Source organism: Vicia villosa, linkage group LG3 (genome assembly GCF_029867415.1).
Source record: "Vicia villosa cultivar HV-30 ecotype Madison, WI linkage group LG3, Vvil1.0, whole genome shotgun sequence".
In the NCBI taxonomy this organism is placed as follows: domain Eukaryota; kingdom Viridiplantae; phylum Streptophyta; class Magnoliopsida; order Fabales; family Fabaceae; genus Vicia; species Vicia villosa.
In genome coordinates, this window is record NC_081182.1 from 183648687 (window position 1) to 183720775 (window position 72089).

The following is a 72089-nucleotide window of genomic DNA, read 5'->3' on the forward strand; positions in this document are numbered from 1 at the left end:
ACTATAGGACATACAAATGATGCTAGAATGCAACAACTAAATAACAAATGTAGAAAATTAAAGAGAAAAGGGTACTCGGAGACATACAATGGTTCAACAATTCGTTCTCGCTATGCCTATTCCACTCTTCAATGATTTTAAAATTATCCAGAAAATTAATCACGTTTTCCACTATTTCAATAATTAATATACAAGTATGTTGGTAAGACAAACTATCATCCATATGAACACTAATATCGGCACTCTAGTTAATATTTAATTAGAATTTTCAACTTTTTTAGTAATACTTTCTATCTATTAAATAAATACACATATCATCTTATTTATAAACAAAAATTCTTATAATTTAAAATGCATTAGTATTATCATTTTAAAATAAATTTTAATAAAAAATATTTAGACTCAAATTTAAGAAAATGTCATGTAAAACTAAAATAGTTAACAAATCTCAAATTTAATTGGTGGCAATCATTTATATATTTCACAAAATTATTTTTATAATTAGAAATAAAAAATAATATAATATTTAAACTCAAATCAATCAAAATTTTCAAATTGGATTTTAAGTATATATCAGGTATAAAGACTTTATAACTCTATTTTTTAAATAAAAGAAAATATTGGAACTTCAAAGAGTAAATCCAAGTAAATCAATTTAATATTTTTTAAATCTTTAGAGTATGAGTTAAAAGGCAGTGCATTAACAGTGTAAAATAGTCTTACGCTGTCATTCAATATAGAATCATCAATCTGCCCTGTCATTAAAGTTTTTTTTAAATAAAAGAATTATTTAATTAGATGCATGATAGTGATTGATTGACCGTGTAAAAATATGTAAGTGCATGACCCCTTTTCTCTTATAATATTATAATAACTTAAATTTAATCTTTACAAATTTGAAAACATTCCAGTTCCAAATTAGTTTCTAGAAGTGTCTATTATACATGTCAATGTAAAAACATCTAAAATATTTTAGGTCAAAATAAACCCTAATTATATATAATAACAAATGATTAGGGTTTGTAAAAGTTCTTCGACCAAATCATCACTCTCAATTCACAAACAAGGTATTCATCTATTTTCCTCTAATAATGGTGAAAAGAAAAAAAAGTCGTAAGAAAAACAAAGATAGGATTAGTGATTTACCTGATAGTGTTATACTTCGCATACTCTCTTTTTTGAACATCAAACAAGCTCTTCAAACTTGTATTCTCTCCACAAGATGGATGAATCTCTGGCAGCAACCTCCCACTCCTGTATTAATTTCTTCACAACTCACCACTCCTGATATTTTCATCGAATTCGTGTCTCTGATCTTTTCTAGTCGCAATATCTCAACAGATCTTTACACTCTAAGATTTCGCAGTAGTAATGTCACGGAGCCTAGCCTACTCGAAACGATTCTAAATTACGCTGTTTCACACAAAGTCCAACAATTAGATGTCCATGTTAAATGTGATATTCAGCAGTTTCCAACTTGTTTATTATCGTGTCGCAGTTTAACCTCTCTTGATCTTTGTTTTAGTCATCCTACAATTTATGGTACGACCACATTGTTTCCTAGTTCTTTGAATATGCCAGTATTAACTAGTTTGAGTCTATGGCACTTTGCCTTTTCGGTTGGCAATGATGGTCGTGTTGATCCATTTTCAGCATTAACCAATTTGAAAAGTTTAACAATGGTGTATTGTAAAGTTGCGGGTGCGCAAAACCTTCGCATTTCAAGTACCAAGCTTGTCAATTTATATATATACATGAGACATTATGCTCGCGAAACCTATTTTGGAATCGAACTACATGCTCCAAGTCTTTGTACCTTTAATTTTAGTGGTATTCCGGTTCAAAAACTCTGTTGGGGCAAGAGCAATCTCTCTTCGATCAAACAAGTAAGTATTGATATAATTGAATTTTGGAAATCAAAGGAGACTTCATCAGTTCTACTCGACTGGCTGATTGAACTTGCTAATGTGGAATCGTTGACGATCTCTTCAACGGCTCTTAAGGTACTTTAGGGGCGAAAAAAGCTTCTTTTCACTCTACACTTACAATGACCCGAGTTTTTTTAATATGCTTGCTTCTTATATCGTATTTATACATTTTATCAAAAATATGACTTGAAATAAAAAAGTCCTAATACTTGTTTATTCAGGTTCTTTCCTTAGTTCCAAATTTATTGGTTGAACTCCCTTCCTTGTGTAACTTGAAGTCACTCAAGGTAGAAAAGAGACAAATTTCACGAATGATACCAGATGGAATAGTGGACATTTTGATTCAAAACTCGCCTTCACCAAAGGTTTACATCATAGATTGATTAAGGTAAAAAGTGCATTCAACTTCCTAATGAGAGACTTTTTCCTTTCTCTGTTTGTGTTTCCCATGATGTCTTGGTTATATATTACAAAACCTTATGTAGAGAGAAATATATAACTACAAAATTTTTGTATGATCATGTGTGTGACAATATTCTTTGATGAAGTCTGTGATACATGGAAAAAAAGGAAGAGAAGCATCAACTCCTGTAGCTTCTTTGTTGCGGCCTAGGAACTAGTTACCATCTGAATTTATTTAAACTTTGAATGATAGGTATTATTGTAAATTTATATATCTGTTTCATTTTATATAGCCTGGTGCACCTTGGTCAGGAAAAAAGCAGATGATGTGACTAAATTTATGAAGAAATTGAAGGACTCTTTATGGATTTTGCATATAGCAACCTCGTTTACCTCGCTATTATTAATGTTAAACAAATTGTCTATGCAACTCATGAGTTCAACTGTGTTTTTACTTATTTTGTGAATTACATATTTATTGGTTATTTTAATAGACTGTTATAAATTGATGTTTTTTTATCAACATAATTTTTTTTCCGTAATGCAATATATTTGCATCAAGTGTTGTTTTTCTGTGTGACTTCAGGTTCACATTCAGTTGTTGGAATTCAATTTGGTTTAATGGAAACACTAGTTATAATTATAATTAGGGGGTGTTCAACACCTTTCATGTATACATGCATATAAAACATCAAGCAGCATCATTTATTTTTTCAATTATTTAGAGAAGGCCACTCCATCGCATTATATGATCTTCCTTTCTCATTAGGATCTGCATCTTTTTCTCCTTAGTTGTGAATGTTCAACCATCAACTATTGATCCTCTGGACCATATATAGCACATCAAACCGAACCAAAATTCGTACACTATGATGCATGAACTTAATAATAACATATAACTCTCTTCTGACCGTCTACATCGCCAATAAGACCACCTCAACACAACATGTATGATATGCACACATTCAACAATACATAAATCATATCATTATCTCCACGGCATATCACCACGCATGTATAATCATAATTCATTGATTCATAAGTATACAAAGAGTTTTAATATCATACATTTACTCAACATACCATCACACATTAATTTAATCTCAGCAACTACACCAAAACAATAGCCAAACATCGACCATCCAAAAACGGCCCATGGTGCTAGTGACGATTTGTCCGTCACCCAGACCGGCACCCAGTCCCTCCTCAACCAGTTACTCCTGTGACGGCCAGCAGGAGAAATCCCGCCTGCACTACTGCGGGAAACCCATTTAACAACGGTTGGAAAGTACATATAATCACGCGGGTCCAAACGTTGTTATGTAGAGTGTTGTCGTAAATGCGTTACTTACAATCACTATCCTGGGACCGTTGTTGTATTCTTGAAAGCGCGTGCAATATCACTACGGTTAGTTAAACAAGCCGTTGTGATAGAACTAGTGGTCCCAGGTTCGATTCTGAACAGCGATACTTGGAACATAAATTATAACTCCTCACGGTTACATTAGATAACCGTTGTGGTAAGTACCCAAAGTTTATAATATACTACGTAGATTGCTTGTTTTTCCATACACCTCATTAAAGAAATACAACCATTCAAATTGACGAAGAAGTATATAATCTAAAAATTAAACTATTCTTAAAACCAGCTTAAACAAACAATTGTTTTTCGAATTGCATGTCTCTCTCACCATTCATTTCATGCTCTTTAACACATAAAATGTGGTTCAATGGTATGAGTCCTTCATTGCATTGATTTCTTCGATTAATTCTAGATTAATTTGAACAATAATAATTTATTGGTTAGGTCTTCCTCATTGTCACCGCTTATCATCGTGATTGTTATGATAACGTATCATCATAACAATCACGATGATAAGCAACGACAATGAGGTAGACCCAGCCAATAATTAGATTTTATTCAAATTACACTATAAGAGAAGCTATCGATGTATTGAAGGAATCACGTCATTGAATCACATTCTAAATGCTAAAGAGCGTGAACTGAATGATGAGACGCAAGCAATCCGGAAAACATTGATTTATCTAAGTTGGTTTTTTATATACAACTTAATTTTCAGATTATAAGTTTCTATGTCAATTTAAATAATTGTATTTTCGATGAAAGGTTAGTGAAACAAACAATCTACATAGAATATAGTAAACTCGAACAACATCATACAACAGAACAAGAAATTATAAATTTCCAGGACACACCTTTTTATGAAACTAATCGTGGAACAGGAATCAATTCTGAAGTTCATCTTGTTTGTGAAGCAATGAAAAAGAAATATAAAGAGGAAGAAGCTTACACAACTACTTCATACTTCTTATATTTTTTCTCATTGTGTCTCAAACCAGATGAAGTTTGATGCTGCTGTTGTTTCTTCATTAACTAAAATGTGTTATTCTTGTTGAGTCCTACAATAACCCTGAAAAGCATCTTATTTGTGAAGCTATGAAAAAAATGCAAGGTAGATAAAGTTCCCATCATAGTTTCATGTTTCTTGTACTGTTTTTCAAAGCTACACAAATAATATGTATCATAGCCAAAGTATGATCTTTGTTAAGGTAGTGAAGACGAATCTGAAAAAATGAGAACAATTAATCAACAAAAACAACATGCAACAAACGAGATAATGGCTAGTGGCGAAGGTGTAAGAAGAAGAATATCTTAACGTATGAAGCAGAAGATTCACAGCTAATGGCGAAGAAGAAGAGAAAAAATGGGTGCTAGGGTTCCATTATGAAGAAAACGGCACAATTGTCAATAAGTGAGAGTTAATTCTTAAGAGAACACCCTGCAATTTCTATTAATTGCGCGTTTCCATTGTAGAACACCCTTAATTATTTAGAGAAGGCCACTCCATGGTATTAAGTGATCATCCTTTCTCCTTAGGATCTGCATCTTTTTCTCCTTAATTGTGAATGTTCAACCATAAACTATTGATCCTCTGGACCATAGCAGTACATCAAACAGAACCAAAGTTCGTACACTATGATGTATGAACTTAATAGTAATATACAATTTTGAAAACGCATAATCAACCCCTTCACAGACCGTGTACATCGCCAATAAGGTCACCTCAACACAATAAATAAGATATACACACAATCAACAATACATAAATCATACCATTTTCTCCACAACACATCACCACACATGTATAATCATAATTAACTGATTCACTATTATATTAATATTTTTAATATCATACATTTATTCAACATACCATCGCTCATTAATTTAATCTCATCAACTACATCAAAACAACAGTCAAACATCGACCGCCCAAATAAATAGAATCAAAACTGAATCGACCACTCAAAAATAGCCTTTAGTGTCCGTGACGGTATGTCTGTCACCAGGGTAACGACTGCCACCCATACCGGCACCCAGTCCCTGTAACACCCCATTTTTACCCGGTAATTATAATAAAAGTCAGAGTATAAAAATTCCAACCAACACATGGGTTATCACATGTGCAGCTTATTAACAACGACATAAACACATTCAATACTGATACATAACACTTTTAAATGGATGAACTCATATTCAACCTGTTTAATCTTTAAAAAAATAAATCAACATTAATTAACCACGCAGCGGATTCACAACTTTAACCTTCAAATTAAATACCCTAATATGTTGTCCAATTTAATTCAACTCCAAGACATCAAGTCTTTAACTTCAAATAAACATAGCATCTTACTTCGACATAATACAACTTCAAAAATAACAAATCTTAAGGAAAACAACTCAAAATTCAGCAATGGAAACAAATCAACAATAAGGAAAAACATGCGTTCGTCCCCCCGAGTGCTACGTATCAGAGCGACAATACCGACTCAAACTAATGAAGGTAACAGCTACCCCTTATTGATTACGTGCACGTTACCAACAGAGGACAATATTCAAACAGAAGGGGTGAGATATCGAACTATATAATCGAGTGTATGATAAATAATATATTAGAATTTGAGTATATAAAATCACCACTTCATATGAACAAATACTTCAATCTTCACAACTCATCAACACAACAACTTAAATATGCGACTTAAAATACGACTCAATACAATGCACATGCATGTGGTACCCGGGGAGCAGAACTCCCAACTTAAAAACCGTCAATTAATAGAGGAATCAACAAGGAATAAGCCTTCAACTTATTAATTTTCCAATCCAAGCAAACTTACCGAGCATTAGCTCCGACTTGAATTTGCTATGTATGCGATTATAATGAATGCGACAACAACAACAACACAAAAACAATTATTAAACAACAACGTAGCAACAACATCAACATTGGCCATAAGCCTGCAACTTGAATTTTCCAATTAATAGAAGCATTCGCAATAACATTCAACACTACCTGCAATTTTCACATCAAACTTAACCAAAGTTCGTACACTATAATACATGAACTTAATAATAATATACAATTATCAACCCCTCTTCTGACCATGTATATCGCCAATAAGATCACCTCAACACAATAAGTAAGATATGCACACAATCAACAATACATAAATCATATCATTATCTCCACGGCATATCACCACGCATGTATAATCATAATTCATAGATTCACATATAATGCTTATAAAACATAATAGTGGTGGGAAAATCTAGAGGAGGGTGAGGATCCCTTTCAAACTCTTCATGAAATACACCCATATTAAACTAATTTCTCCTCCTTGCTTGAATTTCCAGCAAGCACAAGTTCAAAGCTCTTGGTTATCTTTGTTTCTTTCTCCCAAAACCCTTGTTCTTCACTCTTGCATCTTTCCCCCCCAGTTCCACACTTTTCTATGTAACACTCCTTTTTCTCCTAGCATATTTTATTTTTTAACCGACACTATAACAAATAACGTTTTTTATGATGAAACTTTCACCATGAAAAATAAAAAATCAAGGGTATATGTAATGAGAGAGCTGATAACACGATTTTATATCGTATATTTAGCTTAAAATCCATAGATATTTATAGCATTTTCCGTTTATTATGTTGATTTATTATGATATTACGCGTGTATTTGCTTTATTTCAGGTTTTACACTTCAATTGCGACTATTTGCGAAAAGGAAAGAAAATAGAGCTTAAATGACCGATATTTAGGCCTAAAAGACGAAAAAGGAGTGCTGAAGCGAAAGAGGGGTGCAATTATGACCCAAAGGCCCAAAAGAGACGAACCAGCCCACAAAGGAACAAAAACGCGTAGCCCAAACCATGCAAGCAAGTGGAGACGCACGTCTCCACGTTCTCTTCTGCCACGTCACCAAGAGGAGACGCCCGTCTCCAACTGCCCCTATCTTTCCTCCACTTGAGACGCACGTCTCAAGTCTTCCTGAAGAAACGGAGACGCACGTCTCCAAGTCCCAGTCAGAAAAGCTCCCTCAATTCACGGATTCCAACTGCAAAGCCTCTCCTATAAATAGGACCTGCTATCTCACTTTCAAAGGGTCCGATTTCCTGCCAACGAAGTGCTGCCGAAATTGTACCGCGAACTGCTTTTCTCTATTCTGCTTTCATTCAACCGTTTATTTTCTCACAACGATTTCTACACTGGAAATTGTTGTGAACTTTTCGTAGATCTAGCCTTACGTTAGATTTATTGTTTTATTTCCTTGTTTTTATTTTCTGCCATTTAAATTCCGAAGAACGATCCAGCCAACCTGTGGTGGAAGTTCGAGTACTTCAAGATTCAATTCAATTCAGATTTATTTTAATTCAGGTTTTTATTTACCGCCTTATTCATATTTGTTTGCATGATATATTATATGCCATTTAATATGCTTATTATTATGAACCGAACCGATTTATGCATGTTTAATCGTATTAATATGTCTGGCTAAATTACTAAAGGTGTCGGTATGTAAAGTAAGTTAACCGTAGGGATCCGAAATAAATTGGCTTAATTATGTTTTATTAATTATCACTTATTTTTGGTTTATATGTCTAATTTAATTAGTAAGTCTTAAAACCAATAGAGCGAAAGTTTGAGGGGTTAGGACGGTCAAAGGTTAAAATCAATAGAGCGAAAGTTTGAGATCTTTAACTGGATAGTAGACATAGGACATTAGTTTTAAGGATGGCGAAAGCGTATTAAAACTAATTGGAACTTATTTATTTTCAAAAATTGTTTTTACACTCGAGCGGGATGGCGAAAGCGTACGTTAGGGTTATTAGCTTGCTCCGAGTCAACAGAGCGAAAGTTTGAGATTAGGAGATTTAAATAGATAACAACCTCGTAAAATAGGCATTTTATTAATTACATTGTTTCCAAAAAGCTCTTCTAAAATCTAATGGGATGGCGAAAGCGTACATTAGGATTAGGATAGTAGTCTGAATCAACAGAGCGAAAGTTTGAGACGAGGATTTTTAATCAATGGAATTAGTAAAGATTTTTAATTTAATTATGCAAAAGCCAATGGACCTTCGGATTACCTTTAGTTAAACGAAATACATACTGATACCTGTCTTTTATTATTATTCTTTATTTTCTCACAATCACTTTCCCTTAGGAACAATCGAAATTTTAGTACTCCTAGCTTTACATAGTAACCTTAGATAACGGTAGATCGATTCATAGTCCCTGTGGATTCGATATCTTTTAAAACTACACGACACGACTGTGCACTTGCAGTTATCAGATTTATAGACACGTAAAGTCGCGATCAAGTTTTTGGCGCCGTTGCCGGGGACTATTTAAGTCGATATCGTAACTCACTGTTACACCGTAGAGACTAGGACAATTCTTCCCTTTCTTTTTGAACGATTGTATGCCAAATACTCGTTCACAAGGAGGAGATTTAATACAACGAATTAACGAGATCGAACGTTTCATTAACGTCAAACGACGAGCTCGCAATCTTCCCGAAGTAGCAGAAATTCCGATTAATCAGGAATTGATTTTTACTGATCAAATCAATCAAATCACCCCGAAGTTAGAGATGGCTGCTATTCGTCCTCTTAGAGACTATGCCGCTCCTTCGCGCGCTGAACCGCATTCAAGTATCGCACCACCTGCGATTGAGGCGAACAATTTCGAACTGAAACCTTCACTGGTCCAAGCTGTTCAACAGAATCAATTCTCTGGAAGCCCTGTAGACGACCCCAATCTCCATTTATCCGTGTTCGTGCAATACGCCGACACTATCAAAGCCAACAACGTTAGTTCCGAAGCTATTCGATTACGCCTTTTCCCTTTCTCCTTGAGAGATAGAGCGAGAGCGTGGCTTCAATCCCTGCCTTCCAATTCCATAACTACGTGGGACGAATTGAAGAGAGTATTCTTAGCGAGATACTTTCCGCCTAGCAAAACTGCTATGCTCAGAGGTCAAATCAACGGATTTACCCAGAAAGATAACGAATCGCTCTTCGAAGCTTGGGAACGTTACAAGGACATGCTTAGAATATGCCCTCATCATGGACTCGAACCATGGCTGATCATCCATACTTTCTATGGTGGTCTCTTATATAACACTAAAATGACTATAGATGCCGCTGCTGGCGGAGCATTAATGGACAAACCCCATGATGAAGCATACAAACTCATAGAGAACATGGCACAAAACCATTACCAATGGGGTGGAGAACGAGCCGCTCTAGAGAAAGCCCAAACCAAAGGAGGAATGTACGAAATAAGTGGTATAGACCGCGTTAACGCTAAAGTAGACGCTTTAACTCAAAAGATCGAGAATTTAACCATCACTCCTTCAGCCACCGCTGCCGCTGTAACACCTAACTGCGAGATTTGTGGATTGACTGGACATGTAGTTGCTGAATGCCAACTCTTGACTGGAGTCCCATCTGATCAAGTAAATTACGCTCAAGGAAACCCTTATTCTAACACGTACAACCCTGGATGGAAAAACCACCCGAACTTTTCTTATAAGAACAACAATGCGTTGTACGCGCCTGGACAAGCACCTGCTGTACCACCTGGCTACCAAAAAGCGCCTGTAGCTGCTCAAAACACCCCTAGGAAGTCAAATCTAGAAATCATGATGGAGAACTTCATAGCTTCCCAACAACAAACCAATAAGGACTTCCTGAATCAAAACATCCACAATAGCGAGCAACTAAAACAACTATCGAACAAAGTAGATGCTTTAGCTACGCATAACAAAATGTTAGAAACTCAAATCTCACAAGTAGCTCAACAACAAGCACCTACTGCTGCCCCTGCTGGCACGTTTCCTGCTCAACCTCAACCCAATCCTAAAGGACATGCGAACGCGATAACACTACGAAGTGGAACGAATTACGATGGACCCATAGATCCTAGAACCCAAAACGTACCCATGTCACAACAAGAGCCAAAGGAAACCCAAAAGAAAACAACTGACGAACAAACTGCTAAGACTGATGAGAACAATAACGAAGTGGAACCCGAAAAAGAGAAACCTTATGTTCCACCACCACCTTATAAGCCACCAATTCCTTACCCTCAGAGATTAGCTAAATCAAAAACCGAAGCGCAATTTAAAAGATTTGTAGAACTTCTGAAGCAATTAAACATAACCATACCGTTCACAGAAGCCATAACTGAGATGCCTTCGTACGCTAAGTTCTTAAAAGAAATCTTATCAAACAAAAAGAAACTCGAGGATAACGAAACTATAACGCTTACCGCTGAATGTAGCGCTATCATCCAAAATAACATGCCTCCAAAACTGAAAGACCCTGGTAGTTTCTCTATACCCTGCGTAATTGGAAAAACCATCATAGAGAAAGCCTTGTGCGATTTAGGAGCTAGTGTTAGTTTGATGCCTCTTTCGACCTGTAAGAAACTCAATCTAGGTGAGCTTAAAGCAACAAGAATGTCTCTTCAACTAGCAGACCGTTCAGTTAAATACCCTGTAGGAATGTTAGAGAATATCCCTGTTCGTGTAGGTCAATTCTACATCCCAACTGACTTCATCATTATGGATATCCAAGAAGATTCTAACATCCCGATCATATTAGGAAGACCATTTTTAGCAACCGCTGGTGCAATTATAGATGTAAAGCGAGGAAAGCTTACTTTCGAAGTAGGAGAAGAGAAAATAGAATTTATCCTTTCCCAATTCCTAAAAGCACCTTCTATAATTGACACATGCTGTTCTGCTGACATAATCGACGAGTGTGTCAAGGAAATAAAATCCGAACCAAATAAGGAAACCGAGATCCTAAGAATTCCTATGCCGCCAATTCTTGAAGATGACAACTGGCGTGAGGAATATCAAGATAACCACCTGAGTGAATGCTTAGCTTTAACTCCCGATCCTATACCTGGACCTAAGAAACCTGCTATAGAGCTGAAAACACTTCCTACCGATCTTAGATACGAATTTCTAGACGAAGAACTAAACCGACCAGTTATAGTGAACGCCAACTTAGGACGAACCGAGACTGAAAAATTACTTAATGTCCTAAGAAAATACCCTACCGCTTTAGGATATAACATATCAGATCTGAAAGGTATAAGCCCTTCTCTGTGTATGCACCGCATTATGCTCGAAGACGATAGTAAAACCTCTAGGGAACATCAAAGGCGAATAAATCCTATTATGAGCGATGTGGTTAAAAAGGAAATCCAAAAACTGCTAGAAGCTGGAATAATATATCCTATATCCGATAGTAAATGGGTTAGCCCTGTTCACGTCGTACCAAAGAAAGGAGGAGTCACTGTAATCACTAATGCAAAAGGAGAATCTGTAGCACAACGTACCCAAACTGGATGGAGAATGTGCATTGACTATAGGAAGCTAAACAAAGCTACCCGAAAAGACCATTTCCCTTTACCTTTCATAGATCAAATGCTCGAACGCCTAGCTAAACACTCGCATTTTTGTTATCTGGATGGATACTCCGGATTTTTCCAAATTCCTATCCACCCTGACGACCAAGAGAAGACCACATTCACCTGTCCTTATGGTACATTCGCTTATAGACGAATGCCTTTTGGACTCTGCAATGCACCCGCGACCTTCCAAAGATGCATGATGGCAATATTTGCCGACTTCCTAGATGGAATAATGGAGGTCTTTATGGACGACTTCTCTGTCTGTGGAGGAAGTTTTGAAACATGTTTAGAAAACCTTGAAATGGTGCTTAAACGATGCGTAAGCGTAAACCTAGTCCTTAATTGGGAAAAATGCCATTTCATGGTTCGACAAGGAATTGTACTTGGACACATCGTATCCGATAGAGGAATCGAAGTTGATAAAGCAAAAATCGAAATTATCGAAAACCTTCAACCTCCCAAAACCGTTAGAGAAATAAGAAGTTTTCTGGGACACGCTGGTTTTTACCGACGCTTCATTAAGGATTTCTCTAAAATAACCAAACCCTTAACTGAACTACTTATGAAAGACGCCGAATTTATTTTCACCGATAAATGCACTGAAGCATTTCAAACGCTTAAACGAGCATTAATCTCTGCGCCAATTATGCAACCTCCCGACTGGAATGAGCCTTTCGAAATAATGTGTGACGCAAGTGATTATGCTGTAGGAGCCGTTCTAGGACAAAGAAAGGATAAGAAACTACATGTCATATATTATGCGAGTAGAACCCTAGACGAAGCTCAGATGAATTATGCCACGACAGAAAAAGAATTATTAGCTGTCGTATTTGCATTAGACAAATTCCGTTCTTACCTGGTAGGAGCCAAAATAATCATATACACTGACCACGCCGCCATTAGGTACCTCCTAACCAAAAAGGACGCTAAACCAAGACTTTTGAGATGGATCTTGTTACTACAAGAGTTCGACCTGGAAATTAAAGATAAGAAGGGCACTGAAAATGTCGTAGCAGATCACCTCTCTCGATTGGAAAATCTGAAACCCGAACAAGTACCAATTGACGATGATTTCCCTTATGAAAGACTCATCGCCCAATTAGAAGCAAATGAATTCGAACCGTACCGTCCAAACTCTGAAACCAACAAATTAGCAGAAATAGCTTTAGCCCGATCTGACGCACCTTGGTATGCAGATTTCGTAAACTACCTAGCTGCTGGTGTGCTTCCTCCTGATCTAAGTTACCAACAGAAGAAGAAATTCTTCCATGACCTAAAACATTACTATTGGGACGACCCACTCCTGTTCAAAAGAGGCCCCGATGGAATCTTTAGACGTTGTGTACCCGAGGAAGAGATAAGAAGCATAATAACACACTGCCATTCTGCACCGTGTGGAGGACACCATAGCACATCTAGAACCTGCGCCAAAATCCTTCAATCTGGACTTTTCTGGCCCAACCTGTGGAAAGACGTTTATTTTGCTGTACTAAGCTGTGATAGATGCCAACGAACTGGAAACATTTCAAGACGCGATGAAATGCCTCAAAAAGGCATTCTAGAAGTAGAAATATTTGACGTCTGGGGAATAGACTTCATGGGACCGTTTCCGTCGTCGTTTGGAAATCAATATATACTCGTAGCCGTCGATTACGTTTCAAAATGGATAGAAGCTATTGCTTCTCCTACAAACGATACACGAGTAGTTATCAAACTTTTCAAAAACGTCATCTTTCCTAGGTTCGGTGTGCCAAGATTGGTAATTAGCGATGGTGGTTCCCATTTCATTTCAAGAATACTTGAGAAACTCCTTCGAAAATATGGAGTGAATCATCGAATAGCCACACCATACCATCCACAAACAAGCGGACAAGTAGAAGTATCTAACCGCGAAATAAAACAAATATTGGAGAAAACTGTTGCTATATCTAGGAAAGATTGGTCAACCAAGCTAAATGAAGCTTTATGGGCTTATAGAACAGCTTTCAAAACTCCAATAGGAACTACCCCATTCAAACTCGTTTATGGAAAATCATGCCACCTACCGGTAGAGTTAGAACATAAAGCCTATTGGGCCATTAAGAACTTAAACCTAAACTACACTGCCGCTGGTGAGAAACGACTTCTAGACATAAACGAATTAGAAGAACTTAGACAAGACGCTTACGAAAACGCCAAAATCTATAAAGAGCGAACGAAAAAATGGCACGACAAGCGTATATCTAGGAAAAATTTTAGCATAGGCGATAAAGTACTTTTATTTAATTCTAGACTAAAATTATTTCCTGGTAAGTTACGATCTAGATGGTCTGGCCCTTTCGAAATAACTAACATATTTCCAAGTGGAGCGATAGAAATCAAAGGAGAAACCGTCAAACCTTTTGTCGTAAATGGGCAACGTCTTAAGTATTACCATCATCTCGAATACGATGAAAACATCGAAGTTTTTAAACTTGACGAACTGCCCGCTCTTTCGAAAAAATAGTTTTCTATTTTAAAATCGTCGAGCTTACGACATTAAACAAAGCGCTTGGTGGGAGACAACCCACATTTATTTATTCTTTTTATTTTTATTTTATTTTATTTTTAAAATTTTAACCTTTAATTTTCATTTAATTATTCTATTTTTAATTATTCTAGATTTTAATTTTCTTATTTTTTTCATACATCTTATAATAATTATTATAATTATAGCTGCTATCTTAATTCGAGAAAATACTTCCTTTTTATAATTATAATTATTATTATAACTTGTTTTATTTAATTTTATTTTTAAAAAAATGAACACTAGCCTAGTTCTAACTTAATCTTAATATTTTCAACTTCTAGGTTTTTCATTTAACTACTAACTACGATGCAAGAAGTTGATAATATGGAAGTTGTGTTCCGTGGTAGAGGACAAGAAGCAAGATTTAACAAGCTGGCTGGAAGACACATGGAGTTGACTTGCTATCCTCACCAACCAACTATGGTGAAACTTGGTATCGAAGAAAGCATCCTACACCTGCTTAACCAAATTGGTTGGACTGGTTCTCACTTGTTCCGCAAGTTTAGCACTTACCGGAAGCTCACTCTGGAATTCTTGAGCTCCCTGACCTATCTTCCAAACTGTGGACAAGGGCTGAGAAAAGGAGTTATTCTCTTTAGACTCTTTGGTATGGAGTTTAATTTCTGCATCCGAGATTTTGCTGAAATGTTAGAACTACCTCATGGACCTGATGCATACGCCAAAGTAGCTGAAGAAAATCTTCCATACTGGGAGTTGGAAAAATACTGGGGCAAGATCACTGGAAACGACAACCCTGAAGAGAATGAATTTCAATCTGAGAACATCCACAATCCTGCTTTCCGCTACTTTCACAAGATCCTTGCTCACTATATTTTTGGAAAGCCTGATAATGTCACTGAAGTTACTAGAGAAGAGTTATTCATCATGTTCTGCTCCTCTCAGAATCGCCCGGTCAATGCCATCGCATTCATGCTAACAAACTTCGAGCGCATCACGCAAGACGAAGTTTCACCCATTAGGATCGGCGGATTTGTCACTATGATTGCTAATGCCATAGGAATGAGAGTGCCTTTGCTTAGATTGACACCTTATGGTACCCATACCTCTATGGACATCAATTTCTGCTTTAATCGAGGTATCATCGGTAACCTTGGACCTGATCGGTTTGAATTGCTCATTGATAACAAAGTTTGGTATCAGTTCACCTTACCGAATCCTAGGACGAGTGTGCACAACCCTGCCAACTGGCTTTACTATGGTCAGATTCCTGAGAGAGAGCCATCACCTGAAACTCCTCAAGCTTATGAACATTTTGATGAGGAAATGCCTGCATCTGAATCTGAACCTGAAACACCTCCTGGTTACTATGAACCTAATCCTGAAGATGAACCCATTCCTGATTACGAACCTCTTCCTGTTGATGAACCTATATCTGAGTATGAGCCTGAAACTCGTTCTGAAGATTCCGTTGATGATTACACTGTTGATATGACTGATGTCGAGCTCGAGCAACAACAACCCGCTACATCTACCGCATCGGTGAATCAAAGAATGCCTAATCTGAATACGCACGAGCAAGCCATCACTGCGCTACAACAAGATGTACAACATGTGCGCAACGAGCTACACACTTTGCAAATGCAGTTCTTCGATTTTATCGACACCGTAAATGCTCAGTTCGACGAAGTTTTCAAACACATTCAGTCTAATGAGCACAACAATAGACGTGGCTAGATGTTACCGTATTAGACTATTAGATTTTATTTCTAGTTTTAGTAATTTCTATTCCTAGTTTAGATTTTCATTTTTCTGCACTTTTACTTTCTGCTTCTGTTAACACTCAGTACTGGTTTAATATTAAATGCAAAATTCTTTTGATTACTGCTACTGTGTTATGTTACACTGCTATTGACTGCTATATATATACTTGCCTAGTTATCATTTTTGCTGTTAATAGTATTAAAATTCGACACTGTTATGAACTGATGGACAATATTAATGGTATCTGTCAGCACTGTCTGGTCACTTGCATGCGTGACCCACCTGCCTGCAACAGGAGACGCCCGTCTCCATCTGTGTGGGACCAGCTGACAAGAAACAGGGGACAGGAGACGCACGTCTCCATGCTCTGCCCCAGCAGACTGACTGCCTGAGACGCACGTCTCCCAAGGCCAGCAGTCTGCATTTGACCACGCAGACCATTTCTCTTTCCCTCTTGAATTTTGAATTTGAATTTCAAAATTCACTTCTTCCTTCATTCTTCCCCTATTTATTCCATTTAAACTCCATAAACCTCATTCATCCTCCATCATTCACCTCTTAAACTCCATTCATTTCCCACTTCTCTATTCTATTCAAACTTCAAACACCACCATTAATCCATTTTAATTTTCCATTAACCACACCATTTTCAAACCTCACTATAAAACCACACCACCACCACTCTTCTTCTTCACAACTTTCATACCATTCTCTATTTCTCCTACACTACATTTCTATTTTTCATTTCCATACTCACCATGCCTCCACGTTCATTCATCCGTAGTGAGCGTCCCGAGCGACCACCTCCCGACCTTTCAAACATTATCTTCCGAGATGATGACAATGATGCTCAACGAACAAAATATGTCGCCTTCTACGAACGTTCGGTTGTTCCCACAAAATTTGTGAACACCGAGTGTCTAGAAACTTTGGGTCTCATTGATGGTGTTACCCGTCTGCTCACCAAATCTAGCCTCCACCATCTTTGTACCGAACCCGTACCTACCTATGAGCCGCTCGTCTTAGAATTTTTGAGTTCTTTCAACTACGACACTCCCTCTAATCAACCACTCTCAACCGGTAGCATCCAATTCCGGATGTTCAACCGTGAATATGCTCTAGATCAAGATGTCGTAGCTTCATATTTGCATTTTAATCATGCACCAATTGCTCACCGCTCAATCTTTCAAGAACTCAATGGTCGATCTTGGGAGGAACTCGCTTTTGAATTTTGGTTCCATCTCACTGGAGAAAATCCTACCGGTTGGAGAGCTCTCCACGCTTCTCACATTCAAAACCCCGCCATACGTTATTTTCAACGTGTTTTGGGGCATGCTATTTTTGCGAGATCTAACAACCACAAGGTAAACCAAAATGAATAATTTTTCCTTTACTGTGCGCTTAACAATATCCGTTTCAATGCCGCACCGTTTATGTTCCAACACATCCAAGGTTTAGTCAACGCCCCCGCTACAAATCCATTCTTGCTTGGAGGCATTATTACTTCTGTAACACCCCGATATCCGCTGCACGCATCAACCGTGTCGGCCAACCGAGCATGTTACCGGCTTAATCAATAATCCCCCCTGGGTCCGCTTATCGGCTGCCCAGGAAATATTGTTTTTGCCTCCCGCAGGAATCGAACCATGTACCTAGGGGTTAAGTACATATTCATAGCAATTCCTGCTACCACTTGAGCTACTAGCTCAATTGGTAGCAGGAATTGCTATGAATATGTACTTAACCCCTAGGTACATGGTTCGATTCCTGCGGGAGGCAAAAACAATATTTCCTGGGCAGCCAATAAACGGACCCAGGGGGGATTATTGATTAAGCCGGGTAACATGCTCGGTTGGCCGACACGGTTGATGCGTGCAGCGGATATCGGGGTGTTACATAAAAAGGCGCCTTTTTAATGTAACACCCCGATATCCGCTGCACGCATCAACCGTGTCGGCCAACCGAGCATGTTACCGGCTTAATCAATACTCCCCCCTTAGGTCCGCTTCTCGGCTGCCTAGGAAATATTGTTTTTGCCTCCCGCAGGAATCGAACCATGTACCTAGGGGTTAAGTACATATTCATAGCAATTCCTGCTACCAATTGAGCTGGTCAATTGGTAGCAGGAATTGCTATGAATATGTACTTAACCCCTAGGTACATGGTTCGATTCCTGCGGGAGGCAAAAACAATATTTCTTGGGCAGCCGGTAAGCGGACCTAAGGGGGGAGTATTGATTAAGCCGGTAACATGCTCGGTTGGCCGACACGGTTGATGCGTGCAGCGGATATCGGGGTGTTACAACTTCCTTGGCCTGTGCTTTAGGTCTTGGTGACGAGCTCCTCTCACTCTCACATCTCATGAAGCCCGCTCAGTCACTCGATCTCACCTACTGCCGTGACTCCCACTTGGTTTCACCCCGCCATGATGGCCGATACACTTTGGTCGTCAACAAAGTTCCTATTCCTTATGTCATCCTTCCATGCCCTGAAAGAATCAACATCCGTTATGTTCAACGTTGGAGGCTTATTGAAGACAACCCTCAAGATAACCAACAAGAACATCCTAATGAACCTATGAATGCAAATGAAGAAGAACTCAACCAAGGGCAAGCTGATGTCAACCAACCTCCTCCAAACAACCCTCCGCCTATCACTCTTGAAGCCATGTATGCTGCTATTCAACGCCAAGATCAACTCGTTCAAGCGATGCAGACAAACCAAACTGAAACAATTAGGCTCATCCGAGAGATGCAACAGGAGCACCGTGACTATGCTATTAGGAACGAAAGTCAATACACTGAAATTGCTACATATTTGCATGATCTTGACATTCGTGTGAATGACTCTCCTCCTGATAGACGTCGCCGTGTTCGTACAAGAGGCGCGAGCAGTTCTCGAAACCGCAACAATGAGGAGTAGTTCTTATGCACTGAGGACATTGCATCATCTAAGTCTGGGGGAGTCGTATTATTTCTATTTCCTTTAGTCTTATTTTTCCCTTCGGTTATTTCCCTTTCCTTGTAATGTTTTTCTAATTCAATAAAAGAATATTTATGGAATTTAAGTCTTATATGTATAATTCCGTAGTTATTTCAATTTCTTCCATTTTCTTGAGCCATAACAAAAAATTTGCTCCTAAACGATAAACGCAAACCCCACACGTTCGAGAAATACAAAGCTACTCAAACACTCAACGCATTGAAACTGAATATAGTCAATATCCTTATTGTCCCAACACTCTAAAACCCCCGAGTATGCGTAACCGATTTGAATACCCGTTATACCAAAACCATCGACTTTAAGTTTTGAAATAACCCTTAGTAGTTTATTCTAGCAGTCGGCACCGTCTTAGATACAAACTACGCAGAGAGTCGATGAATATAAGTGTATGATCCTCATAATAATAATTATGTGCTTAACCGTAAGAAGAAATGTGCCTACTAAGTAAGGTGATCCTCACAAGATCATTTAACCTAACGGTCGCAAATCTCAAATACAAAGAATTTAAAAACTCACTGTCGATTGGTTCAGAAGTCATCTGGTACTGAACTTGGTAGGAAGGACTATTGTCCGATTCCCCACAATCTACAAGTGAATGCTAAGGAGTATACCACTTATTGTGCCAGAACTCCATGAGAAGGATCATAGTCACTAACCGACTACTCTGCTATGTGCGTGTCAAGATAATGGGCTTAATGTGATTGCGCGCGAATGAAAAGGGTGAACCATGATGACGAGTCAAAAAGGTCGAGCTATAATGACATGATTCGGATTGGTATGCATACTGGGAGTTGTTTAGTGTTGTTACTATAAGTCTATTGCTAGGATCTTTATCATTATTTTCAAATAAGAACACTATGTAGCTGAGTATGACCGAACGACGTGGTGGAAGTGTGTTTCATTTATCTTTATCTTATTATTTTGCTTGAGGACAAGCAAAGGTTCAAGTCTGGGGGAATTTGATAACACGATTTTATATCGTATATTTAGCTTAAAATCCATAGATATTTATAGCATTTTCCGTTTATTATGTTGATTTATTATGATATTACGCGTGTATTTGCTTTATTTCATGTTTTACACTTCAATTGCGACTATTTGCGAAAAGGAAAGAAAATAGAGCTTAAATGACCGATATTTAGGCCTAAAAGACGAAAAAGGAGTGCTGAAGCGAAAGAGGGGTGCAATTATGACCCAAAGGCCCAAAAGAGACGAACCAGCCCACAAAGGAACAAAAACGCGTAGCACAAACCATGCAAGCAAGTGGAGACGCACGTCTCCACGTTCTCTTCTGCCACGTCACCAAGAGGAGACGCCCGTCTCCAACTGCCCCTATCTTTCCTCCACTTGAGACGCACGTCTCAAGTCTTCCTGAAGAAACGGAGACGCACGTCTCCAAGTCCCAGTCAGAAAAGCTCCCTCAATTCACGGATTCCAACTGCAAAGCCTCTCCTATAAATAGGACCTGCTATCTCACTTTCAAAGGGTCCGATTTCCTGCCAACGAAGTGCTGCCGAAATTGTACCGCGAACTGCTTTTCTCTATTCTGCTTTCATTCAACCGTTTATTTTCTCACAACGATTTCTACACTGGAAATTGTTGTGAACTTTTCGTAGATCTAGCCTTACGTTAGATTTATTGTTTTATTTCCTTGTTTTTATTTTCTGCCATTTAAATTCCGAAGAACGATCCAGCCAACCTGTGGTGGAAGTTCGAGTACTTCAAGATTCAATTCAATTCAGATTTATTTTATTTCAGGTTTTTATTTACCGCCTTATTCATATTTGTTTGCATGATATGTTATATGCCTTTTAATATGCTTATTATTATGAACCGAACCAATTTATGCATGTTTAATCGTATTAATATGTCTGGCTAAATTACTAAAGGTGTCGGTATGTAAAGTAAGTTAACCGTAGGGATCCGAAATAAATTGGCTTAATATTGTTTTATTAATTATCACTTATTTTTGGTTTATATGTCTAATTTAATTAGTAAGTCTTAAAACCAATAGAGCGAAAGTTTGAGGGGTTAGGACGGTCAAAGGTTAAAATCAATAGAGCGAAAGTTTGAGATCTTTAACTGGATAGTAGACATAGGACATTAGTTTTAAGGATGGCGAAAGCGTATTAAAACTAATTGGAACTTATTTATTTTCAAAAATTGTTTTTACACTCGAGCGGGATGGCGAAAGCGTACGTTAGGGTTATTAGCTTGCTCCGAGTCAACAGAGCGAAAGTTTGAGATTAGGAGATTTAAATAGATAACAACCTCGTAAAATAGGCATTTTATTAATTACATTGTTTCCAAAAAGCTCTTCTAAAATCTAATGGGATGGCGAAAGCGTACATTAGGATTAGGATAGTAGTCTGAATCAACAGAGCGAAAGTTTGAGACGAGGATTTTTAATCAATGGAATTAGTAAAGATTTTTAATTTAATTATGCAAAAGCCAATGGACCTTCGGATTAACTTTAGTTAGACGAAATACATACTGATACCTGTCTTTTATTATTACTCTTTATTTTCTCACAATCACTTTCCCTTAGGAACAATCGAAATTTTAGTACTCCTAGCTTTACATAGTAACCTTAGATAACGGCAGATCGATTCATAGTCCCTGTGGATTCGATATCTTTTAAAACTACACGACACGACTGTGCACTTGCAGTTATCAGATTTATAGACACGTAAAGTCGCGATCAAGAGCCTTGTTTTATTTTAAAAAAAACAATCAATTTGTTACCTCGGTTTTCACAAAAACCGACATAAATATATGTTTATGGTTTGAGATTCGAATCACATTTCCTGCAACTTTATGTTTTATTAAGAAACAAAAGGCACCTTTATATTTTAGAGATTTTACGTCGAATATGTTACTTTGGTTTTCAGTAAAACCGCGATAAATACTCTTTTTTATTCCCTCAATGTCTACTTCATTCACTTTTCGAGCTCTAGTAAAAGAACACTTCTTCTCCAACCAACGAAAGAACACCATTATTCTCCAAGGAGGACAGAAGCCCTAGCAAATGAAAAAAATCTCTCACCATTATTCTTCGGTATGTTATAATTGTTGTTATTGTTCATTACTGTTGTTGTTGTTTTTGTTCATTACTGTTCTTCTTTATTTTTGTTGGTTGTGTACTATTTTCATTTTATTTTCAAAAGCTTTATGTGATTATGGATTGTGATGAAAGCCAATTGATTAAGTAAAGAGTATGATAATGGAGTGATACAATTTCTTAATTTTGCAGAAAAAAGCCTTAGTGAAAATAATTGGATTTTTTGGTGTCGTTGTATAAAATGTTATAATATGAAAAAACATCCAAATGATGTTATATTCAATGTTTGTGGTTGTAATGAAATTATTTAAAATTACACGAAATGGGTATGGCACGGTGAAGGGACAAAAAAGAGACCTCTGTCACGTACATTTGAAGATGAACAATTTATGAATGATACTTTAGAAAACATGATTCATGATATTGGAGTAGATGCTTTCAAGAATACTAATCTGGTAGATACATTACGAAGAGACATGAAAGATTCTTTGTATTCGGAATGTAAACGTTTAACAAGATTGTTAGTTATGTCAAGACTATTTATTCTTAAGGAAATAGGTGGGTGGACGGATAAAAAATTCACTGAATTGCTTGAATTGTTGAAAGAAATTCTTCCCAAAGGTAACATGTTGTCGAACCATACTTATGAGGCCAAAAAGATGTTGTTCCCAATGGGTTTTGACTACGTCAAAATTCATGCATGTTGTAATGATTGCATCTTATATAGGAAAGAGTTTGAAAATTTGAATGAGTGCCCTAGGTATGAGGAGTCATGCCACAAGCAAAAGAACAATGGTGTTGATGACGAATATGGTGTAACTAGCAAGAGTGTTCCTGCCAATGCGATGTGGTACCTACCGATAATTCTAAGGTTCGAGAGATTATTTGCTAATGTTAGTGACACAAGGAATACTAGATGGCATGCACATGAAAGAATGTGTGATAGAAAAATTTGCCATGTAGCTATTCAGTGCAATGGAAGAAAATTGATTCCTTGTTTCCATATTTTCCCCTTGAACCGAGGAACCTTAGAATTGGACTTGTCACCGACGGAATGAACCCTTTTGGTAATTTAAGTACTAACCATATGTCATGGCATATACTTCCCATGATTTATAACCTATCTCCATAATTTATACATTAACGTTGTCTTTGGAAATAAACAAAAAAAGCCCGTGGAGAAAAATATTTGGAAAAATAGGTTTGTTTTCTTTGATCTTCCATACTGGTATAGTATTAATGTAAGAAATTGTCTTGATGTGATGCATGTGGAGAAAAATGTATGTGATAGTTTGGTTGGAACACTTCTTGACATTAAAGGCAAGACAAAAAGATACTAATAAATCCCTCAAAGATATGGCTGTGATGGGTATACTGCAAGAGTTAGCCTCAAAAAAGTAGGAAATAGAACCTATTTGCCCCCAGCATGTCACACTCTGTCTAGAAAAAGAAAAAAATTTGCGATTGTTTGTAGGGTATCAAAGTTCACCAATGGTACTCATCAAATGTGAAGAAACTCGTGTCAGATAACGATCAAAAATTAGTTAGCTTAAAATCTCATGATTGTCATGTCTTGATGCAACAACTTCTACCAGTGGCTATCTGTGGAATTTTACCAAGAAATCTAAGGGTAACTATAACCAAATTATACTTATTCTTCAATGTTATATGTAGTAAAGTTATTGATCCTAGAAATTTAGATGACTTCAAACACAAAGATGTAATTATCTTGTGCCAATTAAGGATGTTTTCCCTCCATTATTCTTTAACATTATGGTTCACTTATTTGTTCATCTAGTAAGGGAGATTGGAATGTATGGTCCATTTTATTTACGATGGATGTATCCGATAGAACGTTACATGAAGATTTTTAGAGGATATACAAAGAATCATCACCGTCTAGAAGCTTCGATTGTAGAAAGGTACATCATAGAAGAAGATATTGAGTTTTGTACAAACTATTTGTCAGGAGGGAACTTTATAGGAATTCATGAGTCTCATCATGATGGATGTTATGATGGTAGATGTATTCAAGGTTTAAATGTTAAGATATTTGATCGAGAAGTAGTTATTCAAGCACATTTGTAAAAAATAGTTGTTAACAGAGCATAACAAAACTTTCATAACTTGGTTTAGTGAAAGTATTTTTAGAGAGAGTAATGCATCAGATACTTGCAAACGGCTGTCATGTATGCCTAATTTTAATGTAATTACTTGAAGTGCATACGACATTAGTAAATATCCATTCTATATAAAATCAAAGATAATTGTAGCACCATGAAAAATAGTGGGGTTAAGGTTATTATATTTCGATCAAGTCTTGTGCTAGAGAAATAAGGAGAAGGGGAGAGGCCGCTGCTGTGGGAGTTTTGGTGCTGAATAAATTGAAGTTCATGTGGAATCTAGAGGCTCCTTCAAAAGTGAAAGTATTTGCTTAGAAACTTGTTTTGGATAGAAATCCCAATAGAGACCAATTGAAGAAGAGAGGATATTGGTTTCCGATATTGATTGGTGTTGTGTTTTCTGTTTTTGAGCGGAGGAGGATTATAATCATTTGTTTGTTTGTGTCCCATTTTGTTGAAAATATGGGAGAAAGTTGGGGCTTGGATTGCTGATTCGATTCTGTTGACAAACCTTGAGTTAAGAAAATTTCTTTTCTTTCTTTGACAAAATTAAGGTTTTAGACGAAAGATTAACTGTTGGTGTTATTTGGATGACGGTCGTTTGAATTATTTGGATTATGAGGAACACAATTTTGTTTATGGGAAGCATTTTCAATTTTGACGAGTGCGTAAGTGCAATTGTTCTTTCCTCTTGGAAGTGGTTTAGAGCAGATAATGTTTCATTTGTGTCCTGACATTTTTATTTTTGGAAAATTTAACTCTATGGGAGGTAAATGTCTGATCGTTGTATCCTTCAGTTTTGTGATTAATACCATTACCTATTGAAAAAAAACACCCACTAACTACAAAAATCTGTTAATAATTAGCAACTATTTACTAATTACTTCAATATGAAATAATTTTATAAACTTTAAAAAATAATTTTTATATTTTTCTTGCAATCTTTTCATCTATTTCATCATTATTAATATATTTTTGAAAAACAAATTTAATTCAACCTGATTACTCAATATAGTTATATTATTTAAGTCAATATAATACAAATTTTGTATTTTATTCCTCAAATCATTAAATTATATCATCAAATTTGGAGTAAAAGAAAAGAAAATATATTACAAAATTATTGAAAAGTTTGACTATGAAGAATTGTTGCATAGAGTACGAGTCGTTCGAATGTAGAATTTTCTCCATTCGTAAAAGAAAAATTACAAACAACCGAGATAAAATTTTGACTATGAAGATTTGTTGCATAGAGTACGAGTCGTTCGAATGTAGAATTTGCTCCATTCATAAAAGAAAAATTACAAACAACCGAGATAAAATTTTGACTATGACGATTTGTTGCATAGAGTACGAGTTGTTCGAATGTAGAATTTGCTCTATTCATAAAAGAAAAATTACAAACAACACCGAGATTTCACAACAAGCGTACATCCACACTTCCAAGATCTCAAGAGAATAGACGTCTTGCAATCGATAAAGCTGAAAACGACAATGTTGAAAATCACTTTGTTCCTAATCAGCCACAAACTCCACACAGTTGAAAACCAAATTACCGCCATGATTATTATATGAAACTTGTTTTCCACTTTGGTCCAATTAAACAAGAAATTCTTAAACTCTATCATAGATAACTTTGTAAAAGGAAACGAATAAACATTCACTACAAGAAACAAGCTCCCTAGCTGCTTAATATAGTGACGTGATTATCATGTGTTAAAATTTTGGCTGTTCCGACGTGATAATCACGTCACTATATATTATATTAATAAAATATTACAAAGTACAATACATTTATGTGTGTCAGCATATTTATTTTTTAAAAAAAAATTAGCGCCATTATGATCACGTCGCTATTTGGAAAAAAATTTAAATTAAAATGGGCGGTGGATTTCAAATGGGGGGAGTTTGAAAATTTTAAAATTCAAACTAGCGACATTGATCCCACGTCGCTAATAATAAAGCTGGGAAAGTAATAAAGTTGTCTGACTCAAACAGACAATGATTAGACCATTTATTGACCGTTGCAATGCTAGCGACGTGAACCCCACGTGTGTATCTAGCGACGTGGAATTAATGACGTTGAGGTGCATTAATTCCAATTAAATATGACCGTTGTGGCTTGCGACATGATTGGCATGTGGGAAACTGGCGACGTGTAAATCACGTCGCTAAATATCTTATAAGTCTCCCAAATCTGCTTCGTCTTCCCAGACAGTCTTCTTCATTTTCTTCATTTCATTCTCATTTCCTTCCCTCTTCAACTCTCTCAAACCCATTTTCTTCTTCAACTCTCTCAAACCCATTTCCTTCTCCAATCTCTTCCAACATCACCATTTCAATTAAGGTATATCTCCAAACCATTTTAATTCCTTATTCCATTTAATAAAATATTATTTGTGTGTTGCTAACAAAAATCTGTTTGTTGTAGATATTTTTTTTGCATTGAAAGGAGCTTCCAGAGGAACATTTGAAGAAATTATAGAGGAAGATAGAGGTATTTTAGCATTTATATTTTATTTAATGTGTTATTAGGTATAGTTTTTTATTTTTGTAGGTATAATTTGTTTTATTATATACACTTTAATGTTATATAAATCTGTTATATATATATGTTATATAAATCATGAATTCTGAGTCCAATTTGTTAACCGAATGAACAAAGATATAATTGGCTTGATAAAACCATGAATGAAAGATATAATTGGTATGATGGATGGATGAATTTTTGGTGGTGTCTGTTATATATGTTATATGTAATTTGTTATATATGTTATATAATATAATATGTTATAGATATATATTATTAAAAACAGGTTATTAAAAATATATTATAAATGTTATTAAAAATAAGTTTTTTTAAAGAATTATTAAAAACAGAATATTATATGTCTTAAAAAGTTATTAAAAACAGAATATTTTATTAAATAAGTTTTTGAAAAAAATATTATATGTCTTGAATAGAATATTAAAAACATATTTAAAAAGTTATTTAAAAAGTTATTTTAATAAGGAATATAATTATGTAAAGAAATATTAAAAACATATATATATATATATATATATATATATATATATATATATATATATATATATATATATATATATATATATATATATATATATATATATATATATATATATATATATATATATATATATATATATAGTTATGTAAAAAAAACAGAATTATTAAAAAGTTATTTTAATAAGGAACTTTCTTTTTAAAAAGTTATTTGTTTGTTATTTTTTTTTTACGAAAAAGTATTTATATTTAAAAAGTGAAATGTTTTTTATAATAATTTTTGATAGTTTTTTATAAGAAAATAATAAATTTGATTGATAATTATTAAAAATATATAAAAATTAATATTTTCTAGAAAATTATTAATTTATAATAATATTTTTTATGGGAATTTATAATAATCTTTTATATTAGTTTGGAGAAATGAAATTGGGGAATTAATTTTTAATAACTAATTCAATTTTAAATGATAACTAATATGTATTAAAAATTTAAAAAAAGTTAGAAATTAAAATATTTTGAAAAGGATATTTATATGAATAGATTAAATATTTAACACGTGAGTAAAAAAAAAAAACATGTTGAAAGACTTTATAGTAATAGATTATAAAATCTTACTTTGTGTTGAAATAGTTATATGAATTTAACTATTTTTAGTATTTAAAAAAAGTTAGAAATTAAAATATTTTGAAAATGATATTGTTTTAAAATTTGTTTAGTTACATGATGTGATGTAGTAGGTTGAATGATTTAATATAGTTAAATTTTAATTATAGTTACTAAAAAGATAATGATTGAATATGTGCAGTATGGAATATTATTTGTACTATCGTAGTAGGATGTACGATAGATTGTATCCAGGAAGAAGTGGACTTAAACCCAATTTTATAGAAGGAGTTAATGGGTTTATAAAGTGGGCGTTTGCACAGGAATGTTGTCGAAGCGAAGGGGGAGTTAGGTGCCCTTGTCTTAAATGTGATTGTAGACGTATAATTAGTGACCCAGAGGAAGTAGAACATCATTTGTATAGAAGAGGTTTCATTGAAAATTATTGGGTTTGGACGTCTAATGGTGAACAACTGCCGATGAACGTACTAGAGACTAGCAATACGCATGCTTCAAGCAGTCGTCCGACTATGGAATACGAGGGAAATTTTAATCTGATGGGTGACATGGTTGAGGATGCTTTCGGTGTGAACGTGACCTATGATCAACCTGAAGATTTTGATGCGGAAGAGTTGCCGAATGAGGAAGCACAAAGATTTTATCAGTTGTTGAATGAGATGAATATACCATTGTTTGAGGGGTCGTCAGATTCAAAGTTATCAATGTGTGTGAGATTATTGGCTGCCAAGGCAAATTGGAATGTCCCTGATAGGTGTTTGGAATTCTTCATAAAAATGATGTTGGACTCAACTGCAATGAAAGACAACTTGCCTAAAACTTTTTATGATGCAAAGAAGTTAGTGTCGAGGTTGGGTTTAAGTGCAAGAAAAATTGATTGTTGCACTAATGGTTGCATGTTGTTTTATGACAATGAGTTTGGTACTAATGATGGATTGTTGGAGGAATGTAAGTTCTGTGAAAGTCCAAGATATCAAGTCCAAAGTAAAGCCGTTAACCGTCAACAAACACGTGTAGCAGTGAGGTCCATGTTTTATCTCCCGATTATACCAAGGTTAAAAAGAATGTTTGCTTGAATGCATAGTGCAAGTCATATGACGTGGCATCATACAAACAAAATAATTCCAGGCACTATGCGACATCCATCTGATGGCGAGGCATGGAAGCACTTTGATCGGATGCATCCTGATTTTGCCGCAGAACCTAGAAATGTCAGGCTGGGATTATGCTCTGATGGATTTACTCCATATGTCCAAGGGTCGGGAACTGCATAATCTTGTTGGCCAGTTATTGTAACTCCTTACAACCTCCCTCCCGAGATGTGCATGACAAAACCATACATGTTTCTGACATGTATCATTCCAGGCCCGTCGAGTCCAAAAGCTGGAATTGATGTCTACTTACAACCTTTAATTGATGATTTGAAAAGGTTGTGGATTGGAGAATGCACTTATGATATATCCCGTAAACAAAACTTTACTTTGCGAGCTGCCTTAATGTGGACAATTAACGACTTTCCAGCATATGGCATGTTGTCTGGTTGGGGTATGCATGGCAAAATGGGTTGTCCGCATTGCATGGAACACACTAAGGCTTTTACGTTGGATAAAGGGAAGAAGAGCTCGTGGTTTGACTGTCACCGCAAATTTCTACCAAGAAATCATACCTATAGAAAAAACAAGACGGATTTCAAAAAAGATGAAGTGGTAAGAGATCATCCTCCACCTCGATTGTCACCAGGTGCTGTATGGGAACAAGTTTGTGTACTTCCAAAATTCACAGATATTGGTAAAGCATTTAGAATTCCAGGATACGGGGTCGACCACAATTGGACAAAAAGAAGTATATTTTGGGACCTCCCATATTGGAAAGATAATTTGTTGCGCCATAATCTTGATGTTATGCATATTGAGAAGAATTTTTTTGATAATGTATTTAACACAGTGATGAATGTTAAAGACAAAACAAAAGATAGTGAGAAGGCTAGACAAGACATGGAAAAGTGGTGTAATCGAAAAGAGTTGGAGTTGAAGCGTCAACCGAATGGAAAATTTTTAAAACCCAAGGCTTGTTACACTCTGACTTCACAAGAAGCTAAAGCGGTTTTCCAATGGTTAAAGGAATTGAGGATGCCTGATGGGTATTCTTCAAATTTAGCAAGGTGTGCCGATGCTAACATTGGGAAGTTGCATGGTATGAAAAGTCATGATTGCCACATTTTTATGGAACAATTGCTACCAATTGCGTTTGGCTCTCTACCCAAACATGTGATTAACCCATAAACATAAATTAGTCATTTCTTTAGAGATATTTGTGCTTCAACTTTAAGAGTGGACGACATCATTAAGTTGGACCAAAATATTCCAGTCATTCTCTGTAAGTTGGAACAAATATTTCCGCCTGGTTTTTTTGACTCCATGGAGCATCTACCTGTGCATCTTGCATATGAAGCTTATCTTGGAGGACCTGTTCATTATAGGTGGATGTATCCCTTTGAAAGGTTTATGGGTGATCTAAGCGGTCAGTGAAAAATAAAGCTAGGGTGGAAGGGTCAATATGTGCACATTACTTGCATCGGGAGACAACACATTTTTGCAGTCATTATTTCAACAACTTGGTGTTAACTCCAAGAATCATAAGGAATCCTGTAAATGTTAATGAGAGAAGTCAATTCACATTATCAGTCTTCGGGCTTCCAGGCCGTCCATCTGGAAAGAAGGTTGTTCATTGGTTGACCCAACAAGAAATGCAATCTGCACATGTTCATGTCTTGATCAACTGCGTTGAAGTTAAACCATATCTTGAGTAAGTATACCCAACTATTTTATTTTATTTATAGTGTGAAAATAACCTTGAAACTTATAGTGTAGTGGTATGCGACTCACTTCAGTCGACAGTATCTCCCCCCCCCCCCCACAGACTCAGCTAGACCGCATGTCTTTGGTCAGCACTCAGCCTCTTATGCCATTACTCTCCTCTCCATCTTTTATTTGCCCACCTAGCTATCCCTTCCAGCCGAGTGGGGGACCTAGCTATCCATTCCAGCAGAGTGGGGGACCTAGCTATCCATACCAGCAGAGTGCTGGACCTAGTTATTCATACCAGCAGAGTGCTAGACCTAGCTTTCCACCTAGCTTTCCACCACAGGTCCCCCCAGGTTTCCAGCAGACAGGGGGATCACACACCTCACATCCGACACAGGTGCCCCCATCCTTCCAGCAGACAGGGGGATCACACATCTCACATCCGACACAGGTGCCCCCATCCTTCCAGCAGACAGGGGGATCACACACCTCACCTACCACACATATACCTCCAGGCGGGGATGATCATGTGGAGGCAGATCAAGATGATATTGAGCAGGCTGAGGATGATGTTGTGTTGGATGGCGATAATCTTCGAGGGGACGATAATTCGGATGAGATTCAAATCGTCGGTGGCAGATATTATATTACGCCCGTCGGAAATAAGTAAGTATCTTATTTATAATTTTTTAATTAAGTTTACATTTACTTTTTTAATATAAATTTATATGTAACGCATGCTAATTCAAATTATTGTTGTTTAGTTTTACTCCGAGTCGGACATCTGCAAAGTGTGTGAGCTATGTGATTCAACAAATGTATAAAGATGCTTGGACAAGATTTGGAGAAGTTCCAAATAGAGATGATTGGTTTAACAAATTTAAGGTATAATTAATTTGTTTTTTAACTATTGTATATTTAAAACATTATTCTAATTTTCTAACTGTTTATCTTAATGTTAACAGGAAAAGTGCACATGGGATATTTTGAGCGAGAAGGTTGTTAAAAAAGTCTTTTTCATCAGAGCATCAAAAACACTTTCTGACACCTTACGACGTGTTAGAAAGCGTTGGGAGCGTGATGGTAGTATTCCCCCTTGGATGGGCAAAGAAACTCTTGATAAACTTCTGGTCTATTGGGATACACCTGAATTTAAAGCTAAGTCTAAAAGTGCCAAAAAAATGAGGGCATCTGAAAAAGGTGGGCACGTTAATGCTGGTGGAAGTATAAGTACCTACGAACATATGCGGCGCATGGTAATTACTGCCACTTATATATTGAAGTTATGTTTTGATTAATTATTATATGTATTTAATTAAAGTTAATTTTATTATTTAGGAAAAGAGGTTGGGGAGAAAACCACTCATGGTCGAGTTAGTTAAGGAGACTCGGACGAAAAAGTCGGGAGAGTATGTTGATGAGCGTACACGGCAAGCTTTGGTAAGTTATTCAATTTACTTTATGAATATTTTTTTTATATTTAATGATAATTTTGTGACGTGATTTTCACGTGGCAACTAAGAAGTTGCCGCCTGATTTACATGTGGCAACAGAAGTTGTGGCATGAGAATCATGTGGCAACGGATTTTTATTTTATTTAAATTAATTTAATTTAAGTTTTATATTTAATATTTTTATTGTATGTGTAGGAGGATTATCAAGCAAGGCTTGTACAATTTTTGGTCACTAATCCGCAATTTACTCCTAGCGAAGGACAACCGCTTCATCCAGATGTTGATTTTTATATTTGGAATGAAGTCATTGGCGGAAAAGGTCCTAATGGATGTTTTTTTGGTGGTGGAAGTATGGCGGGATGCTTGAGAAGTGGTGATAGAAATTTATTTGAAAGAGTAAGAGATGGGGAAGGAACGTCACGCCCAGCACAATTGTCCCTGCAAATGATGGAAACAATAAGACAATTAGCGATAAGTGAGGCGAGACGCGAGTCAGAGCAACGTGAGATGGCGTTAAAAGCCCAATTAGAGGAGCAACAACGGCAAATAGAGGCAATGACGAAGAGGCAAGCGGAGATGGAGGGGCAACAAAGCCTAATAGAGAGAATGGCCAAGAGGCAAGCGGAGATGGAGGAGCAAATGCGGATATTTATGCAATTTCAGGGAAGCGGTAACCAATTGTTTGGTGGAAACGTTGGAGTTGGTGGTGCACCGGCAAATCAACAAGATGATGAAGATTTAAACCTCGATGATTTTCCCGATCCAGGAGATACTTAATTATTATGTAATATTTATCATATTTTAGTTTGAATTTTAATTTTAATGGATGTAAGATATTAAATTTTAATTGATGTATGACACATTTTAATTTATATTTTGTTTATTATTTATTTTCTATTTTTTATTATATTATTCAATAAATATTATTTATTAATATCAATTTTTAAATTATTTATTAATTATATTTTATTATATTAATTACATTTCTTTATTAATAATAAAAAACTTTTTTAATAATAATATTTGAGTTATATTTAATTAAAAAGAATTTTGTTTAGTGAAGTGGTTTATATGTCACAAATATAGTGACATGAAAAACACGTCGCTAACTTAATTTTTTTTTAAAACGAATTACGCTTAGTGACGTGATTTACATGTCACTACATTTGTGATATGTAAATCACGTCGCTAGGTTCAAAAAATAAGAAAAATATTTGTATTTTAGTGGCATGATTCCCACGTCACTAATTAGTGACATGAAAAACACGCCACAAACTGACTTCGTTGACTAGCGACGTGATTTGCATATCACTAAATAGTGACGTGAAAATCATGTCACTACTAGTTTACCACCTATCCCCCTGCGACATATTCTCTCACGTCGCAAATTTAATGGGGTGATGTGATATTGATTTTTGTGGCGTGTTTATCATGTCGCTGGAGACAGTATTTTTTGTAGTGATTGCTAGACGTAGATTGAATTCATTATATGGCTAATTATTTGGAAAAACACTAAAAAACCCTCTAACGAAATATTTGAACAATTTCACAATATTATAATTTTCAGTATGTAAAACCACGATCGAATATTACATGATTATTGTCACTAGTTTTGTGGCTGCAATACAGAAGCTACATAAGTTGATGCTTCTAATCCTTATAAAATCTTAAATATCAGTCACTTAACCTTTATAAAATCATTCTCCCACACAACAAATACTCATAGAAATGACAACTAGCTCACACATAAACAAAATTACATATGAAAAAGTCTTTCAATAGGAAGTTGAATACACATTTGACCTTAATCAATCTATGATGTAAACCTTTGGTGAAGGTGAGTTTTGAATCAAAATTTCCACTATTTTATCTGGTATCCATGAAATTTCTTTTTTTTCTACCCTAAGTGACTTCAAGTTACACAACGAACGGAGCTCAACCGATAAATTCGGAACTAAGGAAAGCACCTATACAAATATAAGTGTAAAATAAAAAAAAAATAAAAAAAAAAACCTCTTGTCATTATAAGTGTAAATAGAAGGAGCTTTTTTTCCGCTCTAAAGTACCTTTAGAGCCGTTGAAGAGATCGTCAACGATTCCATATTAGCAAGTTCATTTAGCCACTTGATTAGAACTAATGAAGCCCCCTTTGATATACAAAATTGTATTATATCAATACTTACTTGTTTGATAGAAGAGAGATTGCTCTTGTCCCAACAGAGTTTCTGAACCGGAATACCACTAAAATTAAAATTACAAAGACTTGGAGCATATAGTTTGATTCCAAAGTATGTTTCGCGAACATAATGACGCATGTATATATCTAAATTGAGAAGTTTGATGCTTGAAATGCAAAGGTTTTGCGCACCCGCAACTTTACAATACACAATTTTCAAACTTTTCAAATTTGTAAATGCTGGAAATGGATCAACGCGACCATCGTTGCCGGCGCTAAAGGAAAAGTGCCTTAGATTCAAGTGGGTTAATAGTGGCAAATTCAAAGAAATAGGAAATAATATGGTCGTACTATAAACGGTGGGATGACTGAAACTAAGATCAAGAGAGGTTAAAGTGCGACATGATAATAAACAAGTCGGGAAGTGTTGAATATCACATGTAACTTTGACATCTAATTGTTGGACTTTGTGTGAAACTGCGTAATTTAGAATTGTTTCGAGTAGTCTAGGCTTCATGACATTACTTGGCTGAAATCTTAGAGTGTGAAGATCCATTGAGATATCGCGAAGAGACAAGATCCGAGTAACGAATTTGGTGAAAATCTCGACAGTGGTAAATTGTGAAGAAATTAATGTAAGAGTGGGAATATACCTCCAGAGATTCTTCCATCTTGTGGAGAGAATACAAGTGTGAATAGCTTGTTTGATGTTCAAAAAAGAGAGTATGTGAAGTATTAGACTATCAGGCAAATCACTGATCCTATCTTTGTTCTTCATAAGGTTTTTTTTCTTTCTTTTCACCATTATTAGATGAAAATAGGAGAATACCTTGTTTGTGAATTGAGAATGATCGATGAACTTTCACAAACCCTAAACCATTTGTTATTCGAATATATTTTGATCTAAAATAATTTGGAATGTTTTCAAATTTGGAAAGATTAAATTTATGTTATTATATTATTATTATTTAAGGAATAGAGTTATAAAAACCTTTATATCAAATATACACTTAAAATTCAATTTGAAAATATTGGTTAATTTGAATTTGATGATTACTTTTTATTTCTACGATTAAAAATAATTTTGTGAAATATGTAAATAATAGTCATCAATTGAATTTGAGATTTGTTCACATTTTTAGTTTTACATGACATGTTCTTAAATTTGAGTGTAAATAATTTTTTTAAATTTAGTTTTAAATGATAAAACTAATGTATTTTTAATTATGAGGACTTTTGGTTATAAATAAGATGATAATGTGTATTTATTTAATTTATAGAAAAAATTGAAAATATCTATTGAATATTTAATGAGAATTAGATTGATCTATTTTTTTTTTTAAATTATACTTTCAGATTTTAGGTGAAATAATTCTTTTTCCGCATATTTCATAATATTTGTGGCGCCTAAATACACTTAAATATATTTTAATTTATTTTGAAGGCATCCTTAAAGATTTGATTTTATTATTGTATAGTAGATCATTTAATATTTCACTCTTTCCACAATAAGCCACGTGGCTGTCTTAAAACTTTTCTCATTGATTTCCCAAATTTTCTTTTCCGTTCCACCTCTTTCTACATGTTCTACGACAGTTACCAACATCAAGCTGGCAGTTTCGCATAACCCTTTCTATTCTATATTTCATCTGCAAAAACAGTTCCAACATCCATTACTCTAAAACCGTTCCATCTTTTATTCTATTTTCCAAAAGCGTTACAACATCCATTACTCTAAAGCGGTTCTATCATTCAAGCGTCGGTTATTTATACCCTTGAATCTTGATTACTTTAAATTACTTCTCATGTTCATCAACCTCTCGTCTGAAACATTTTCTTCTTCCCACTCCCACCGCTTCTACATGGCCAGACCTTTGGAGAAAATCTAAGGTGGCCGACAGCAATGAGCTATGGAAGGTGGCTCTGTCAGGTGCATCATAAATGGACGGTTGTGTCCAACAACAAAAACACTTTAAGATGATCGTCATGGACAAAGATGTAATTTATGACACGGATTGTGATTCTGTTTATTTGGTAGCATACCATTTGATTTTTGTATATTTTGTAATTTTAATTAGCTTTTGGTTTAAACAGATCTTAATCAATATTACGTGTATTCTTTCCTAGATTAAATTTGTTTTAAATTTTGATAAGTGTTTTATGATTAAATTTGACATCAATATTATGTATATTGTTTTTCTTTATATATATTTTTTTTAAACAATTTAAAGAGAAAAAAAGAGTAGAAGAGAAATAAATCAACTTGAATACATTATATCACAAAGAGATCATTAATAAAATATATATTTAATTAATTTCAAAATATTTTTAAAAAAAATGTTAACCTAAATACATTATACTAAAAGAGTACTTTTAAATAAATAAAATAAAAAATAAAAATTCCAAATCAAAAAGATGAAAAGTGAAAATAAGAAAAATAAAAGGAAAAACGATATTGCTTATGTTTTATTATTCAAGTAACTTAAATTATAAAGAAGAGAGAGATAAAATATAATTTTCTTATTCAATTGTTAAGAAAGTTATTTATAAAATTATTATTATTACTAGATTAAAGTCTAAAATTGATAAATATTTATAAAATTGATTTTTCAAAATATTTAAAATAAATATATATTACAATAACTTACCTATACGGGAAAAAAATTACAATAACTTACATATACGACAAAAATATCATAATGATCAAAATAAGAGAAAAATAAAAGGTGATGTTTATTATTGATCTAAATATGAAAAAATGTTACTTATTGAAGTCTATGCTATTGAAATAATGATTTAATAAATATGTGCTAGTGATCTAAATCCGAGAGAAATATTAAAATGTCATGGTGAAGAAATTAAATAGAGTAAAGAGATATGATGAAATCTTGGACGGACCAATATAAGGTGGACACAAGATGATTTTATTAGTGAATGAAGATAATATTGTAAATAACTTGCTATTATATATTTTGATAAACAACTGATTATAAATTTTAATTTTTTATGCGTCTTATTTAAAAGTTACAAGATTTATATTTATACTCAAAAATAATTTATTTTTAATACTTCAATTAATAGAAATTTGGATAGTTTATATCTTTTATGAAAATCAATATATCAATTAGGTTAATCTATTTTATTGTAATTCAATTATTCATTATCAAATATCATAATATCCATATTATTTATTGGGGGTAGTAAATCATTTTAAGGGTTAATAATTTTTGGTAAGATGACAAACATAGCCAACATTTTTATTTTAGTAAATATTTTTATGTTATAATCACTATAAATAATAATTGATTTACATTTAAGATAATATTTAATTTATATATATATATATATATATATATATATATATATATATATATATATATATATATATATATATATATATATATATATATATATATATATATATATATATATATATCTAATTGTTAAAAATAATATTATTTTTAACCATTAGATTGAAAATAATAAATGGTCAAGATGTGGAGTAAGTTATAATAACTTTATTGCAAATAATTTAAAATATACCGTCATAATCATATTAATTGAAATTTAATTTATGTTTCTACCATATTAGTTAGTATTTTGGGTTAAATGACTTTTGCCCCCTGCCATATAGGGGCTTTGACTAATATGCATAAGGATTTTATCTATGCACCATGCATGCATGAGCCTACATAAGTCATTTGATCATGTTTTTAATTCAGTATTGAATATTGAGTATTGGGTATTGAGTGGTGAGTATTGAGTATTGAGTAATAACAATTGATATCTAGAATTTGATCCAATGATCCAAGGGTCCACAATAATCTATGCATTATCTATGCACGGTAACTGCACCCCCATATAGGCGTGTTTTGGTTTACCCCCTAAAAAAACATTTTTAAGATTGACTTTAACAAAAAAAAAATTTCATCATTTACCCCGTTCCATTTTTTTTTGCCAAGATTCTTAGAATCTTGCCTACATGGTGTGCTGACTGTGTATTTGCTTCACACGTGGCTTTTTTTGAATTTTTATTTTTTTTTCATTTCCTCGTGGAATTTATGTTTTTTTTAAAATTTTTTTTGAATTTTTTTTGTAAAAAAGCTTTTATCCCATTTACTCTAAATTTTTTTTTGAATCTTTTTTTCTGTAAAAATGCTTTTATCCCATTTGAAACTTTTTTTGTAATAATTTATTTTCAGTATGTTATATTAGTCAATGGTTTTATTGTTTTGATATATTAATAACAAATATATATTAAATGTTAATAAATTAATATTGTTTTATTTTTTAAATATAGTAAAATGAATAGTAGAATCTAAATAATTTAAGTTTATTATTATATATTAAAAATTAATTTAAGTTTATTCAAATATTTTTATTTCAGTTTATTCAAATATATACTATATATTACAAATTAATTTCAGTTTATTATTATATATTAAAAATTAATTTCAATTTATTTTTAAATATATATATATATATATATATATATATATATATATTAGTTTATTATTATTTATAAAAGTTAATTTCAATTTATTTTTAAATATATACTATAGTTTATTTATTCAAATATAAACTATGGATTATATTTAGATTAATTTCAATTTATTTCTATATATTATTTTAAAAGCACATTTTAAATTTATTTCAGTTTATTATTATTTAAAATCCATGTATTATTTATTATATTTTTAATCAGTTTAACATATAACGATTAATGAAATTATACTCTTTTATTATTTTGAAATAAACTAAAATGATTTTTTAACATATAATAATAAATATAAAAGAATATTAATTGAATAATAAGATATTATTATTTATTATTAAATATAATGATACATTACTCAATATAAAATAGTTTAAACATAATGAAAATATCAAATATGACAAAAGTTATTTAACATATACAATTGAGAAGCAAAAGTTTTCATGAAGAATAATGTAGCCTAGTGGTAGCGCCTATTGCATGTTGCATGGATGTCACGGGTTCAACACAAATAAAATGCATAAAATGTCTACGTGGAATTAAAAAAATTACAAATAAAAATACATAATTCCATGTCAGCATATTGAATTAAAAAAAAACGAAATTTCACGTGGAAATGAAAAAAAAATTAAAAATTTAAAAAATGTCACGTGTGCAGCAAAAAAAATGGAACGGGGGTAAATGATGGAATCTTTTTTTGTTAAGGTCTGTCCTAAAATTTTTTTTTAAGACGGGTAAACTAAAACACGCCTATATGGCAGGGGGATAAAAATCATTTAACCCTAGTATTTTTTTTTCTTCAAATTTGTATCTATTTCTTTCATATTTCTTATGGCATAAATAGTATGAATCACTTTTTAATATTTCACATTCCTCAATTTATAAATAAAAAATAATAAAGTGAACCATAAAGTTTATTTTAAAAAATTATTAAATGGAGAAATTGGAAATACTTCCGTTATAGGTTTTTTTTAATCATTAAGTTTATTTAATTTAATTTGTATGCAAAAACTACATTACAGCATTATCAATAGTAAGTGAATCAAAGACAATGTCGATCGTGAACCCGCTGATATGGTTTGTCAAATCGCCGGCGGAGGTTGGGAAGAGCACTGTAAAGGTGGATCTGCAGGAGCGAAGCACTAAAAAAGTCAGCAACAATACTGAGGAGAATGTTACAAGACTGGAAGGTAACAGCCAGAGGCCTAATATCTCCTTTCGAGATATTATTACTGGAGAGAGTAAGAAAGATAAGGTAGATGAAATGGTGAGTGTTGAAGACGGCGATGGTATTATGGAGGACGAGGATGGAGATATATCTATAGAAGAGGAGTTGATCGGAGGATATGAATGTCCTAAGTTCAATTTTTCGGCTGAGGAGGAAGAGAGGATGCAGAGACCATGGAGGAGGGGTGTGATCGTGAAACTGTTGGGGAGGAGAATAGGATATAAGGCTCTGGAGAATAGACTCAATCAAATGTGGGTAAGGAAAGGAGTCATTAGCATCATTGATCTGAGTAATGACTATTTTCTGGTAGCCTTTTCGCATGATGACGATAAGAAGGCGGCCATGGCTAATGGTCCTTGGTTCATATATGACCATTATCTTACTGTGAAGGATTGGAAGCCAAATTTTCAACCCGATAGTGACACGATTGATGAGGAGGTAGCAGTGTCGGTTCGAATTGCAGGATTACCTATTGAATATTATAGTCCAAAAGCCTTGACTAGATTCGGTAAACATATAGGACGCACCATCAAAATTGATAGAACTACTACCAGACAAGAAAGAGGAAAATATGCAAGGATTTGTATCTCTGTCAATTTGTCCAAGCCCGTGTTGGGACTGTTCAAGATTGGAGGTAGCTGCTACAAAATAGAATATGAAGGGCTGCACTTCTTATGTCTGGTGTGTGGAAGATATGAGCACTATAAGGAAGGGTGCCCTCTAAATTCTAAAGGGAAGGAGAAAGAGGTGGAGAGAGGGGTTAATAATGGCAGAATGGTGAACAAGCAGGATGGAGAAGGAAGCCCACTACTTGGTGATAATTTGGACGCTAATGGTCCATGGAAGGTGGTTCAAAAGCAGCGGAGAGGGAAGAAGGTGGTGGAGAGGCGGCGGAGTGGTGCGCCGGTGAAATTTAATGCTAACGGCGATATTGGTGGATCTAGGTTTTTCGCATTAAAGAATAATGATAAGGAGATCAATCATATTAATGGAGATATGATTGCGGAAGATATTAATGTTGTGGAGAATATGGAAGATTCCCTTTCTGATTTCAAAAATAGGAAAGGACATGAGCGCAGACGGTTATGGATGGTAATAATGGCACAGCTGGCGCTCATGCAGTGGAGGAATTAAATGCGAATAAAGTGAATGATACGAGGAGATTTTATCGGGGAACATCAAAAAGAAGTGGGGCGGGAAAAAATAGTGACTATTATTGGGAGTGGGGGTAGGAGACAGCAGCAGGGGAGTCAGAAAAAGAAAACTAATAATCTTACAACACGTGGAGGGATTCTCCTAAAAGATAAAAGTGGTGGGATCAGTACATCAGGTGTTGAAGGCTTATTGGGAAAAATTCATATTGGAAATAATGGAAAGAACAATTCATTCGATACCTTTAACCTTATTAATAAGACAAGTGTTGATTACCAAGTGACTAATTCTAATGCTATTAGGACCAATGATACTGAAGAACTGCCTGATAAATGCCTTCGACCAACAAAACCTAATAATTTTATGTTTGTTAATAAGAATTACCTTTTGGAATTAGTAGAGGAAGATAAAGAGCTCATTGGCATAAGTGGAATAGATGATGAAGAGGAGGAGGAGGTTGTTTGCAAAACCTTGTGAGTGTCATGATTCTCTTTCCTTCTTATGTGTTTTAATGATGTTGACAAATAACAAGATTTTTGTGTGGAATTGTCGGGGTGCTTCTAGTAGTGCCTTCTATAGATACTGTAAGAATTATGTGAATCAATACAAGCCTGCGATGATGATAGTGGTAGAAACAAGATGTAATCCAACCTTGCCCAGTAAAGCTTTCAAGAAGTTGGGTTATGACATGATCGAGAGCAGTGTTAATAATGGCTTTACAGGAGGGATTATTATGGGTTGGAGATTGGGTGAGATGAATGTCCATGTGTGTCAGAAAAATGAACAATATAATCATGTGAGTATTAAGGAGGATAATGATATGAAGTGGTATTTCACTACTGTTTATGCTAGACCGAATGAAGATAGCAAGAAGATCCTGTGGGATGATTTGAAAGTGATTGCGAGTAGCATGAGTGACCCTTGGATGCTGGTCGGTGATTTCAACGACATTGCGTATGTGAGTGATAAGAGAGGTGGAGCCACTCCTTCTATGAGTAGATGCAGGAGATTTCGTGATAGAATGGACATGTGCCTTATTAATGATGTGGAGGTTAGGGGTCCAGTGTTTACTTGGAGAGGCCCTATTTATCATGGTGGGCAACACATTTATGAGAAGTTGGATCGTGCTGTGAGTAATGATGATTGGAGGCTGCAATTCCCTGATGCTTATGTTAAAGTTTTGGCGAGGGTGGAGTTCTCGGACCATCATCCAATTCTAGTTAACTTAAGAGAAGAGCAAAGTCATTGGCGTGAGAGACCATTCCGGTTTGAAAATGCTTGGCTTAATAATGATTCCTATAACTCTATGCTCAAGGAGGTTTGGAAAAAAGACAGTAATGTGGAGGGGAACTTGAAGAATGTTGTAGATGGCATTAAGAAGTGGAAATTGGATTCTTTTGACGAGATTAAGAGAACCAAGAACAGTATCATGCGTAAGCTTGGAGGTATTCAAAGGAGTCTTCAAATGCATGACAATGTAGGAGGCATGAGGAGGCTAGAGGTTAAGCTTCAGAAGGAGCTTAGTAATATTCTTAATCAGGAGGAGCTTTTATGGCATTAGAGATCTCGAACAAGGTGGCTTGCTGATGGTGATAGGAATACAAAGTTCTACCATATGCAAACTATTTCTAGAAGGAAGAGAGACAAGATTGTTATGCTGAAGTATGAAGATGGAGAGTGGTTGTCAGATCCAGATATTTTGAAGAACCATGTTTCTGAATTCTATAAAAATCTGTTCAAAAGTCCTTCTCAGTGGTGCAATTGGGAGCAGTCCCATATTAGCTTCCCAACCTTGATTAGTCATTCTCTTACTCAGTTGGGAAAAGATATTGATGGTGATGAGGGGAGGAGAGCCTTATTTTCGATGAAGCCGTGGAAATCTCCTGGCCCTGATGGATTCCTGGCGGGGTTTTATCAGAAGGCCTGGGATGTGGTTGGTGAAGGAATCAGCGAGTTTGTTAAACAGACTTGGAATAATCCAAGTCTTATTGCTGACTTAAATAAGACTGACATATGCCTTATTCCCAAAGTGGAGCAGCCTCAAAGAGTTACTCAGTTTAGGCCTATATCCCGTTGCAACTCTCTTTATAAGATTATCACTAAAACTCTGGTTGGAAGATTGAAGCCTTTTATGCCAGATTTGGTATCTCCTCTTCAGACGGGATTCGTCCCTGGGAGAGCTATTCATGATAACATTATAATAGCTAACAAAGTCATTCATAGCATGAGGCACAAGAAAGGGAAGACAGGTACCTTTGTTATGAAGATTGATCTATCTAAAGCTTATGATAAATTCAATTGGGAGATTATATGGAGAATTTTACAAGAGATAAATCTGCCAAAGAAAATGATTGACATTATCATGCATGGAGTCTTTAGTTTGGAAACTAATGTGAATTGGAATGGCAACAGGAACTATTTCTTTCGCCCTCAACGAGGTATCCGATAAGGAGACCCTATTTCTCCTTATATTTTTTGCTTATTGTCATACCCCAAATTTGTCCTACCCTTTATTTCTAACTGGCTTATACTTCCCATTTCATCTGCATACTTCCATTAGGGCAGTAACATAACTCATGCATCATTAAACATCTAAAACATGGGATCATGGATCATGGAATGAATTGAGGTTTTGCATAAGTGTGGGCATAAGGTTATTTATTTCTTCAAAGAGGGTGTTTTGCATTTGACCAAAGGATGTTGACGGCTCAGCCATTTAAAGATTGCTTGATCGGATGGATTTCGTGGCTTAGGGTTTATTTCCCTATGCACTTAGTGGGTCTCTTGAATTTCTTTATTAAGGTTCTTAAGTTCATGTGCACTTGGTCAGGGAACTTCACTATGGTTCCATAGTTTGGCTTGGAACATCGATTCATTTGAATGAATTAGTCACACTACAAGTTATTGGCCTGATTCATCTGAGTGTATTTTTGTTACCAAGACAAACGTTTGAAGGAAGTGAAGGCATATATTAAATTTAAGAGAGAAAGGGACTTCGTTGAAACATTCAAAGGATCACGATTTAGCTTTGTTTCAATCACGGGTTGCACCCTAAGTCCATTCGAATATAGAAGGACCATCTCAAAGTCCATTACAGAAGCATTACACTAAGGTGGAAAAGACTTGAAAAAATGAAATCAAAGGAAAATGAAAGAGAAAGTCCATTCATTACATCATTTCAAAACTACACGAAATATTCATAAACCATTACAAATTCAATGCTTCCATCTCAACACACCATGTTATATTACACCATTGGAAAAGGTACAAAAATAATGAGCCTGTTATTACAACTACAACTTTAACCAGCTTCTGCAGCATCAATACTATAACATCAAAATAAACCCTCTTCACTCCTTTTTTCTTTTGTGACCAAATGACCTTGCACTTCACCATTTAATCCGCCTCAATCTTGCACCAGAACTATACCATGCCATGTTTCTAATGACTTCATACATCAGGAGGCCTTGCCCAAAACCGTCGTATGCTCGAAAAATCCGCTGCTAGATCAATCCCACAATCTGGTTCTCGCAAAGGACAAGGAACCAACAGCCCTGCATTAAACAGAAAAAAAACACAATCAATTCAAACAACTTCCAGCCTATGGAATCCATCTCAAAAGCCTACAAAATCAGGTACACGGTTCCAACCTGATCGCCTGCAGCGCAACACAGTCAAAACAAACCAGCAACATTCAGTCCATGTCATAAATCATTCATCAAAACAATATCATCATCTCATATCATCACCTTGAAGTCATGTGCACACATTCAATACAATACCTGCAGTGCCAGCCAAAATCAAAAGAAGTGCGGGTCGACACGAATCATCATCACACCAAAACCCTTCTGTAATTTGAGACATCAGGATCAGGAAAGAGGTTCAGATCTGCAGCAACATACGCAAAGACGTAATCAGCATACTTCAGTCACATATATAATCAATCAGAACCCTGCAGTAAAGAGAAAAGAACCAAGCCATGTGTGTACACAAAAAAATAGTTCAGAAGTCATCATGGCAGCATTCGATCACTAACAAGATCCACGCAAAAATAAGGCATACACACATTAACCATTGTCCAGTTTCTAACTAACTTCAATTATTCTAAAACTCCCATTCTATAAAATCCCTACATAACACTCAAAGACTTTTTTAACAAATTACTAATAGCCCTGTCCGACTAATCTAACCTCACATCAATAACTAATTCATAACTAACTTTCCCCCCACCTTTCAGTTTCAAACTATCCCTAACAACCTTAAACCTATCGCTAGTTCCCCTAGACTCAATTAACTCCTGAACCTAGCATCAAAACAGAACCCCTACCAGAAAAAACCAACTTTCATAACCACTAACAGAATCATAACTAACTTTTCTAACTTCCAGTTCCCATAACTATCTATCCTAACTGTCAAAACAGAATATAACAAATCCTAACCGAAACTCAATCTCACCATTGAAGTTCATAACAGAAAATCAGAATCTAACGGCTCTCATCCATTCACCTCTAACTGATTCACTCCACCTCTAACTATATAGTCTCTCTTCCCTCCACAATTCAACACCTTCACGCCATTTTTTCACACTTCAACCTTCAATCTTCAATCACTCCCTGTAACTCTTCTCCACCTTCATTCTCGCTCTCCCTCAATCTTCAAATCACTCCCTGTAACTCTTCTCACACCTCAATTCTCTCCTTCCCTCTACTATACGCTCACGTTCAGATGCCGCCGGAGCTTCTCATCGGAGCTCCGATCGGTCGAGCTTAGCCTCACGTAACTCTCAACACTCCACTCTCAATCTCACGCATCATCAGAAACGACTCACAAGCAACGTTCTCATTTCAGAGATTCAGAAATTCAAAAAGAGAAGAAGAAGGAAGGGAGAAGGCTTCACGGAAACAAAAACAAAGGAGACTCGTTACCTGAATCAAGGCTCCTCCGCTCCTCACGCACATCTTCGCTACACACCTCGCTGCATCTTCATCTGCAACAACAAGAATCACACCTCAAAAATCCAGAAAAAGAAAGACAAGAAGGAGGTCGAATGAGTCCACCTAAAATTTTGCAGCATCACCTCTCGAAGACCTTCCTCGCGCTTGTAACCGAAGAGGAGTCGGAGTTGTCTCCGGTAGTGGTTATCGTTTGAGAAGAAATTAGAGAGCAAATCGAGGACGGAGAGAGAAGATTGTTGCTACGGGGTTCACCATGGTGGAGATCGGGAATGTTTGTCGGAGAAGAGGACGGCCGCGTTGCGCCGTCGTGAGCTCGTGAAGGAGGGAGATTGAGTCAGCTTCAAAACGATTCCAAGAGGTACATTAACATAAACCCTAAGTCCTCTTTCGTGTTAATTTAGTTGACTCATTAGGTTGATTAAAGATGCATTAATCTGATATTAATTGAGTTTAATTAGACTTAGTTAGGTTTAATTAGGATTAATTAGGTTTAATTAGACTAATTCTGAAAATAAATTTGATATCTCATAAAGCAAATAACCATGGGCCAAGCACGAATTTCTGATACACCCCCTGAAGGCCCATCACACCGGTTTTTTTGCAAGCAAATATGAACAAAAAAAAAACAACTCTACTGGGCCAGTCCCTTTGGGCCCAGCGCCAATTACTGACTGCACCACCATATTTCTTTCACACCACCCTGTTCCTATTTCTTTTAATTACTAGAATTTAGATTTAATTAGATTTCTTCTATTTTCTCTTAGGCAATAAAAATGCTATTTTTCTCCTACTTGTTTTAGACTTTAATCCAATTTTTGACATAGAAAAATGTTCATAAAAAATATTAGTTTTAGGTTAACTCTTGTAGTTCCTTTTGGTTAATTAGAGTTCAACTTTTCTTCATATAAAAATCAATATAAAAATAGTAGTATTTTTTAATTCACTTTTGTGCTATATTTTGACTTGTTCTTTTTCATGCTCTTATGCTATTTTCATATACTCCACTTTTTGCTTTATTTTCCATGTGTCCTTTTAATCCTAACCTTAGGTAGAAACCATGACAACATTAGGTAGAAATTCCCTTCATATTTAGGCTAGTTTCTTTTTCTTTTTCAACCATAAAACATCTAAAAATATTCAAATAAAATCCCCATAAAAAATACAAAGAAAACACTTAAAAAACATTAATAAAAAAGTGAAAATCATTAAAAAGGGAATGGAAGCTTGAATCTCCCTTGCTTTAGGGAATCATTCGAGTGCTTGGATCTCCCTTGCTTTAGGGTTCCATTCGGGCGTAAGTTCCCAAATTCTAAAAAACACAAACCATAGAGCAACTCGAGTTTCCCTTGCTTTAGGGATTTCCTCGAAACGCTCAAACTCTCTCTCTTTCTCTCCTTTCTTAAGGGCATTGTTATCCCCGCTCTATTGCATCCTAGGTCGATCCCTTATGCAAGAGCGCGAGCGTTAACTCCGCCCAATTAAAAAACACAAAAACAAACAGAAAAACGTGAGCCGAGCTACGGTAACTCTGATTCCTGAAAAGGATACGTAGGCAGCGGGGTAGGGCCCGTGCGAGTACAATTCTTTATTTTCCCTACATTTTTCATTCATTCGCATATAGACATAGACATAGTACACACCCTTTAGATAGAAACAAACATAGGTGGATACCATCGAGTACGATGGGCGTGAGGGGTGCTAATACCTTCCCCTTGCGTAACCGACTCCCGTACCTTGATTCTCTGGTCGCAAGACCCTGTTCTTTCCTTTGTTAGGTTTCCTGGTATTCCTTTCCCTTATGGGATAAATATATTGGTGGCGACTCTATTCATTTTTCGCGAGCGTGCGACACTTATGTATGGATAAGATTTCCCATTTAATTGAGCATGAGGTGGTTAGTAAGAAGTGGAAGCCGTTTCGGGTTGGTATGCATGGGGTTAAGATAAATCACTTAATGTTTGCTGATGATTTGCTTATCTTTGGCGAAGCTACGGAGAAACAAATGGAGTGTGTTATTGGTACCATGGATAGGTTTTGCGCTATGTCAGGTCAAGAGATTAGTTACGAGAAATCTAATATTATGTTTTCCAACAACGTTTCAAGACGGTTAAGGTTGAAGTTATGTGGTATGGCAGGTATCAAAGAAACTCAGTGTCTTGGGAAGCACCTTGGTGTTCCGATAAAAGGGAAAACCTTGAAAAGAAGTGATTTTAATTACGTAACGGAGCAAATTGCGAAAAGACTTACGAGTTGGAAAAATAGACATCTATCTTTTGCAGGGAGAGTAACTCTCACCAAGAGTGTTATGGAAGCTATCCTGATCTATCCCATGATGACTAATATGCTTCTGAAAGCTAGCATTAAGGAAATCCATAAGCTGCAGCATTCCTTCATTTGGGGTGATACGGATCTTCATAAGAGTTATCATGCTCTGAACTGGAAGAAAGTGACTACAAGCAAGGATTATGGTGGATTAGGTCTGCGGAAGCTTGATACGATGAACCAAGCGTGTATCATGAAGCTAGGGGGGAAATCATGAATGGAAATGATGATCTGTGGTGTAGAGTGTTGAAAGGGAAGTATAAGGTGACTGGGGGAAATAGAGATATCCATGCAAAAACTACGGACTCGAACCTTTGAAAGGCTACTGTGAAAATGTCTTCTTCATTATGGGAGCTTGGGTGTTGGGTTATTGGCAATGGGAAAGAAGTGCATGCTTGGAGTGATTCCTGGGTGAGAAGAGGTGAAACAATTGGTGAGAGTGATGCGATTATTCCTGCTAATCTTGTGGATGCCCATGTGTGTGATCTTGTAGGGGTGACTGGCGATTGGAACTGGGATCTTTTGGATTGGCTCCCGCTTGATTTAAAGCTCCATATAGCTGCTATTCATCCGCCGGTTATTGATTCGGAGGAGGACATGTTTGAAGTTGCTATGTTGGAGGATGGCCCTATTTCTGTTAGTAATATTTACCAGTATATAGAGGATGGTTATGATTCTAGCGAGAGTGATAGGTGGAGAGGTATTTGGCGGTTGCAGATTCCCGAGAGAGTGAAGTGCTTTCTTTGGTTGATTAGGCATGATAGAATTCTTAATGGTGAGAGGATGAATATGTTTGGGCTAGGGAGTGCTAGTTGTAGGCTGTATGGACACTACAAAGAAGATACCTTGCATGTTTTGAGAGACTGCAGACTGGTGAAGGATGTTTGGAAAAATACTATTTCGGTCAGTTTGTGGAGGAACTTTTATATGGTGGAGTTGCAGCAGTGGATTGACCTTAATATGAATGGGACTCATAAATCTACTTTATCTGAGGATGTTAATTGGAGCCAGTATTGGGCTACGGCTTGTCACTCTATTTGGGAGTGGAGAAATAGGCAAATGCATGATGATAACTATGTGAGGCCCTTTGATCTGCAGAATATTATTAGCAATAAAATCCACGACTATAAAGCTGCTGTGTGCATGAATGGAGTTATGCATTATAGAAAAGTGAAGAAGATGGTTAGATGGGATCTTCCTAGCCATGATTTTGTAAAAGTTAATGTGGATGGTGCTCAAACAATTCATGGTGGTGCTGGGTGCGGTGGTATTATTAAGGATGAAGCCGGTATGTGGTGTGGGGGCTTTGCTAAAGGCGTGGGGTGTTGTAGTCCGCTTCGAGCAGAATTGTGGGGTATTTTAGAAGGTCTTAAGATGGTTAGAAGACTTGGATTTTCAAAGGTGGTGGTGGAAGGAGATTCGAAGGAAGCTGTTACTATATGCCTTAACTCCTCTCAGGATCGTGGGATAAATTGTAGCTTGACGAGGCAGATCTATAAAGAGATGTTTTTGTTGGAGAAGGTGGAGGTTAGACACGTTTTTAGAGAGGTGAATGAGTGTGCTCATCTGTTAGCCTTGCATGGGAAAAAGCTTTGGAGGTGGTTTTGAGATTTTCCATGAGTTGCCTCATTGGCTTGCTGATAGTTATGAGAAAGATTTAAAGGGTTTCCTTTATCCTAGGTTTGTTTGTGTTTAGTTTGTTTCCTTCTTGGGCTTAGGCCCTCCATGTAATCAAAAAAAAAAGTTTATTTAATTTTCTTTAAGTTTTTTAAATCACTAAATTTCTTTCAATTAAAAAAGGTTTAGTTATTTCTATATAATACCATTCTATTCATACAAAATATACCTTATTATTTTTTAATATATTTCTTTGCTTAAGATTAAAAATAATATATTAATCCAAACACGATTAAAATGTTATGTTTTATTTTTTAATTATTTATGTATCTAATATTTTTATTTATAAATTATTTATAATTCAAGATGCAAAAATTTTCAAAATAATATTATTGATGTAAAACAATTTTGGTAATACATGGAAAATCTAATATTCAAAATTATCATGATAATAAAAATATTTAATATTAATAGGAATATGAATCAAAATATTGAATATTAACGGAAATATTAAATTACTAATCAAAATATTAAATATTTACGGGAACATGAAGTTATTGATCAAAATATTGAATAATAATGGAAACATGAATTTACTAATTTCAATATTGAATATTAATGGGAACATGGCGTTATTGATCAAACTATTGAATATTAACAAGAGCATGAAGTTACTAATCAAAATATTCAATATTAACGGGAATATGAAGTTACTGATCAAATATTCAATATTAACGACAACATATATAAAGTTACTGATCAAAATATTAAATATTAACGTGAACATGAAATTATTGATAAAAAATATTATATATTATTGGGAACATAAAATTACTAATTAAAATATTGAATATTAACGGGAATATGAAGTTATTATCAAATTATTAAATATTAACGGAAACATCAAGTTACTAATCAAAATATTGAATAATAATAGAACAACTTTACTATTGGTTTAAATATTTTCGACAATAATTTTAAAAAAATTAATATTTATATAATATATATATATATATATATATATATATATATATATATATATATATATATATATATATAGAGAGAGAGAGAGAGAGAGAGAGGGCATATCATATGAGAATGACATATTTATATGAGAATATGAGAATGAATCCGAACCATTGGATTTTAAAATAAATGGTGGAGATTATGAGTGAATCTTTTTTTCTCTCTCCTACTTCATTTATTTCAAGATACAGGAGAGAGAAAAAAAAGATTCACTAATAATCTCCACCATTTATTTTAAAATTCAATGGTTCAGATTCATTCTCACATTCTCATATAAATATATCATATGATATGCCCCATCATATTTTAGAAACAAATGCGCGTACCATACCGGTACCCGTGCGAACGCACGGGTATCCCACTAGTTTATAAAATAAACTTAAAAAATCTTTTCTATTCAAAATATTCTTATAATCCAATGTTATAATATATTTTTTTAAATAAGTAATGTTATTAATCACAAAAGAGCTACAAACGGCTGGACTACTCTTTATACACGAGAGAGGTTAAATGTTCCAAAAATGAAAATTACAGGACATAGAAGAAACATTAACTAAACTAAACCATTTCCACGATGCTAGCACGATAGCACTAAATAACTCATCAAAGTTGAAGATGCTTCCTTTAAATAAAATTGAATTCCTCATAATCCAAATATTCCACACGACCGCCATCCAAATCACCCCTACAGTTAATCTTTCATCTAACATCTTAATTTTATCCGGGAAGGAAAAAAAAGATGTCAATTCCGTATTTTATAATATTGATCAATTTGCATATTGATAACACGTAAATATATTGCATTTGTAGCTTAAATTACTTAAATTATTTCTCATTTCTAATATAAATTTAATTGCTTTGTATTGGTATTACGCTGGTATTTTATTATTTTGCAGGTATTTAATTAATTAAGGCCTTTGTGAGGGAAAAGAAGAAAAAGGATGCAAAAAGTACAAAAAGAATCAAAAAGCACTAAACAAATGAAGAAGCATCCCAAGCGTGAGCTCGTGGCCCACTTGCAAAAAGCTTGTGACGAACGTCACAAGTTCTTCCCCACAAGTCTTGACGGACGGCATGAACGGCATGCATAGAAGTGACAAATGTCACCTGAGCCTTGCTGAACGGCAGCCCACTCAAAGGATAGAGACGCTTGTCTCAGCATCCGAGGGCCCAAATTGAGACCCACGTCTCAAGAACAACGTCTTTGAAGACCCACTCACACAAAGAGACCCACGTCACTAGGGCTTTGACGAACGTTACCCATGTTTCCACTATTTTTGGCCACGAAACTTGAAGCTTGCAAGGAAAGGTTCAAATGATCAACGTACCTCCTACTTTCATGCATCACACGAAGTCAACAATGAGGAGATCCAACAAAGCCACGTTCTCCTATAATTTATAAACAAATATTTTGTATGAAGGTTATAAATAGAACCTTCATCCAGTGTGCAAGGGTCGGCATTCTGAACTGGGGAGGAAGAATTCCGATCCTTTCATCACTTCTAGCAGAGTTCATGGACATAAACAATTGTAGAGTTGGTCGTCTAATCAAAGTAAGAAGAGCTGGAGGTTACCATCTGATGGTGAAGAATGCAAAAGTTAGAAGCGTCATTTTGCCAAATCTTGGTCGTACAAATTTAAACAATCTTGATAATTGGCTTTACGACCTTAACACACCCGAGCCTGGTATGATTGAGCAAGGTAACCAAGGTGAGGCTAACAATGCTTCAGTTGATGAAATTGAAGAAGCCACCCTTGATGCAATTTATGCCGCAATATTGGAGCAGAACCAACTGTCCACTCAACGCTACCAAAGCATTGAGACGCGCCAAGGTGAGATGATGAACCTCATGCAACACTTGGAAAGAGATCAACATGATTATGCTCAATGGCACGATCAATGTATGCTATAATTCACCGCAGGGATGAAAGAAGATATGAGAGCTTTGGCACTCCGTGTTGAAGGACTACATGATGTTATTTCTCATGGTTATGAAGCCGAATCTTCCAGAAGTGGCGGACAAGCGTGTAGAAGACCAAGGACTCGTGGGATATTTCGTGGACGAGGCGATGAAGAATGAGTGTTTTAGTTTCCAACTTCCTTTTTCATCTTATATCAATACATTGTGGACAATGTACGATTTAAGTATGGGGGAGGAAGTACTTCCGTTTATCTAGTAATCTTGCTATTTCCGTTGTAATTTCCCTTCTAGTTATTTCCATTCAATAAAATTTTTGCTTTTATCAAGTTATTTATGCAACATTTGTGTTGTTCCGATTCCCTTATTTTATGGAGCCCCAACAAAAAAAATTCGGTTTGATGCATAACTTGACCCACTCGACAAATATGTAGGTTGCCAAATCTTTAAAAACTAGTTAGAAAGTTTTAGCAAGATTTGATGAAATCACTACCTTCTAGACACGCTACAACCCCATAGTATAATAGACTAGTTCAAATACATATTATTTCGAAACCCTAAGCTTTAGATTTGAAGTAACCCTGTGTAGTTTGTCTTTGACACAAACAACGCAGAAAGTCTATGAAAATAAGTGGATGATCTCGGTAAATTATTAGAAAAATGTTACATGCTTTATGAATACAGGAAATGTACCAATTAAATTGGGTGACCCTCACCCAGTAGTTTAATCCAACAGATGCAAACCTTACAAAGTAACACAAGAATCCATTGTTAGGTGGTTCAGAAGCGTCTAGTAATGAACTTGGTAGGGCAGACTACGGTTTGATCCCCCGCATCTTGCAATTAGATAGAGAAGGTTGCCACGTAATTGTGCCATAAACCATGGTGTTAAAAAGATTATAACCACTAATCGACTGTTCTGCTATGTCCGTGTAAAGATAAAGGGCTTAATGTGATTGCGCTAGAATGGAATGGGCGAAACAAGATGAATACTTGGGGTGAGCTATAGTAGCATCTGAAACTGGTTTACGTAAAATGGGGTTATCTAGTGTCATTACCATAGTGCTGGAGTATAAATTGAGCTTTTGATTCTCCTACAAAAACACCATGCAACCATGTAAGTTGATTTGGGTCATGTAGGTGTATCCGACCAATGTTTAGAAAAACATCGTACTAAGCATTTGCTTGAGGACAAGCAAAGTTCAAGTATGGGGGAGTTTGATAACACGTAAATGTATTGCATTTGTAGCTTGATTTACTTAAATTATTTCTCATTTTTAATATAAAGTTAATTGCTTTGTATTGGTATTACGCTGGTATTTTATTATTTTACAGGTATTTAATTAATTAAGGCCTTTGTGAGGGAAAAGAAGAAAAAGGGTGCAAAAAGTACAAAAAGAATAAAAAAGCACTAAAAAAATGAAGAAGCAGCCCAAGCGTGAGCTCGTGGCCCACTTGCAAAAAGCATGTGACGAACGTCACAATTTCTTCCCCACAAGTCTTGACGGACGACATGAACGGCATGCATAGAAGTGACGAATGTCACGTGGGCCTTGCCGAACGGCAGCCCACTCCAAGGTTAGGGACGCCCGTCTCAGCATCCGAGGGCCCAAATTGAGATCCACGTCTCAAGACCAACGTCTTGAAGACCCATTCACACAAAGAGACCCACGTCACTAGGGCTTTGACAAACGGCACCCATGTTTCCACGTACCTCCTACTTTCATGCATCACACGAAGTCAACAATGAGGAGATCCAACAAAGCCACGTTCTCCTACAATTTCTCAACAAATATTTTGTACGAAGGTTATAAATAGACACTTCATCCAGTGTGCAAGGGTCGGCATTTTTACCGAACAAATTATAATTTTATTCTACGCTTCTATTTTCCTTTCTTAGTTTTTAAGAGCTTTCTTTATTTTTCACACAATAATTTTTACACCGAAGATTGTTGTGTATTTTTAACCAATCTAACCTTACGTTAGATTTGAGTTCTTTTATTTCCTTGTTTTGTTTTCTCCATTCAAGAATCATTGTTCAAGTACTTTGAAGTTCAAGTTTAATTCCAATATCATTTGATTCCAGATTTCATATTTATAATAGCTTTGATTTATTCAATACTATTGCATGCTATCTGTCTGTATTCTATTGAATATGCCTGAGTATATTAACTATGATTGTTTATGCATGTTTAATTTAATAAGTATGTTTAGCTAAATTACCTAGATATCGGTATGTAAATTAATCTAACCAAAGGGATCCGAAACAAATTGGCCTAAATATTATTTTATTAAAAATCACCTTTTTCTGGTTTAGTGTCTAATTGAATGTGTTAAAGTTTGTATAACCAACAGAGCAGGAGTTTGAGATTTAAAAACTGACTAAGGTTTAAAATCAACAGAGCGAGAGTTTGAGATATTTAACTGGATAGTAGACATTGGACATTAGTTTTAAGGATAGCGAGAGCGTAATAAAACTAATTAGATATTTATTTATTTTCAAAAAGTGTTTTTAAACTCGGAGGGACAGCGAGAGCGTACGTTAGGGAATATTAACATAATCTAAGTCAACAGAGGGAGAGTTTGAGACGAGGGTTTTTAATTAAATAATATTTACATGAAAAAGGCATTTTATTAATTCTGTTGTTTTCAAAAAGCGTTTTTAAATCTGATGGTACAGCGAGAGCGTACATTATGAGTTAGGATCGTAGTCTAAGTCAATAGAGCGAGAGTTTGAGAGGAGGACTTTTAAATGGACATATTTAATAGAGATTTTTGATTTGATAAAGAACCTGGCTAGTGGAATTTCGGATTTCCTAAGTTAGACGAATTAGATATCGATATCCGCCTATTAATATTTTATCTAGATTTAGTATTATTTTCCCCTTAAAACATAATTAAAATATCGTTGGCCTTAGCTTTACAAAGCAACGATAGAATACAGTAGGTTAACATTGATCCATGTAGATTTGATATCTTTTAAAACTATACGTTACGATTGTGCACTTGCAGTTTCCCGACTAATAGACACATAAAGTGTAACACCCCATTTCTACCTGGCAATTATAATGCGAAAAATATCAGAGTATTTAAAATTTCTCGACAAGCAAATGAGGCGTCACATATTCATTTAACAATAAATCACATCATCGCATTTAGCGGATACATAGCACTTTCTAAAACAAAATAACTTCTTTCACTAGAACATGGCGGAATCATAGTTCTCAATCTTTAAATCAATAACATCTTATTCAAATAAGATAAAACAATAAACAACAACATCATAACATCATAAATCGTTCCCCCGAGTGCTACGTATCAGAGCGACAACCGACTCGATTAACGGCAACTAAATCTTCATACTTGAATACCTGCACGTTACCAATATAAAGGCAACGGCGAACAAGAGAAAAGGGTAAGATATAAAATCATATAAGTGAGCGCATGATAAATTGTATATTAGGATCCAGGCATATATAGTCATCACATCGCAAGTATTAATATTGCTATACACTTCATGCTTTCACTAATTCAGAAATCTCACATACTTTACATCTCACAACAAGTCACCATAGATCATATTCACATCAATTACATATAAATCTCATTCATTTACTTTGCAAGCTAATTCACGATACATCACATATAAGTCACACAAGACATGTTCAGTTAATCGCATTCGCAAGTATTGACATCATCATACTATTCATAAAATCATCAATTCACATTTTCATATAATTCCATCATTTAACAAGTCACCAAATACAATCACAATATATTCACAAAACGTCACAACTATGAATCACATAAGACACATGGGACATGACTCATGTATATGCATGTGGTACCAATCAGAGCTTCAGCCCCCGTCACCAATTGCCATTTGGCCCGTCATGTTTGCCATAGTTTTCAGGCCGTCATGTTTGCCATAGTTTTCAGGCCGTCACAGAGTATGCATATGGAATGTGACTCGACAAACAAGACAACACAACATACTCATCAAAATCACATATCGTCACGAGGCATAAGCCTATATCACAATCACATTACCATTTATTCGAGGCAATTCACGTCACCATAATATTTCACCTTCATTTAGTCACAAAATCATCATCACAAATATATATAACATCACGTATTACAATTCATCGTAAACATCGTCATGTTTCAACACATCGGCACAATTATTACGTTTCACGAATTAACGAAGTCATCACAACATCATCATATTTCGGTATATCACAACAAACAACACATTAAGTCAATTCACATTAGTCTCATAATTCTCTATAATTAGTCGTTTATTTAACTCACTAATCTACCATCAACTAACCAAAATTATTCACCTAATAATCGCTAATTAATAGAATATATCCTGCGTCACTACCGGTTATCTAATCTTCGATTAAATCATTAATATTCACGACTTTACCAAACCTCGAGTCATATTACCAAGTCCCTAAAACATAACTTAAACCGGTTAATTCGGGCACAATTTTATTCTTTACCAGTTATTCGATTCGTTCGGTTAAATTCTCAAGATACCGTTATTTACCGACAAACCGAATAATTAATCTAAGTCTCAGTGTTTTTCAATTAAATAGACTAATTGAGATTAATTCAACTATTAATTTAATAGACCGATTAATATCACAATTTCGACAAACTAACACCACAATGTTAATGTACTAATTAAACTTAACTACCACGTAAATTTTCATCAAATTACGGACAATAAATTTTACCGCTTAATTGGGCTATTTCGATCAAACGGGACAGTTTTGCATTTCATTAGTCCTATCCTACTGTCCCTATTTATTTTCTTTGATAATTCTATTTCCAATTTATATGTCTATATAAATATATATATATATATATATATATATATATATATATATATATATAAAACTCAAATAACCGCAAAGGTATAGAAACAGAAACATAATAGCAAAGGAATGCCGCTGTCATGGGCAGCTGGAAATTTCAACTACCACAATGCATAAAGTATACTATATATCCTTGCTAAGACTAGTGTACTAAATTGAATATAAACAATTAACATTAGACAGTGAGTGTCATAAAGTAAAAAGATATAGACAATTAATTAATATTAGAAAGAATACACAATATGATACAACACATCACAAAAAATGCACAACAAGAGATAAAACTGAACACAGTACGTATCAACGGCAATATCTTTACGAGTGATTAACAGAAAATACAGCATTTCAACATTATTACGATATCTCAATTTCTCATTTTTCCAGAATCCGACGGCAACTCAAATAACAGCAGCAACAATTAAGAGCAAACAATATTTCACAGATTTCAAATTTTCCAGCAACAATTAACACAAGTAAAAACAATAAATCTATACACCCAATTCCCCACATACAATTGTTCATAAGTCCCATTATAGGAAGAGAATCCCACCCTTACCTTGTCAATGGAAGCAACTCAATGGGTCTCCAATTGCATCTTCAATTGACACCATGAATAGAAATCTCCAAGCTCCTTCTTCTTCTCCATAGTCTTGCCACTTTCTCCTCTATTCTTGTTCTCTTCATTAGGACCACCCTCCTCTTTCCAATTCTCTAAAACCCTAATATAAAATCCAATTTGGGCTTAGTGGTTAACAACTCTTCTTTATTTAATATCCTCCAAAATCAATTTAGGCCCAATAAGATAAATAACTTCAATTAAATCAAAATATCACTTTTATTAATATTCCAACGATATAATAAATTCCGACTTGTAAATAATATTATTCTTAATATTATTCTTCGGCCGTCCGACTAAAATCTGACTTTTAACTTAATAAATTCAAATACGCTTCTTAAAATAACACCGACAATCCAAATTTGACCAATATATCATATTTTCGGTCTAATCTTAATTACTTAGAAAATTCTCAAAACTTCAAATATTATTCCAATAATATTTCTAATACTGAAAATATCAAAACTCTTGATTAAATATCAATCTGCTATCCCGAACTAATACTGACTAAATCGTCTCAAAATACAAAAACTTCACTAAACACTCCGAACGTCTAGATTAAGCGAATAATCGAATTTCCGGGCGTTACAACTCTCCCCCACTTAGAGTATTTTCGTCCTCGAAAATCTACTTGACAACACAATCGCAACCAAATCTCGTATCCAATTCTCAAATATCCAATTCACGTTTGGTAACACTTCAATCACTACTTCTTCGGCACAACAACGATTCCACAAAAACACAAACACATTACTATTCTTACCAGATTCACATTAATCTAGGACCCAATGCAGCATCCTGGCTCATCGCACTTATTCCAACAGTCTATCAATCAAAACATCAAGATAACTCCCCTTCACAGTCTTCTGACATATCGTCCTTCACTTCTTACAAGTCGTATAACACCAGTGCAACACAATGCTTCCGCTGCGCAACTCTGATAATTCTTCTTTAAGTCACTGCCTTGTTAAAACCCCGTCAACTGTATGGTTCACAAATTTTCAATCCAACGCAGACTTCCTTAATACTCATTTTCACATCGTTGTTTCACTGTTACTTCCAAATCTTTCCCTTGCGACATTCGCTTGTACAATACTCACTACTTCGAATTGATCATTTCGTCAAACTCTTACTCCACCACTCCTATTATCAAGTTACACAAACTGGTGAGCGACTACCTTCGCGACGTAACATCAATATTCTTTCTCTACTATTAAGATAGCAAGACAAATCTATAACATCCAACACGAGTTTCGTCTACCGTTAACAATAGATTGAGGGTGATCAGTTCCCCAATTTGTCAAATAGTATTCGACAACCATAATGGAGTATAAAGCGTCGTTACTTCATAATAGTGTCATCTCCGAATTTTCACTCAAATCCATTAACACGTCATAATCCAATAATTCACCTTGGGTCCTATACAATTCCCACCACTTCCTACTCATTAAATCCCGTCGATGAGACACCGACGTCCAACCATATTACAAAATCCACTTCATAGTCACTTAGCATCACACAATCGTCAAACGTCTTTCCATCTCCAAAACTACTTCTATATTCGTACTTCACAATTCATCTCATTATCTTTCTGACGCTTCAATCGGAGCTCAAATCGGATATCCGAAACTCAAGTTATGAAATTTTAAAGTTTTACAATGATTCTGAATTTTCTGCGACTTGCTGATCGCGACTTTACGTGTCTATAAATCTGATAACTGCAAGTGCACAGTCGTGTCGTGTAGTTTTAAAAGATATCGAATCCACAGGGACTATGAATCGATCTACCGTTATCTAAGGTTACTATGTAAAGCTAGGAGTACTAAAATTTCGATTGTTCCTAAGGGAAAGTGATTGTGAGAAAATAAAGAATAATAATAAAAGACAGGTATCAGTATGTATTTCGTTTAACTAAAGGTAATCCGAAGGTCCATTGGCTTTTGCATAATTAAATTAAAAATCTTTACTAATTCCATTGATTAAAAATCCTCGTCTCAAACTTTCGCTCTATTGATTCAGACTACTATCCTAATCCTAATGTACGCTTTCGCCATCCCATTAGATTTTAGAAGAGCTTTTTGGAAACAATGTAATTAATAAAATGCCAATTTTACGAGGTTGTTATCTATTTAAATCTCCTAATCTCAAACTTTCGCTCTGTTGACTCGGAGCAAGCTAATAACCCTAACGTACGCTTTCGCCATCCCGCTCGAGTGTAAAAACAATTTTTGAAAATAAATAAGTTCCAATTAGTTTTAATACGCTTTCGCCATCCTTAAAACTAATGTCCTATGTCTACTATCTGGTTAAAGATCTCAAACTTTCGCTCTATTGATTTTAACCTTTGACCGTCCTAACCCCTCAAACTTTCGCTCTATTGGTTTTAAGACTTACTAATTAAATTAGACATATAAACCAAAAATAAGTGATAATTAATAAAACATAATTAAGCCAATTTATTTCGGATCCCTACGGTTAACTTACTTTACATACCGACACCTTTAGTAATTTAGCCAGACATATTAATACGATTAAACATGCATAAATCGGTTCGGTTCATAATAATAAGCATATTAAATGGCATATAATATATCATGCAAACAAATATAAATAAGGCGGTAAATAAAAACCTGAATTAAATAAATGGTAACTGGATCTTCAAGTACTGAACTTCCACCACAGGTTGGCTGGATCGTTCTTCGGAATTTAAATGGCAGAAAATAAAAACAAGGAAATAAAACGATAAATCTAACGTAAGGCTAGATCTACGAAAAGTTCACAACAATTTCCAGTGTAGAAATCGTTGTGAGAAAATAAACGGTTGAATGAAAGCAGAATAAAGAAAAGCGGTTCGCGGTACAATTTTGGCAGCACTTCGTTGGTAGGAAATCGGGCCTTTTGGAAGTGAGATAGCAGGTCCTATTTATAGGAGAGGTGTTGCTGTGACGTTGCGTAAAAAGAGGAACTTTTTGCAGACTGGGCGTGGAAAAGTGCGTCTCCGTTTCTTCAGGAGGCAGCTTGACTGACTTGAGACGTGCGTCTCAAGTGGAGAAGATGTAGGAACATGGAGACGTGCGTCTCCCTTTGCTGACGTGGCATAGAGGACGTGGAGACGTGCGTCTCCACTTGCTGGGCAGGTTTGGGCCACGCGCCTTTGGTTCCATGGTGGGCTGAATATCTCTTTTGGGCCTTTTGGGTCCTAATTGCACCCCTCTTTCGCTTCAGCACTCCTTTTTCGTCTTTTAGGCATAAATATCGGTCATTTAAGCTCTATTTTCTTTCCTTTTCGCAAATAGTCGTAATTGAAGTGTAAAACCTGAAACAAAGCAAATACTCGCGTAATATCATAATAAATTAACATAATAAACGGAAAATGCTATAAATATCTATGGATTTTAAGCTAAATATATTGCATAAAATCGTGTTATCAAATTCCCCCAGACTTGAACCTTTGCTTGTCCTCAAGCAAAATAACAAGATAAAGATAAATGAAACACACTTCCACCACGTCGTTCGGTCATACTTAGCTACATAGTGTTCTTATTTGAAAATAATGATAATGATTCTAGCAATAAACTTATAGTAACAACACTAAATAACTCCCAGTATACATACCAATCCGAATCATGCCATTATAGCTCGACCTTTTTGACTCGTCATCATGTTTCACCCTTTTCATTCGCGCGCAATCACATTAAGCCCATTATCTTGACACGCACATAGCAGAGTAGTCGGTTAGTGACTATGATCCTTCTCATGGAGTTCTGGCACAATATGTGGTATACTCCTTAGCACTCACTTGTAGATTGTGGGGAATCGGACAATAGTCCTTCCTACCAAGTTCAGTACCAGACGACTTCTGAACCAATCGACAATGAGTTTTTAAATTCTTTGTATTTGAGATTTGCGACCGTTAGGTTAAATGATCTTGTGAGGATCACCTTACTTAGTAGGCACATTTCTTCTTATGGTTAAGCACATAATTATTATTATGAGGATCATACACTTATATTCATCGACTCTCTGCGTAGTTTGTATCTAAGACGGTGCCGACTGCTAGAATAAACTACTAAGGGTTATTTCAAAACTTAAAGTCGATGGTTTTGGTATAACGGGTATTCAAATCGGTTACGCATACTCGGGGGTTTTAGAGTGTTGGGACAATAAGGATATTGACTATATTCAGTTTCAATGCGTTGAGTGTTTGAGTAGCTTTGTATTTCTCGAACGTGTGGGGTTTGCGTTTATCGTTTAGGAGCAAAAATTTTTGTTATGGCTCAAGAAAATGGAAGAAATTGAAATAACTACGGAATTATACATATAAGACTTAAATTCCATAAATATTCTTTATTGAATTAGAAAAACATTACAAGGAAGGGAAATAACTGAAGGGAAAAATAAAACTAAAGGAAATAGAAATAATACGACTCCCCCAGACTTAGATGATGCAATGTCCTCAGTGCATAAGAACTACTCCTCATTGTTGCGGTTTCGAGAACTGCTCGCGCCTCTTGTACGAACACGGCGACGTCTATCAGGAGGAGAGTCATTCACACGAATGTCAAGATCATGCAAATATGTAGCAATTTCAGTGTATTGACTTTCGTTCCTAATAGCATAGTCACGGTGCTCCTGTTGCATCTCTCGGATGAGCCTAATTGTTTCAGTTTGGTTTGTCTGCATAGCTTGAACGAGTTGATCTTGGCGTTGAATAGCAGCATACATGGCTTCAAGAGTGATAGGCGGAGGGTTGTTTGGAGGAGGTTGGTTGACATCAGCTTGCCCTTGGTTGAGTTCTTCTTCATTTGCATCCATAGGTTCATTAGGATGTTCTTGTTGGTTATCTTGAGGGTTGTCTTCAATAAGCCTCCAACGTTGTACATAACGGATGTTGATTCTTTCAGGGCATGGAAGGATGACATAAGGAATAGGAACTTTGTTGACGACCAAAGTGTATCGGCCATCATGGCGGGGTGAAACCAAGTGGGAGTCACGGCAGTAGGTGAGATCGAGTGACTGAGCAGGCTTCATGAGATGTGAGAGTGAGAGGAGCTCGTCACCAAGACCTAAAGCACAGGCCAAGGAAGTAATAATGCCGCCAAGCAAGAATGGATTTGTAGCGGGGGTGTTGACTAAACCTTGGATGTGTTGGAACATAAACGGTGCGGCATTGAAACGGATATTGTTAAGCGCACAGTAAAGGAAAAATAATTCATTTTGGTTTACCTTGTGGTTGTTAGATCTCGCAAAAATAGTATGCCCCAAGACACGTTGAAAATAACGTATAGCGGGGTTTTGAATGTGAGAAGCATGGAGAGCTCTCCAACCGGTAGGATTTTCTCCAGTGAGATGGAACCAAAATTCAAAAGCGAGTTCCTCCCAAGATCGACCATTGAGTTCTTGAAAGATTGAGCGGTGAGCAATTGGTGCATGATTAAAATGCAAATATGAAGCTACGACATCTTGATCTAGAGCATATTCACGGTTGAACATCCGAAATTGGATGCTACCGGTTGAGAGTGGTTGATTAGAGGGAGTGTCGTAGTTGAAAGAACTCAAAAATTCTAAGACGAGCGGCTCATAAGTAGGTACGGGTTCGGTACAAAGATGGTGGAGGCTAGATTTAGTGAGCAAACGGGTAACACCATCAATGAGACCCAAAGTTTCTAGACACTCGGTGTTCACAAATTTTGTGGGAACAACCGAACGTTCGTAGAAGGCGACATATTTTGTTCGTTGAGCATCATTGTCATCATCTCGGAAGATAATGTTTGAAAGGTCGGGAGGTGGTCGCTCGGGACGCTCACTACGGATGAATGAACGTGGAGGCATGGTGAGTATGGAAATGAAAAATAGAAATGTAGTGTAGAAAAATAGAGAATGGTATGAAAGTTGTGAAGAAGAAGAGTGGTGGTGGTGTGGTTTTATAGTGAGGTTTGAAAATGGTGTGGTTAATGGAGAATTAAAATGGATTAATGGTGGTGTTTGAAGTTTGAATAGAATAGAGAAGTGGGAAATGAATGGAGTTTAAGAGGTGAATGATGGAGGATGAATGAGGTTTATGGAGTTTAAATGGAATAAATAGGGGAAGAATGAGGAAGAGTGAATTTTGAAATTCAAATTCAAAATTCAAGAGGGAAAGAAAAATGGTCTGCGTGGTCAAATGCAGACTGCTGGCCTTGGGAGACGTGCGTCTCAGGCAGTCAGTCTGCTGGGGCAGAGCATGGAGACGTGCGTCTCCTGTCCCCTGATTCTTGTCAGCTGGTCCCACACAGATGGAGACGGGCGTCTCCTGTTGCAGGCAAGTGGGTCACGCATGCAAGTGACCAGACAGTGCTGACAGATACCATAAATTGTCCATCAGTTCAGAACAGTGTCGAATTTTAATACTATTAACAGCAAAAATGATAACCAGGCAAGTATATATAGCAGTCAATAGCAGTGTAATATAACACAGTAGCAGTAATCAAAAGAATTTTGCATTTAATATTAAACCAGTACTGAGTGTTAACAGAAGCAGAAAGTAAAAGTGCAGAAAAATGAAAATCTAAACTAGGAATAGAAATTACTAAAACTAGAAATAAAATCTAATAGTCTAATACGGTAACATCTAGCCACGTCTATTGTTGTGCTCATTAGACTGAATGTGTTTGAAAACTTCGTCGAACTGAGCATTTACGGTGTCGATAAAATCGAAGAACTGCATTTGCAAAGTGTGTAGCTCGTTGCGCACATGTTGTACATCTTGTTGTAGCGCAGTGATGGCTTGCTCGTGCGTATTCAGATTAGGCATTCTTTGATTCACCGATGCGGTAGATGTAGCGGGTTGTTGTTGCTCGAGCTCGACATCAGTCATATCAACAGTGTAATCATCAACGGAATCTTCAGAACGAGTTTCAGGCTCATACTCAGATATAGGTTCATCAACAGGAAGAGGTTCATAATCAGGAATGGGTTCATCTTCAGGATTAGGTTCATAGTAACCAGGAGGTGTTTCAGGTTCAGATTCAGATGCAGGCATTTCCTCATCAAAATGTTCATAAGCTTGAGGAGTTTCAGGTGATGGCTCTCTCTCAGGAATCTGACCATAGTAAAGCCAGTTGGCAGGGTTGTGCACACTCGTCCTAGGATTCGGTAAGGTGAACTGATACCAAACTTTGTTATCAATGAGCAATTCAAACCGATCAGGTCCAAGGTTACCGATGATACCTCGATTAAAGCAGAAATTGATGTCCATAGAGGTATGGGTACCATAAGGTGTCAATCTAAGCAAAGGCACTCTCATTCCTATGGCATTAGCAATCATAGTGACAAATCCGCCGATCCTAATGGGTGAAACTTCGTCTTGCGTGATGCGCTCGAAGTTTGTTAGCATGAATGCGATGGCATTGACCGGGCGATTCTGAGAGGAGCAGAACATGATGAATAACTCTTCTCTAGTAACTTCAGTGACATTATCAGGCTTTCCAAAAATATAGTGAGCAAGGATCTTGTGAAAGTAGCGGAAAGCAGGATTGTGGATGTTCTCAGATTGAAATTCATTCTCTTCAGGGTTGTCGTTTCCAGTGATCTTGCCCCAGTATTTTTCCAACTCCCAGTATGGAAGATTTTCTTCAGCTACTTTGGCGTATGCATCAGGTCCATGAGGTAGTTCTAACATTTCAGCAAAATCTCGGATGCAGAAATTAAACTCCATACCAAAGAGTCTAAAGAGAATAACTCCTTTTCTCAGCCCTTGTCCACAGTTTGGAAGATAGGTCAGGGAGCTCAAGAATTCCAGAGTGAGCTTCCGGTAAGTGCTAAACTTGCGGAACAAGTGAGAACCAGTCCAACCAATTTGGTTAAGCAGGTGTAGGATGCTTTCTTCGATACCAAGTTTCACCATAGTTGGTTGGTGAGGATAGCAAGTCAACTCCATGTGTCTTTCAGCCAGCTTGTTAAATCTTGCTTCTTGTCCTCTACCACGGAACACAACTTCCATATTATCAACTTCTTGCATCGTAGTTAGTAGTTAAATGAAAAACCTAGAAGTTGAAAATATTAAGATTAAGTTAGAACTAGGCTAGTGTTCATTTTTTTAAAAATAAAATTAAATAAAACAAGTTATAATAATAATTATAATTATAAAAAGGAAGTATTTTCTCGAATTAAGATAGCAGCTATAATTATAATAATTATTATAAGATGTATGAAAAAAAATAAGAAAATTAAAATTTAGAATAATTAAAAATAGAATAATTAAATGAAAATTAAAGGTTAAAATTTTAAAAATAAAATAAAATAAAAATAAAAAGAATAAATAAATGTGGGTTGTCTCCCACCAAGCGCTTTGTTTAATGTCGTAAGCTCGACGATTTTAAAATAGAAAACTATTTTTTCGAAAGAGCGGGCAGTTCGTCAAGTTTAAAAACTTCGATGTTTTCATCGTATTCGAGATGATGGTAATACTTAAGACGTTGCCCATTTACGACAAAAGGTTTGACGGTTTCTCCTTTGATTTCTATCGCTCCACTTGGAAATATGTTAGTTATTTCGAAAGGGCCAGACCATCTAGATCGTAACTTACCAGGAAATAATTTTAGTCTAGAATTAAATAAAAGTACTTTATCGCCTATGCTAAAATTTTTCCTAGATATACGCTTGTCGTGCCATTTTTTCGTTCGCTCTTTATAGATTTTGGCGTTTTCGTAAGCGTCTTGTCTAAGTTCTTCTAATTCGTTTATGTCTAGAAGTCGTTTCTCACCAGCGGCAGTGTAGTTTAGGTTTAAGTTCTTAATGGCCCAATAGGCTTTATGTTCTAACTCTACCGGTAGGTGGCATGATTTTCCATAAACGAGTTTGAATGGGGTAGTTCCTATTGGAGTTTTGAAAGCTGTTCTATAAGCCCATAAAGCTTCATTTAGCTTGGTTGACCAATCTTTCCTAGATATAGCAACAGTTTTCTCCAATATTTGTTTTATTTCGCGGTTAGATACTTCTACTTGACCGCTTGTTTGTGGATGGTATGGTGTGGCTATTCGATGATTCACTCCATATTTTCGAAGGAGTTTCTCAAGTATTCTTGAAATGAAATGGGAACCACCATCGCTAATTACCAATCTTGGCACACCGAACCTAGGAAAGATGACGTTTTTGAAAAGTTTGATAACTACTCGTGTATCGTTTGTAGGAGAAGCAATAGCTTCTATCCATTTTGAAACGTAATCGACGGCTACGAGTATATATTGATTTCCAAACGACGACGGAAACGGTCCCATGAAGTCTATTCCCCAGACGTCAAATATTTCTACTTCTAGAATGCCTTTTTGAGGCATTTCATCGCGTCTTGAAATGTTTCCAGTTCGTTGGCATCTATCACAGCTTAGTACAGCAAAATAAACGTCTTTCCACAGGTTGGGCCAGAAGAGTCCAGATTGAAGGATTTTGGCGCAGGTTCTAGATGTGCTATGGTGTCCTCCACACGGTGCAGAATGGCAGTGTGTTATTATGCTTCTTATCTCTTCCTCGGGTACACAACGTCTAAAGATTCCATCGGGGCCTCTTTTGAACAGGAGTGGGTCGTCCCAATAGTAATGTTTTAGGTCATGGAAGAATTTCTTCTTCTGTTGGTAACTTAGATCAGGAGGAAGCACACCAGCAGCTAGGTAGTTTACGAAATCTGCATACCAAGGTGCGTCAGATCGGGCTAAAGCTATTTCTGCTAATTTGTTGGTTTCAGAGTTTGGACGGTACGGTTCGAATTCATTTGCTTCTAATTGGGCGATGAGTCTTTCATAAGGGAAATCATCGTCAATTGGTACTTGTTCGGGTTTCAGATTTTCCAATCGAGAGAGGTGATCTGCTACGACATTTTCAGTGCCCTTCTTATCTTTAATTTCCAGGTCGAACTCTTGTAGTAACAAGATCCATCTCAAAAGTCTTGGTTTAGCGTCCTTTTTGGTTAGGAGGTACCTAATGGCGGCGTGGTCAGTGTATATGATTATTTTGGCTCCTACCAGGTAAGAACGGAATTTGTCTAATGCAAATACGACAGCTAATAATTCTTTTTCTGTCGTGGCATAATTCATCTGAGCTTCGTCTAGGGTTCTACTCGCATAATATATGACATGTAGTTTCTTATCCTTTCTTTGTCCTAGAACGGCTCCTACAGCATAATCACTTGCGTCACACATTATTTCGAAAGGCTCATTCCAGTCGGGAGGTTGCATAATTGGCGCAGAGATTAATGCTCGTTTAAGCGTTTGAAATGCTTCAGTGCATTTATCGGTGAAAATAAATTCGGCGTCTTTCATAAGTAGTTCAGTTAAGGGTTTGGTTATTTTAGAGAAATCCTTAATGAAGCGTCGGTAAAAACCAGCGTGTCCCAGAAAACTTCTTATTTCTCTAACGGTTTTGGGAGGTTGAAGGTTTTCGATAATTTCGATTTTTGCTTTATCAACTTCGATTCCTCTATCGGATACGATGTGTCCAAGTACAATTCCTTGTCGAACCATGAAATGACATTTTTCCCAATTAAGGACTAGGTTTACGCTTACGCATCGTTTAAGCACCATTTCAAGGTTTTCTAAACATGTTTCAAAACTTCCTCCACAGACAGAGAAGTCGTCCATAAAGACCTCCATTATTCCATCTAGGAAGTCGGCAAATATTGCCATCATGCATCTTTGGAAGGTCGCGGGTGCATTGCAGAGTCCAAAAGGCATTCGTCTATAAGCGAATGTACCATAAGGACAGGTGAATGTGGTCTTCTCTTGGTCGTCAGGGTGGATAGGAATTTGGAAAAATCCGGAGTATCCATCCAGATAACAAAAATGCGAGTGTTTAGCTAGGCGTTCGAGCATTTGATCTATGAAAGGTAAAGGGAAATGGTCTTTTCGGGTAGCTTTGTTTAGCTTCCTATAGTCAATGCACATTCTCCATCCAGTTTGGGTACGTTGTGCTACAGATTCTCCTTTTGCATTAGTGATTACAGTGACTCCTCCTTTCTTTGGTACGACGTGAACAGGGCTAACCCATTTACTATCGGATATAGGATATATTATTCCAGCTTCTAGCAGTTTTTGGATTTCCTTTTTAACCACATCGCTCATAATAGGATTTATTCGCCTTTGATGTTCCCTAGAGGTTTTACTATCGTCTTCGAGCATAATGCGGTGCATACACAGAGAAGGGCTTATACCTTTCAGATCTGATATGTTATATCCTAAAGCGGTAGGGTATTTTCTTAGGACATTAAGTAATTTTTCAGTCTCGGTTCGTCCTAAGTTGGCGTTCACTATAACTGGTCGGTTTAGTTCTTCGTCTAGAAATTCGTATCTAAGATCGGTAGGAAGTGTCTTCAGCTCTATAGCAGGTTTCTTAGGTCCAGGTATAGGATCGGGAGTTAAGGCTAAGCATTCACTCAGGTGGTTATCTTGATATTCCTCACGCCAGTTGTCATCTTCAAGAATTGGCGGCATAGGAATTCTTAGGATCTCGGTTTCCTTATTTGGTTCGGATTTTATTTCCTTGACACACTCGTCGATTATGTCAGCAGAACAGCATGTGTCAATTATAGAAGGTGCTTTTAGGAATTGGGAAAGTATAAATTCTATTTTCTCTTCTCCTACTTCGAAAGTAAGCTTTCCTCGCTTTACATCTATAATTGCACCAGCGGTTGCTAAAAATGGTCTTCCTAATATGATCGGGATGTTAGAATCTTCTTGGATATCCATAATGATGAAGTCAGTTGGGATGTAGAATTGACCTACACGAACAGGGATATTCTCTAACATTCCTACAGGGTATTTAACTGAACGGTCAGCTAGTTGAAGAGACATTCTCGTTGCTTTAAGCTCACCTAGATTGAGTTTCTTACAGGTCGAAAGAGGCATCAAACTAACACTAGCTCCTAAGTCGCACAAGGCTTTCTCTATGATGGTTTTTCCAATTACGCAGGGTATAGAGAAACTACCAGGGTCTTTCAGTTTTGGAGGCATGTTATTTTGGATGATAGCGCTACATTCAGCGGTAAGCGTTATAGTTTCGTTATCCTCGAGTTTCTTTTTGTTTGATAAGATTTCTTTTAAGAACTTAGCGTACGAAGGCATCTCAGTTATGGCTTCTGTGAACGGTATGGTTATGTTTAATTGCTTCAGAAGTTCTACAAATCTTTTAAATTGCGCTTCGGTTTTTGATTTAGCTAATCTCTGAGGGTAAGGAATTGGTGGCTTATAAGGTGGTGGTGGAACATAAGGTTTCTCTTTTTCGGGTTCCACTTCGTTATTGTTCTCATCAGTCTTAGCAGTTTGTTCGTCAGTTGTTTTCTTTTGGGTTTCCTTTGGCTCTTGTTGTGACATGGGTACGTTTTGAGTTCTAGGATCTATGGGTCCATCGTAATTCGTTCCACTTCGTAGTGTTATCGCGTTCGCATGTCCTTTAGGATTGGGTTGAGGTTGAGCAGGAAACGTGCCAGCAGGGGCAGCAGTAGGTGCTTGTTGTTGAGCTACTTGTGAGATTTGAGTTTCTAACATTTTGTTATGCGTAGCTAAAGCATCTACTTTGTTCGATAGTTGTTTTAGTTGCTCGCTATTGTGGATGTTTTGATTCAGGAAGTCCTTATTGGTTTGTTGTTGGGAAGCTATGAAGTTCTCCATCATGATTTCTAGATTTGACTTCCTAGGGGTGTTTTGAGCAGCTACAGGCGCTTTTTGGTAGCCAGGTGGTACAGCAGGTGCTTGTCCAGGCGCGTACAACGCATTGTTGTTCTTATAAGAAAAGTTCGGGTGGTTTTTCCATCCAGGGTTGTACGTGTTAGAATAAGGGTTTCCTTGAGCGTAATTTACTTGATCAGATGGGACTCCAGTCAAGAGTTGGCATTCAGCAACTACATGTCCAGTCAATCCACAAATCTCGCAGTTAGGTGTTACAGCGGCAGCGGTGGCTGAAGGAGTGATGGTTAAGTTCTCGATCTTTTGAGTTAAAGCGTCTACTTTAGCGTTAACGCGGTCTATACCACTTATTTCGTACATTCCTCCTTTGGTTTGGGCTTTCTCTAGAGCGGCTCGTTCTCCACCCCATTGGTAATGGTTTTGTGCCATGTTCTCTATGAGTTTGTATGCTTCATCATGGGGTTTGTCCATTAATGCTCCGCCAGCAGCGGCATCTATAGTCATTTTAGTGTTATATAAGAGACCACCATAGAAAGTATGGATGATCAGCCATGGTTCGA

The 72089-nt window shown here is 35.8% G+C and overlaps 4 protein-coding genes and 2 non-coding genes across 6 annotated transcripts in view; 4 read left to right on the forward strand and 2 right to left on the reverse strand.

Annotated features, from left to right (window-relative positions):
- Positions 1–1091: 1091 nt before the first annotated feature.
- On the forward strand, positions 1092–2311 carry LOC131659501 (F-box/FBD/LRR-repeat protein At1g16930-like). Its single transcript, XM_058928684.1, has 2 exons — positions 1092–2003; positions 2150–2311. The coding sequence occupies exons 1-2, from the start codon at positions 1092–1094 to the stop codon at positions 2309–2311; spliced, it is 1074 nt and encodes a 357-aa protein (XP_058784667.1).
- A 7351-nt stretch (positions 2312–9662) lies between these two features.
- LOC131593685 (small nucleolar RNA R71) lies at positions 9663–9769 on the reverse strand. Its single transcript, XR_009281070.1, has one exon. It is a non-coding gene; the product is annotated as a small nucleolar RNA R71 (small nucleolar RNA).
- A 21394-nt stretch (positions 9770–31163) lies between these two features.
- On the forward strand, positions 31164–33264 carry LOC131659502 (uncharacterized). The gene is made up of 5 exons (XM_058928685.1): positions 31164–31699; positions 31798–31918; positions 31999–32289; positions 32372–32473; positions 32683–33264. The coding sequence occupies exons 1-5, from the start codon at positions 31164–31166 to the stop codon at positions 33262–33264; spliced, it is 1632 nt and encodes a 543-aa protein (XP_058784668.1).
- A 1031-nt stretch (positions 33265–34295) lies between these two features.
- LOC131659503 (F-box/FBD/LRR-repeat protein At1g16930-like) lies at positions 34296–35468 on the reverse strand. Its single transcript, XM_058928686.1, has 2 exons — positions 34554–35468; positions 34296–34454 (listed from the first exon to the last, which is right to left on the reverse strand). The coding sequence occupies exons 1-2, from the start codon at positions 35466–35468 to the stop codon at positions 34296–34298; spliced, it is 1074 nt and encodes a 357-aa protein (XP_058784669.1).
- A 6584-nt stretch (positions 35469–42052) lies between these two features.
- On the forward strand, positions 42053–43099 carry LOC131659504 (uncharacterized). The gene has a single exon (XM_058928687.1). The coding sequence runs from the start codon at positions 42053–42055 to the stop codon at positions 43097–43099; it is 1047 nt and encodes a 348-aa protein (XP_058784670.1).
- A 28989-nt stretch (positions 43100–72088) lies between these two features.
- The window catches only part of LOC131593710 (small nucleolar RNA R71), a 107-nt gene continuing 106 nt past the window's right edge, over position 72089 (forward strand). The window contains exon 1 of the small nucleolar RNA XR_009281094.1: position 72089. This exon is cut by the window's right edge and continues 106 nt beyond it. This is a non-coding gene — a small nucleolar RNA (small nucleolar RNA R71).

What these genes read in the sequence shown, in the direction of transcription:
- LOC131659501 (XM_058928684.1), top strand. Translation starts at nt 1,092, where the DNA reads ATGGTGAAAAGAAAAAAAAGTCGTAAGAAAAACAAAGATAGGATTAGT. An exon ending in TCTCTTCAACGGCTCTTAAG is followed by an intron (nt 2,004 to 2,149) that starts GTACTTTAGGGG and finishes TTGTTTATTCAG; the next exon opens with GTTCTTTCCTTAGTTCCAAA.
- LOC131659502 (XM_058928685.1), top strand. Translation starts at nt 31,164, where the DNA reads ATGTCTTTGGTCAGCACTCAGCCTCTTATGCCATTACTCTCCTCTCCA. An exon ending in ATTACGCCCGTCGGAAATAA is followed by an intron (nt 31,700 to 31,797) that starts GTAAGTATCTTA and finishes ATTGTTGTTTAG; the next exon opens with TTTTACTCCGAGTCGGACAT. An exon ending in ATTGGTTTAACAAATTTAAG is followed by an intron (nt 31,919 to 31,998) that starts GTATAATTAATT and finishes TAATGTTAACAG; the next exon opens with GAAAAGTGCACATGGGATAT.
- LOC131659503 (XM_058928686.1), bottom strand. Translation starts at nt 35,468, where the DNA reads ATGGTGAAAAGAAAGAAAAAAAACCTTATGAAGAACAAAGATAGGATC. An exon ending in TCTCTTCAACGGCTCTAAAG is followed by an intron (nt 34,455 to 34,553) that starts GTACTTTAGAGC and finishes ATATTTGTATAG; the next exon opens with GTGCTTTCCTTAGTTCCGAA.
- LOC131659504 (XM_058928687.1), top strand. Translation starts at nt 42,053, where the DNA reads ATGTTGACAAATAACAAGATTTTTGTGTGGAATTGTCGGGGTGCTTCT.